The following is a 66015-nucleotide window of genomic DNA, read 5'->3' as shown; positions in this document are numbered from 1 at the left end:
GATAATTATAATTATGATGTGTGCAAAAGTTAATTTTGAATTAATTTGCCTCGGCAAAGAGTTCAGTACAGTGATATTTAGGGTAGTCAGAAAAAAATCTAAAAACTCATGGGGTTTTGGATCCATGACCAGAGATGTTTAAAAATAATTAAATGATAAAGGTATTTTTACCTTTGACTGTTCAGTTTTGAAACATTATAATTTGCATGAAATATGCAGAGATAATGAAACTATAAATATTTTAAAATGCACAACAAATGCTGCCTCAAACGAGCTTTATAAATTCACACATGAAAGACAGTTATGGATAAAAGAAAATAGCTGCCACATAGAACATCTATCAGCTTCCAGATATGGGACATAATCAGGGGATCTTTACTGTTCGATGTGTTCCTGTTACATCCAGAGTGACATGTTTTTACCTCATTTTTCTAAACTTAAATACATAATGCAGTATACTATGTGTAACAGCTCCATTTAAAATACAGCTGTGAAGTGTTTCAAATGACAACCGTGTCCCTTAGAAATTATGCTTGTATCTTACTAAACTGCTTTCCTAATTATGTTGTGGTGACAACCTAATCACTGCCTGGAGATGTTATGTAGAGTGAGAGAAACGTTGCATTTATGTCCCGCGCTGGGAATAAACGTAACAGGGTTTGAAGTTATTTATTTATTTATTTATTTATACGGTAGCAAAGCAGATCTACCGGTGGCCAGAGCTCTTATAACACTGTGAAGACACGTTTATAAAGAAGCTGATCTTAAAAACTGATGACAATCAGGACAGGCTTTGGTTGTACAATACTCATGTGAGATTTAGATTTGTTTGTGTGCACCATTTTCTGCATGTTCCTGTCTTGCTTTTTCCTCAAATAAATTTTAATCCCTGTTACTGAGGCATAACTATCACATTTCTTGCAAACACTGACATGAACTTCTGGTGACTCTTAATCATTTCCTCATTATTTTCCATCCATCTGCAGCTGTATTATTGACATTTATATCCATTTAAAAAAAAAAAAAAAAAAAAGCTGAAGCTAACTAAATTTGGTGCTTGGAAAACACAATTAACACATGCACATAAAACCTCCAAGGTTGTGTTTTTCCCACATTTTCAAATGTAGCATGTAGACGTCTATAATGGAAACATGCACATGCTCAGGGTAATTGGTTCCTCCAGCTATCGTGAGAACTATATTTGGTTTTAATGCCTTAATCCTTATTTGCTGCATTAAGAAATATAAAGCTCCATTCAGTCTGAGTGCAGACAGCTCCTCTCTGTGTGGGTTTACTGAGAATAATCTTATATAAATGCGCGAGTCATGCTTCCATGAGATTTGAGATGCCCCAGTAAAGCACAAGGAGGATCAGAGGAGAAAAGAGGGCTGTCTGACCCCCCTGTCCGAGGGCACACCTCAGAGGGGGAACTCGCTGTGAAAGTCAGTGACAGCCCAGAGCGTTAAATAATCTGCTCAGATCAGATGCTGCTCAACTTCAGCTTGTTCTAGAGAATGACTTGTAGCTTAATTATCCCAGACTGTGGGACATGAGCCATCATCCATTTACCACGGTTATCACGAAGAAATTGTAATGTCTAATTGACTGCTGGGTTGTGAACCAGAAGTAATTGCAGCTATTCATTCGTCTGAAACATTTTGGTTAAATAAGCCTGGTTCTTTGAGAAGATTTATGACTCTTTAATAGATCTGACAGATGTTATTTGGGTAATCGCAGGCCAGATAAACACTATTTTCTGTGCTGGATGTCTTTGATGTTCTTTTTTTAATTTTTCAGTTCTACAAATGAACATCTAATTTGAAATGTATTTAGCCAATTTTCCTTGGCTAGTATGTGTTGCAAAATGTTAAATATGCCAGCACTGTTCCTCTGTCTTGTAGATGACCTCTCTGTGTTTATGTTCAGTGATTTTTATTACCACCATAAAGCTTCATGGTTGATAGCTGCAAGGGAGATACATAGATGAATCAATCTGTCATTGGTGAAAGGTCACGATCTAGATTTGAGCTGAATTTACTGTAGAAAGTCGATAAAGATTCATAAGGTTATGGTCGGTGCAATTTTCAAAATAAAATGGTGTGTTTGAATATGATAGTGCAGGTTGCAGAAGTCAAAGTTGCTTTACAGTGAACTCCTACCTCCATGTCATCAAGTAAGTTTGACTTATAGTATTATATTTATTTATAAAGTATTTGTTATTTCTGTATTTACCCCGTTTAAAAAGATTCAGACAAGGTAGACTTGAAACCCAAAATAATAAAAGGCCCATTGTTACAGAAAAACTAGTAGGCACTTAAATCACTACACATAAAACACAGCAAGAGGAAGGTTGAAACCGCCTACTATCCTAGTAGTAAGTAGGCTACTGATTTGGCCAAAATGTAGTATGCAGTATGTGAACAAATGCCAGAGATCTGCAGTATGCCAAAATTACGCGGATGACATACTGATCCTGAAAAACCTTTACAGTATGCATCAGACCATTCTTGATTACTCTCTCCCACAATGCAAAGCACCAAGTCAGACATAAAAAAATGACAGACAGCAAAGGCTATCATAACAGGGGAATAATCACAATATGACAAAACCATACAAAGATACCACCAGTTATCTTTTTGGATTCTCAGAATTATGAAAATCAAAACTAATCCTAGTCAGTTTTCTTCAGACCGTAGGTACTGCACACAGTAGCGACGTTTGCTGCAGCTGGACTGTTGTTTACCTGAAACCAGTTTAGCTGGGCCTGGTATATTGCAAAATAACCACCAACTGGCATAGTAGGCGGTTTTTGAAAACAACCAGTGACACATCTGTTTCTGAAAAGGCGTTTTGAAGCCAAAAGATGACGGTCACCCATGATGGAAATACTATCTCAACCTTACTTTTGATCAACTTGTAACGGTCCGGCATGTAAATCAAGGTCATGTTTTATTTTATTTTGTACTTACCCATGCCATTTCTTGACCACTTCAAGAAATGTTAGGTGGACACTGGACATAAATACTTTTTTTCTGCAGATCTCCTTTTTTTTTTTGTCCTCCTCTGATACAGAGAAAAAAACTCATGCTGTTGCTATAACATCTCATGAATCTAGGAATTGTCTCCACTGAGCATGCTAATGCTAATGCTGTCTCAGAAGAGGGGACCCCCCTCTAGGGATGATAGCTGGTGTAGGCAGCATGACTAAAAACCTAATCAGCCCATATTAATTACACATGACACTACATAATGATGATCATGAGAAACGGCAGCTTCCAGAGCAGAGATAGGGATGTGTTTAGTCCAACGTGGCTTAAAGACATGAAGGGAACCTGACAGCCTTGCTTTTTATTAATACCTGAATTACATTGTACATGTTGCCCTTTATGTAACTTTAAAAAAAAAAAAAATATGGAAGACTACAACTTTGTTGTGATTGTAAGATGGAGATATATTTATTTTTGTGAAGTGTTATTTAATAGATTTTTCTCAGGTTGAGATAATATACATTATTTGATTTAATGCTAATTTCATTTATATTTACATTTTGTATTTTGCAATAGTATCTGTTTGATATGATGCACTTTGCCTTTAAGGTTACTCATGGTTACGGTTGGAGGAGTGATATTGCTTTAAGACAAGTAAGGTGTCGCTGTTGTGGTTGTTCAGTCTGTCATGCTTTGCTACGGACAGACATTAAAGTATGTGAGACACACAGAAAACGTTGTCCCTGTGCTTTTGCTTACCCACACCTGAAGATATATTTAATTAAGTATGTTTAGTATTATGGTAAACAGCAAGGCAACCAAGGATTAAATCAACATCATCCAAGAAGGGCTGTTACATTATCTATCTTTGTTAAAGATAGATACTTAAGGGAAAATATAGCTTTTTCCCACAAGGAGCAAAATATTAGCAGTTCATTAAACCTGTAAAAACTGATTTGACCTGAAATGGACATTCACAAAGTGGGCCAATGTGCAGCAGGGAAGCCAAAGATTCAATTTTCCACCTTTCATTGCAGAGACTCCTTGGTCCTGTATATTGGGAAAGACATTTCCTGAACCTACATTGGTTGATTGTTAAGATACCTCCTAGCTGATACACGGCTCAAGGAGCATCTGCCGTAGATTTTGAAAGGCAGTAATATTTGACTCACCTGCTGTGTGTGGAAATAAAAATCTACAGCAGGCAGATCTTAAAACTGTCTCATACTGATTTGTACTAGATTAATATATTGCTAACTGGGACAATGTGCTGCAGTCACCTGTCACCTGAAGCTCCTGGGCCTTGCAACACGGGAAAGAAATTGCCCCTAACCTCTAAATTCAGGAGACAACTCCTGGGGGACTGGAGGATGTCACCATTTTATTCAGCAGGTCCTTGGCACAAGTAGCATTTACCATGAATATTTAAAGGATGGATTAGCATTTGAGCGCTTGATGCCCATTGATGACATTCTACGTTCACCCAAGATGTTCAGCTACTCTATCTACACCTAAAAAAATACTCTCCCATTGCTCTATAATTCTACTAAGACTGAAAGACCTTATAAGGAACATTTCTTGACGGTGAGAGCTCTTAACTTATCTCAATGCTGAGCCTTCTGTGAAAAAGAGATACAGTAAGTAATATTATGGATATTTGAGTTAGGAGCTCTTCAGATATAGGGAATATAGAGGCATGTTGGTGCAGCAGGGGGAGGGGAAGATGGCTCAGCTGAAATTACTTAGATAAGATTCAAGATTCAAAGAATTAATTGCAACGTATACTCTAACTTTCTATAGACAGTATAATGCCAAAGTGGTATGCTCATCATGTTGTCTTAAATGGCTAATAGCCTAAAATCATTATATGGAAGAACAGAGAGTGTGTTGGAGTGACAGTGTTCTCCTCTATCTCTATGTCTGTATTGCTGAAAAATATTTAAGTCAGAACAGGTTTAGAGAGCAACAGCCAAAAGATAGAGCCTTCATTTGCCAGTGTTTTTCTTCGGTTCAATGGCCTCACTTCGAGAGAGCAAGGAAAATCAACCAATTTCTTTCAGGAGAAAAAAATATCAGGCTTGTTAAACAAAAGGTCACGCCAATAGGGCCACATGAGCAGAGTTTGGAGACTAAAAATTCAAGGTATTCTCCCGCTCGGTGCACTGAGGCGATTTGTTTACATCATTCAACCTGAAGGACGCATCCTTTTTGATCCTCATTTATCAGTAGAAATGTGTTAAAATAAACAGGAAATACTTAAGGTGTGATCTTCAAGGCATGACATTTTGTGTTGCTTGGGAAAGTTTTAACAATGGCTGTATTTTAAAATTGGGAAGTGCTATAGGGAGGACAAAAAATATGTTACGAAGGAGAAATCTCCAACACACCCATATCAACTTCTTGGAGCTATTTGTTCATTAACAAATGAACCCCTTTGTTTCTCTGGATAGACCACACATAATGTCTTGGACAATTCATCAATGATGGCTTGTCAGTTGTCAAGGAGGTCTAGTTACCTTTCAGCTCCTGTTTTAGCTTTGACTTCACTGTCCAGACTGTCTTTAATTGCTCTTTTGCCTTAGGTTCATTTACTTTGAGCCCTACTGTTAGGGATGGTGGGATGGTGGTGGTGTACTCTCTTGGACACACAGTCAGGGAACATGATTCATGATTTTAGAACAAGTGGGCTATCACAAAAATGCCAGAGAGCACTTAATGACACAAAGGGGAAAATGTTATGTTGAGCGATGTTGTCATGAGGGACATGCACAAAGAGAATGCTTGTTTTTATTGTCAAATGTAGTGTCAATTTTGATGTTAAAAATGTAGGCTCTTCATATTCTGGACTGTCATATCTTACATGACTAACCTCTTTTCAATCGATTCTGTCGTCATTGTACAGCCCCGTATGTTAACCCACTGATCTGCAGGCTAACTTTTAACTCTGAACTGTGGTGATTTCATAGGTGCTTAATGCTGTTATTACTTGAATCAATTATAAAAGCCACAAGCTAAACTGAACTCCCAATATACATTTTTAAAAGGTGTTCCTTAACTCTGTCTAATGAAACAGTGTGTCAATATGAAATATGTTAGAAGCAGAGTAGGGGTCTGTATTTTGTTAGATATCTTCATGAAAAGAAACCAAGAACAAACCCCCCCCCCCAAAAAAAAAATAAATAAAAACAACAACAACAAAAAAACACAAATACAAAACAAACAAACCAACTATTGACTTTTTAATTTAGGGAAGGTAGCCTATCGCCACTTCACTTTTCTTGCTCAAAAATGACATAAAAATACTCAAAAGCTGCTTTGTGGTTAAAACAAATTGGAAAGGCATCAGCATGAAAACCCTGAGATTCTGACATTGAGAAACGTATCCAGTAACACCTTAGAGGTTGGAGAACTTATTAGAACACCTTTAGGCCTGGCCTAGTGGTCTTTTCAAAGTAACTATATCAGTGTTTTTATCAAGTATGAACGAATTGAGAAGTTCAAAAGTTGTTTAATTTAAGAAAAAAAGACAAAAGTTAAGGAGAGGGGACACAGAGACAGAGAATATATTTTATTGACTCTTACTAGTTTAAAATATTCCCTGCAGAATTGTCAGCTTTTACAGAAATTGTGAGGATTTTATTTTGCTTTAGTGGGCGTGGCCGATTGATTATGACGCACAGCTCGTGAGGAATTCAGATGGCGGGCTAACCATAACCCATGTTGTTGGAAATAGTATACAAAGTTATTTTCGGTCAGAAATAAGAAAGGGAAGTCACAACAATATCCTCACACCTAGGTTGGTTGAAAGTACACACTCTGAGTCCAGCTTGAGTTACATTAAATAAATGTACAGGGCGACACACAGCGGAAAAGATCATTTTAGCTCGGCTGTTATCAATGATGAAAAAATGTGAACAGGCAGAGCTAACTTTACTAAAGTTTAGAAAGTTTGTACTTGGAGCGCTCTGTGTTGGATTCAATACTATTGCCAGTGTTTCTGAACAGAAGAATGAATGAACAAACACCTGTTTGAGGTAAGACAGCTTACTGTGCTACTCAATAAGACATTCATATTTAGTGCTTGTTTTACTAGCAGTTCATCAGCTTGTTTTAATGCTTTGCTAGTTTCTTAGTCCTTGTGTACAGTTTATTATAAGTGTGAGTGACATTTGGTATTTTGTGTGTCTGACATGGTTTGTATGGAAAAAAGTCCACAGAGTTTTTTAATTGATCTAAAACGACAGATAACCGTTTTGATTTGTCGATGTGCTCAGAGCAAGCTTCTCTGATTACAACCTCATCTGTGATACAAAAAACTTTGAGATGAGGTTTGAATTTAAAAAAAGCAGAAGTTTGTTTGTTTATGTAACAATTGCGAGTTGATTTTGTTTTATTATCAACTCAATTAACTTCATTAATCCAGCCATCCAGATATACCTAATAATTCACTTTTTTTAGTCTACATCTGTAAATTTTGTAATTACTGCTGTACATAGCACAGACTCTTGCACTTTCTGCTTATTTGCACTTCTGGTGAGATGCCAAACCTCATTTCGTTACTCTATACTTGTATATGTGTAATGACAATAAAGTAGAATCTCATCTCATCTCATCTCATCTCATCCTTTTTTTTTTTTTATCAGTTAAAATTGTATCAGTGGGGAAGATTTCTGAGCTAATGGTTAAAGTGATTATCAATGAATTATAGGCACATCCTCCTATTTTCTTGTTATTTTGGAAAAATTGTTGTGTGATTATTTATATAGCTCTTAACATGGTTTTCATTGAGGCAGTACTTATAAGCTTTGGTAGAATTGCACTGGAAATTAGAACATTTACAATCCCTCAAAAAACACCAAGCCAGTTTAATCAGTAAAGCAACCTCTCCTCGTTGAATCTACTATTTAAACTCATTTAAATCTTCTCATGGTGACTTTTGAGGGTGAAATTGGGGATTCATTCATAACTTCATGTGACAGAAGGGGAAAATAACAAAATAATTGGCAGGTCAGCTGGTTTAGGCTTTAAGTCTGGCACCTGAGGGCCTGCGTCCTCCAGTCACTTATTTAGAATAAAACTGACACACTTTCTAGTGGCATTCTTTACCTAGGTTTAATAACCTCCAAAATGTATTCCTGATTTGAATATGTATTTTTGTAATATATGGTCGGTGTTATTCATTAATTAAAGTAAACAGCTCATTAGATGACTGCAAGGACAAACAGGGAGGAGATAACAAAGATGACCTTCAGCATCTTGATGAAAAAGGATACAGTATTCGAGATATACTTTAAAGGAATTGGGAGGAGAAGACAAAACATCAAAGGGCACTGCTTACAATCATACAAATATATGTTATTTTATTGAATAATATTTCAGAATACGACACCTCCTTTCATTTCATATAGGAGTTATTGTAGAAATGTACACAGATCTGATGGCAAACATGGAGAGAGGGTGAATCGAGGGCTTGTGTCTGTAGATACTGAGAGGGAGTCATCCCAAATTAGCCAAACAACAGTGACAAATGCATGCTTTGCAAAAGAATTACCCAGGTCGGTCAAGACATTTAGCAGTTATTATTGCGGACCACTGGTTGCCTGTGTAGCCTGCAAATCCTGATTGTAGTTTGTTGTTGAATTTGTTTTTCTTCCTTGAGTGCAGGCTGGTAGTTGCATATTGCTGGTCTTTATTCCTGTTTTCTGCTTCCCAAAGTAGTCAAAAAAATAGCCAGTACGTTTCCTCGGCATGCTTTGGCTCTTATAAGGAGTCCAACATTTTTCAAAATCGCTGGGAACACTCAGGAGGCGCCTGACGATTCAAGCCTTATATCTGAGGCTAATCACTGCCAAGGCTCATTTTTATTTATGGCTTTTTCTTTTGTTTTATCCTTTTTTTTATAGTCAGTTTTTCGGAAGACAAAAAGATTGGAAGTTCACAACAGTAGGGGGAAAGGTTGTGGGAACCTTCTGGAAGACTTGCGTAACCATAACTCTGAGACCACCAAGGTCACATTGCTGTGTATGGCAGGACACATGTTGGCTTTAAGGAGTTGTTTTCCTGCTGTTTCCCCATGAATACATTGCATCTTTCACAAACACACAGCTCAGGCGCACAGTGGGATTCAGTTTGGTTGAAGTTCACTCTGAGGACACATCAGTGTGGATACAACAGCGCAGACCAAAGACAAAAAAATACAGCACATAGTAAGAAATATCTGAGGAGCAACAACATTTTTTTTCCTTCTGCATTAAAAAGAAAACATGACAAAGTAGAACAACCAAAGATAATGAAAACATTTCTCAACACTATTAAAATACATTTCTGAAAAAAAGACCTGACATAATACATTAGATTTATGCTATTTGTATCATTGACCAAAACATACATGTAAACTGGCAGCCTTCCTTACATTTATGCCATCAAGACTGGATTTGTTGTCTGAGAGCATGCAGCTATGTGGAACAGAGATCAAGGGCGACATGTAACATCCTTCACATTTTATTCATTCCTCTGAGAGGCTGCCGACGTGACACATTATATGCAGCAGCAGCCAAAAAGATCTTTTAAAGAACAGTTTAAATGTCGTCTGAGTTGTACCAGTGGACAAGAATGATTACTTAAAAACAGCAGTATTGAAACTCAGTGTTGCATTCAAGGCTTAACCCTTGAAGAATCATGCTCTCAATATTGAATACATAGAAACAGTGAGAGTGACACACATTCTTTCTGTACTGTCATTAAAGACTTCAGCAGCCCCAAAAACGTCTTATCCCAAACTGTTTTCTCTTATTCTTAACGTTGTAATGTTCATCCAATTTATCACTGGATACGGTATTTCAGTATGGAACACTGCAGGGTACCATAACTCACAGTGACAATTTTATCTGTATTAAATTTAAATTAAAAAAATGAAATAGTAGAGCACCAATCACATGTGAGGATCTGCTGCACGTTTGAAGTGTTTCATAACCAAAATAAGAAGGCATTGAACAACGCGGTGTCATCACATAATTCAGGAAATCAGATGGTAAAGCAGTTCCCTAATTAGTAGTATTTAACATCCAAGCTCTACCATTAGAGGGAGCCATTCATACATGGATTTCCCTCTAAACAGACAGATTTCATGGTATAGTTAGTATGAATTATGTTTTGAATATGTGTATTTGGGGAACATGAATAATAACATTTTCTCTAACATTGGAATGACGTGTGGTTTTTGACAGTGCTGAGCTTCAGTTTGATCAGAATGGTCTGCAGTTAAGTGGGTCAATTTGTGAGTATTTTAAGGGATATTCACAAAAGGACAAACAATGTTTTGAAAGTCAGTTTTTTCTAACGTGATTAAAAAAACAAAACAACAACAACCTTATATTCAAAAGAAAAGAAAAGAAGATGCATATCTTGAATGGTCTAATATTCCAAACATTATTTGTCTCTCGCACCGTATTGTCATACAGTGTGATTAAAATGCCTCGTTTGTTCCGATTCACTTCAGATGTCAACAGTGTTTTCCCCCAAAGTTTCCCTGGATATTGGCAAAAGTTATAAAGGGTGATAAATAATTTAAATCTCTAATGCATTGCTTAAACATTTGCGGTGATGATGTAGCTGCAGTTTATTATTGCCTCTTTTTCCCCATAAACTCTGTTAAAGAGGGATTCCCTGCTTTTCTTAATTTCGTAAGTACCTGCTTAGACAGCGACTTAACTTGTTTTATGTTTCAAGCAATGACTAATGCTAGGAAGGTTCCACAGTTTCTGTTGTCTATTATTTTCGGTGGGCCAAGGTTAGGAACGTTATTTACCCGTACTATGTCGTACTTTTCTTTCTTTTACCTAATATGGCTGTTAATGCACATCCTGTTGGGCCTCAGGAAAAAAAAGTCTTGCTTCTGTTCTCATCCAACTGGGTTGTTTGTTGAGTTTACAGGAAGAAATCAAAGAGCGGCCCTCATGAGTTCATTATGAACAAATGGATTTGGCTGTCTCTGGCAGACCTTGGGGAAATTTTTGCACCCATCACAGTGTGGCTGTTCTCCAGTTTGTGGTTTATTGAGTCTATCGATCACTGTTTCAATCTCATGCCCTTTACTTTTTCCCCTTGCCTCTGTGTCTTGTCTTATACCTTACTCTTAATCATAGATACACACACACACACATGCACACACAAACACACACAGACTGATAAACACACTGTATACACCTACACAGGAAACAGTGTTGAAAAGAAAGTTAATGGGCTGTATAGACTGTAGGCTGTGGTGAAAGAGATGCTGTAGGGAAGGGAAAGGGATTACGACTTTAAATCTATCTTGCGTAGGCACACAAACTGTATCAGGGTTTTTATTTTCCATGTTACCACCCCGCTGTTAGCTTTGCAACATAAAAGTAGTCTCAATGGGAAAACACTTCTTCAAACTACAAAGAGCCTCTTAATACCTCATCTACTTCACAGTAAACTTTTCCTATGGAACTTAAACAACCTTTTTTCTCCCACAACTTCTACATTCTACAACCATGATCTAAAGCATACCTTCTGCAGCCTTCAATGCACTTACTCATCTCTGAACTCCCTAACTTTACTTTACATTCATCAACTTACTGTTCTGTTCAGATCTTCTTAACCTACATTCTTCTTCTTTCTAACTTCACGTTCGACGTCGGTCTTATTTACATTCGTTTTTTCTTCTCTGTGTACTTGCAGTATTACAATCGGACAACTTACAGTGTCATTCTTCAGTGTTACAATAGTAAGGACTGATTGCTTTTTGAGAGTGAGGTCTGTGGAGGATGGAGATCTGCACGCTACATGATTAAGTTATACTGTGACATTTTAGCCATGGTGAGGGATACTTTATATAAGTTAAACACATGTGCTCTGTCACTGTACAGGACAGCTCAGCAAATACTTTTATTATCACATCGCCAACTGTCAGCCAATTGGATTATCAGTTTAAAGTTGAAGCAAAAATGCTCCAAGTTTAGCTGGTACCATCTCCATGACAAAATCAGACATCGGACGAAATCCATTTAGGCGGTTTGAAACTGGCTTTTTTCATAATTTTCTGATTTATTTTAAACATTATGGGAAATCAAGAAAATAATGGCAGATCGATTGTTAATCCAAGTCATTGCTATATCCAGCCCATGAAGAAAAGAAATGCACCTATGTCTCAAATGGCAGTTGCTGATTTGCACTTTCAAGCACTTCACTTTTAGATAATGGACTTAGGATAAACTTTGTAATGTGGAGTGGAGTAAAAAAAAAAAGCTCCCAGATGGGACACAAATACTCAAGTCCTTCCCGGCAGCTAAAATAAGCCTAGCATTGTGTACTACCTGCTGTGCACACACTTTGATATCTTATAGTAGTTGGTAATGCCTAGTGAGACATCGTACTTAGGCTGTACCAAAATTCACCAGGGAGAGGGAGCATTCGTAAGTCTTCAGTGCAAAATGTGCTACAAGGACAAAATATCCAAATTTGAACTGAGTGATACTCCCTCTGGAAAAGTGCAGAAAATTAACGACTTGGTGAAAAAAATGCCAAATCCTCCGAACTAATTTCCTCCATAGACCCCTGTCATAAATAGCTCACAGTGCCTTACATGCCTCTTTGTCTCACATTAATTATCATATCCACACACAGCATAAAACCCTGCCAAGAATTTTACTTACTTTCCTGCAGAAATTCCTTATCAACATTCCTCAAGAATACACCTGCTAATCCTTCAGTCTCTCCAAACAACTGCTTCCATGTGCTGACCTCTTTACAATTCAACTCCTTATTTCACACTTACTCTCACTGTCAATAGAGCACATTCTTAAAGCCTCTGTTTCACATTCTGTAACCTCTCAGCACATTATGTTGCCATTCAAATTAAACACCCGACCAGTGCCTTAAAACCACCTGAAGATAATCTATAATATAAGTCCATAATGAAAGGATTTTCACTGTTTGTCTTCCATATCTCCAAGCATTGCTCATCCTGACATAGCTTGTGACGTTATTTGTTGGTCATATCCATACACATTCACTCTGACTGAACATTGTGGTGACATTTTTTTCCCCTCAGTGGGTTATGAGAGCAGACAGCATCCAACAGTAGCCAGCATTGACATGACAACTACAAAACCCCGCAGCTCTGAAGCTCTGCATGTAGAAGCCTCAACTTCCCATCAGGCCATTGCATATTTGTATGTAAGTCTTGCACATTTTAACATTATCTGATTACATAGAAATACAACGATGGCTAACTTAAGTACTCTTTTGGTTCTGAAATGTATACAAAAAAGGGATGTAAGAAAATATCAATACACTTCAGTGTCTTATAGTCACCCACCATATATGACATATCACATAATGTTTTGGAAAACTGAATACATTTTCAAAAACACTTTATCGATTTAAAATCAAGAGTTAACAACACCCGGAGATTCATGGCAGTGGTTAATTTTGTAATGTGTGTTGACACCAACCACCAGATAGCAGTGTTGTAATCTAGCTTTAGCTATAAGACAGTTTTTCTCCAATGTAACAAAGTAAACGAAAAAGCAATTGATCTTATCATTGAAGTCTATATTGCTAGAGTTAACACAAAGGACATTGGAATGAAAAGGCCAACAAAACAGGCAGAGCCATAAAAGATGCAAAACGTTACCTTACTTACACTACAGCAAAGTGTCACAATAAACTCATCCATAGCTATAGGTATCTTCATATTGTATCGCAGGTTTCTTGCCACTACTCAACCCTTATTGAAACTCTCTTCAATCAGTGAAAAAGGTTCACAAGATGGAGTTTCCCCAAGTATCACCTATTCACAGACACAGACATATCAAAGACACACTGTGTTGTCCTGTCTGAAGGACATGGTAGAGGTTACCCACAGTATCTTTATCCATCCTCTTCGACAGAGGGGCACTTCATACACACACACACACACACACACACACACACACACACACATACACACACACAGAGAGAGACAATCTAAAAGTGCATCTTTACTGTAGAAAGTCATCCCCTCACACACAGGGGTTAAAGCAAAATCACACCACGACATTCACTCAGACGACTCCATTTTTTGAGGGCGATTCTTCCAAGGTGATTTGATAAAGCTAGCGAGTGGATAAGCTGCCAGACGTCCTCAGAATAACAAGTGCTGCAGCTCAGAGGCTCCTCTGGCTTTGATGTTTGCCTTCAAACCTGGCTTTGTGCTGACAGCAGATGCTGAGTGAAGTACACACTACGGCTCCTTTTCCAGGTGACTGGAGTTCAGATACATTGAGGGATTTGAAACACGACACAGTTGTTCATTTGTGGCCTGCAATGAGTAAGTGCAATATAATAAGTAGTCACCTGATAAAATAAGAGACGCTGGGAAGACAGTGGCATCGCTCTCCCATTCATTCATTTTCTTTCTCCACTGAGAATTATTCTCTGGCTTGTTGTTACTAATATTGCTCTAGTCACTAGAGTCTGCAGTTAGACTCTATTTTTAGATGTTCTATGGTATGGCTCGTCTTTCCAGGAAGATACTATTTTATTTTGTATTTTTTTTGTAATTTATTTGATTTTAAATGACACTAATGCAAGCAGGGCATCTACTGTGAGCTTCAAAAACTTTCAAATGAGGTTATTTTCATTATTACCATCCTACAATTCTAATCCCAATGTCTTTTCATTATGATCACCAACTTGCTTTTGTTTTGATTTTATCCTTTCAGTAGCAGTATCATCTTCATCTCATACAGAGTTGACGATTCATATATATAATTCTTGAAATTGATATTTTGCCGTATTCATTTCTTAAAGAAAAACAAAACGAGAAAAACACAAGATAATGAATTTTAGTTTTAGTGTCATATACTCCTCTTAAATGTTTTTTTTTTTTTTTTTTTTTTTTATCCACACACTTTCTCGTATGCATTCTTGCAGAGCTGACCTGACCTGACCCAGGATCCCAGCAGCTATCTTTACTCTGAGCTGTTTCATCTCCCTTTGAGCTTTAGTTGACCTTGGTGATTAGCTTAGCTGCTCGGCAGATGGTGGGTGGAAAGCTGGCTGAGCCACACTGTCACCAACTTTAGGGCTCAAGAAGGGGCCCCAGGGGTTAGGATTACGATGCCGAGTCAGCACTGGGAATGAGTGAGTGGTGAATATACAGCAGAATAGATCAGACGGTGGGTAGGCATAATGTCAGTGAACAAAGAAGCTTGAAGCATGACAGAGAAATGAAGGAGACTGTGTATTAGAGTCCCAGGGGGAGAGAAAGAGACAAACAATTTGCGGGGGAGTGGGTAGTAGTTCTGGCCTGGGCCGACAGGTGAGGGGGAGACTCCTCTTTAGGCCTTCTTGGCTGCTGATGGACCACTGATGGACCGCTGACCTTTCTCGAAAATCATAGCATCTTGTAGTGCACCTCTGGAATATGGCGGCCAAAGAGGGCCATTCTCTCAGCTAGCCTCAGTGCAGTAAGGGCGACTGTGTCGTCAGTGTCCCTGCTGCCCTTTGTCCCACCCTCAGTCTCCTTCGCTATGAGGCATCAGCCTTTGGAGCTTCTTTCCGTCCATTTTTCAGGGACGGAGAATCTGACGTCTTCACTGTCTTCCGAGGAGGACTCACCGGCTCACCAGCAAGCTCATGTAGCGATGGCTCCTTATACATCGCGACTGTGTAACAAAGATAGAAGCTATTTGTTAGTTGTGTTATAATGTTTTTTTTTTTTACTTAATCCATCATTTTTTCCATCATAATGTATAGTTTGATAATGCTGCATGTTTGAGTAAAACCCTTTTGACATAGAAACCAGACAGTTCATTTCTTAGACTTTGGAATCATTTATTGAGATCCACTACAGTTGACAGTTACATATTTTTAAGTCTGTTTTCTTTTTTTCTTAAATTTTAAACTAGGATAATTGAAAGTGGAATAAATAAACCAGTTTCATAATAAAAATTAAGTGTTTGTCAGACAAGCGTAGCCTGTTTCTTACAGATTGGTTGTTTATACATTCGGTCTCCTCAAGTATTCATAGACACAAAAATGATTGACAAAAGTGTCCCCCTTTTCAAAGCAATCAGACCTCATATTTACAATTTCTTTTTAATAACAGTACAAGAGACGCCTCGACTGCCTTATGTGTCGAGTATAGGACATCACACTAGTTTATGCAATGATTGATGCCATCATTTGTGAGCTATAAAAATATTCAGCTTGTTGGATTATTGGCTAAAACTGGCGGTCACTATCACAATTTTATTTCCCCTTTTTTCTTCCAGAAGATTTACATCAGAAGCTCAAACAATGCTTTGCACTGGGAAGTGTTATCTGCTAATTTGTCTAATTTGTAGTGCTGCAAGTTATAATCTTTGATTAATCAGTTGATTATTTTTTCGATTAATCCATGATTCGGATCATTTATTTGAAAATGAACTGGTAAGTACACTTTTCCCCTCTCCTGCTTGTGTTTTGAAAGGCAGATTAGATGAACCGTGGGAAAAGCATCACTGATTTTGAATGTCAGACAGCCCACGGCTTACAATTTGCACCCGATCGTCTCGTTAGGGAAATAAAAACGTCTGTGTTGACAGAGTTTTTATTATTGGATACATTTTTAGGTCGTCAATGTCTGGTCTTCTTTTCAACACACTGTAACACTTACAGCTTAATAATTTAATTATAATCACTGTGATAAATGAAAGTAAAGTTTATTTATACTGTACATTTAAATATCGCTAAATTGTCTGCGTATGATGAAAACAGCTCCGTGTCACAGTGAGTGATGTAATAATCATGAAACACAACAAATGATAAGAGATGATTCATACTTTGCTAACTCTTTCAATAATCTTTATTTTACTTGACTTAATACTTCATTTTAGACCCATACATCCATATCATTTATTGATTTTATGGATTCATTGTCGCAGTTCTACTAATTTGTCAACACAAACTTGACGACTAAGAGGCTATTATCATTATTGTTGTAGTCTGATTTATTAAAATAGAGTATATTTTTCAGAACATTTTAGGATTATCAAATTAAATATATTTTTGAGCCACAATCTTTATTGTTTTATTGGCCAGGCCTGGTAATAAATAACAACAAATAAAATCTGATTCTACTTAAGTAAAACCAAGGACACTGACCTTCTATAACTTTAGGAAGGAAGTGGGCTGCTCCTTTGGTCTTCTTTACTCGGTTGCCCTTCATGATCTGGCCGTCTCGGTTTATACCGATGTACCAAGAGCGTCCAGACTGGGTCTGACGATAGAGCATGGAGGAGTATGTTACGTAGTAGTTCTCAAACACACTCTCCTTGAACTTGCACTCAGGAGTGAAGTTGTCCTAAAGGAAATATGGAAAGGGGTGAGAAGTGCATTAATATCAGCAAGAGAGGAAATATCATGAGAAAACTGTCACATTGTATGAAGTTTTTGAACATGAAGCAGCAGTCCATGTTATCACACAGTTGAAAAAAAACCCATTGAAATACATTAATTAGGTGATTTTTTTTCCTGAGGCAAAGGTTGGATAGAATTATATCTTGTCTTTGAAAGCATGAATGTCTTGTTCCTTTGGGACCTGCAAGACGAGGATGCGTTCCATACGCAGAGAAATGGTATTTAGAGCTATGCTAAACATAACACATTCCCAAAGGAAAGAGCAGAGAAGATAAAAGCATTGAAACACTGACACATACATGAATACAATAACAAATGCAATACAACATACAGCACATAGACTATCCACTGTTACACTTAAGTGACTGCTTCAGAGGCATCCCAAGTTCAGAAAACCATCTTTTGTAGCCCATATAGAAGATTATGATGGGTTCAGCCAAAATAATTCTGTAGGTTGATGTTTATTAATCGTTGAAAACACTATACAGGATTATAATATTTGCAATATATAGATAGATACTATTTATTGCTATGCATCGTGGCTGCATGTGCAATAATTTGAGCGGTACTAAGGAACCCCTACAGTATGTTATTGCTTTGTTTAGAGATATAATACTTTACAGCAACTTGTAGCCCCTGTTAAAAAAGCAGTATGTAGTATCTCTTTGCTGATCCTGCCTTACGTGGGTTAAGTTTTCTCTAAAAATCTTGTCCTGCTTCCGTTTGACCGGCTGAAACTCTGGTGGAGAAAATGAAAACAGAAGCTTTTATTGTCTTCATGCTGTAAATCACTTTGTTGGAATCCTTCCCTGGTGGCAGCAGTTACAGGCATTAAAATAACTATAAAGATATAGTAAGTCATATCACTGGTGGTCTGTTCTGCTTTAGAGGCATCAGGGTTAGATTGAGAATGTTTCATAACCACTTAAAAGCTCCTCTTGGTATGTTTAAGCTACATTTAATCGCAGGGATAGCCCAGTTTTAATATTTTATATGCATTGCCATTTTGTGGGAAGCTTTATTTGACTCCACATTGAGCTCACATTTAATAAACATTTAAACTTTAAGCACAGCAATAAGAGGAACTTGCACAGTGATTCCCAACATTGGTGACAGGAGCCCTTCAGTGGGTCATGAGGTGAATTAGACTCGGGCTTTCAAATACACTCTGCGATCAGTCCACTTTCACAATAATGTGATTTCAGATCGACTTGTATACGAATCATGAACAACGAGAAACTTGCACGTTTTTTTTCGTTGGGCATTAAGCACCAAATATGGTTATGTTTTTCAGGTCATATGCTTGACGTTCTGTGACGTGACTACTGTAATGAGCCGTTCAAACTCAAAATATAGTCTATCAGCGCACCAGGCCAATGTTTGCAGTTTTATCCAGCAGAGGGCGCTCTCAATGTAAGTTGATCATTGCATGCACTATTGACCTGAGTAAACGAAGACTGTAATGTTGTGGCAAAAGCACGGGCCAGGGAGCGATTCGTCTCTCTGAAGTGACAGCACTGCTGCACATGAGCACATTGCAATTGCGAGGGTTAAATGATATAGCAGGGGTTGACGTCAAGTTAAATTTGCCAAGATCACTGACTATCGTTACCACTGGCCAAGCAACATTACGTTTGATTGGGAAAATAACAGTCAACAATTTACTCCATTCCAATGCAAAAGTTATTTAACTACAACTTTTTCTGATTTATTGAGCTCTAAAAATATAACATATTCTGTATTTTTCTTATATTTATTTGTTCATTATTCACCATGCTGGTAATTGTAGGAGCATACTTAATCTAATTGAATTGAATATGACGCTGTGATAGAGCTGTATTGTGTTTGAGATCACCTATCCTTCTTTCCTCTCTGTGTGACAAACTTTTCATCCTCAGAATTGCACTTTAGGAGCTTAAGGGATAAGATGCTTTGTAAATAACTTTAATCTTTACCAGGATCTAGCATTTAATCTAAGAGGAAATGTAGCTGCAGCGTATTCCAGCCGTCTGTCACTGTGGCTGAAACTTTTCTCCCTCCTGTTTTCGTCATACCCCCGCTGTCACCCTCGACTCTTCCGGTGATTTCTTTCTTTTAATGTTGTTTTTACCCGGCTTTTTGGTCGGGATCCACACAGCTGCTTTCAACTGTGACAAACGTGCGCGCACAAGTGCTTATGAGTTGTTGATGCTGTAGCAGTTATTAACGCAAAGATCTCAAAGTAATTAATGACAAAACACCAGTATGACAGGAAAGCGCTGTGAAATTGAGGATGTGTTACAATTTATTTTTTTTAGGCGGTACATTTTAGGCAGTAATGGTCGAGCGGGCCAGTGGAACGTGCAATCAGCTGGCCCGGACTCTGTCAATCATTTGTCTAGGCCAGCAGGCAGGTTATAATGTCGAGCCTTGACATAGTGTGCAGCCTTGCTTCCTATTGGTTATTCAAAAGTATTCATTACAACTCATTCTCCTAGAACAGAAGTGGCACTTAAATATAGGCTAATCTTGTGTCCTGCAAGTTGTCTATGACCGACTTAATCTGAGTAGACATTTCAAAATCAAATGAGCTAAACTTGGATCAAATCCAGCAGTCAAGCAAGTCTGTAAATCATCATGTTCCTTTCCGTCTGTGTCCTTAACTTAAGGACTACTGAACCCTGCATCATGTCGACCACTGATATTAACAAAAAGCGACAGATAGACCGGCTCAATTAATAGAATTAATTGCAATCATGATTTTGGAAACATGATTGATGCAGATTATTTGTGTTTAAAATGTTCTGCCCATAAAAATACCTCAATACGTGGTTGTCTATTGAAAATATTTCAAGAAAAACATCCTAATTTAATCATGTTAAGTTAGGCTGCATATGTTGTCTTTGTAAATTCTCTTAATGAACGTTCACAAACGACTTCAATCTGTCCAACATTCTTCCCTTCAGCTCTCTTCTCAATAATACGCTTGCATTACAATGTACCTAGAATTAATAAATAATGGGCTGTCAGCCAAAAACATGTAGCCCTATAGCGACAGATATACATCTCTCTTATTCTCCATTAGGGTCTTGACAGGGTCCTTCCCCTGTCAGAGAGCACATCCAATCTGCCATATTGATCAATTGAGAGCAGCAGGGCAGAAATGGCTAAGTGGAGAATTTCTCAGAGACTCAGGACGACATAAGAGCGCTGAAGGATCATAACTTGGCATAGTGAAGTTTTAATAAAGAGCCAAAAGTAGATTGAGAAGGTCGAGAGACCTCCAGTTTCACACTTATCATAGATCATCACCTTTCTCCTTCAGTCGAGAAGCTGAGAAGGCACCTCAGGACTCTGTGCCCTTTCTCCATCCTCTGCTACCTCACTGCTCCGCCACAGTTTATGACCTTTTAACTGCTGACCATAAAAACAAGCCCCTACCCATAACCCAACAAATGCTCTTACTACCATCCCCACCACATCGCAGAGCTATTTTAAGATCTTCTGACAGGTTTGATATCTTCTGCTGTGCTAACACAAAGAGGATGGGATCGATAGATGATCTGCTTCATTCATTATTAATCAGGCCAAAGAGCAAGAGGGATGGGAAGTGCAGGAGACAGGTAGGAGAGGCAGGAAAGAAAGCCCAAGATCACTTGCAGAGACAAAGGGGTTGCTAGTAAAGGGAGATTAAAAAGAGTCCCACTTCTTTGCATCTCCTTGAGGACTGAAGCATGAACGCAGCACTGACGAGGGCTTAAGTCGCCAACGCCCCACGATCTGACTCTCATGTCCCCAGGGAAAGCGAAGCCATCAGTCCAACAAAGTACCCTTCAGCTCAACCTCTGCAATGACACCCGTGATAACCCTTCTCCCTAGTCATCCTATAATTACCCTTCATAATCAGTCCCCTGAAAGTAGCCTAATGATAGAAGCCACATCTTCTGTATTTCATTCAAGAAGTCTCCAAAGGACAAAAGAAAAGAAATTACAGAGAGAGAGAGCCGGCGTGACGATGAAATAAATGCCCTAAAATACATGGCAGATGATGGGATTTTTCATGATAAAGTACCAAAAATGGCCACATTGTCAGTCAAATATCTCCCACTTTGTGTATGTACTTTAGCATACGAAGCAGTCTGCTATAAACGCAACAAAGCAAGTCTCAAAATGTGAGCAAGTGGAGACAAATCACCTTGGGAGTCTCCCCCTTTACAAATAAATGGATAAACTGAGTTTAATGTAAAAAAAACCCCAAAAAAACACTATTTTAACACTCTTTTGTAAAATGAGCTGCTGCTGGCCTGTTCTTGGGTGCTTTCTCAACTTCTTTTTTTGGGTACATTTCCTTCAGTTTTGAATGATTACAAGGTTTGTTCTTGGGCTGGAACTAATGATTATTTGAACAATTGATTTTATCTGACGATACATTTTTCGGTGAATCGATTAATTAGATAAAAAAAACATCTTTTTATTTCAATCCCTTTATTAAAAAAAACAGAACCCAGACGTTCAGGCATCCCTAGCTGTTAAACAATATGGAATTATTAATAAATATTAAAAACAAACCCTAATGTTTACAGGCTTTGCTACATTGCATTAACAGGCCATGGACTAACACAACAATAGTGTTAGTTTTGCTTTACCTCACTCCTCAATCACATATCCATACTTTAGGATCATACTAATGACAACACTGATATTTTGAATGAAGGAGTAGTGGCGTTCTTTTACAGTGTGTGTGCGTGTAGAGTACTTTAACTATTATTTTTTATACTACTTTATAGAGAAAAGTCCTAACCTTGAAATGAAGCCGGAGTGATATCACCTATCTGTCACTGCAGGGGGCTTTGGAAGCCTGTTGGTGACAGTCCCAGTGCTTGAAATTAGAGCTGGGATGATATGCCTTTGTGGCTATTCCATTTTATCACGATTCTTGGTTTCCGATTCGATTTATATTGCGATTCTGAAGTATTGCGATACAACAAGTATTGCGATTCGGTACTTGCGATTTTCTTTTCTTTTCTTTTCTGCAAAAATTTAGTGAAATCATAAAATAGGAAAAATTATTATTTCAGTTAGGATAGAACATTTGCCACGTTGATAAAACTTAAGTTTCAGTCTGAGAGTGGAGTTGTAGCTTTCTTGATAACTTGAAAGGACTTAAGGTGTGCAAAAAAAAAAGAAAAAAAAGGTGTCCATCGACTGCTCCTTTACACTTTCAGAAAAACCGGCTCACATCTGTTGTTTTTCTGTATACAGGTATGACGTCACGATGATCAATGCCAGGGGAACAAATAGATTTTTTGAAACGCCCCTTTCAGTGAACCTAACAACAGGCTGAGAGCCGGAGCTGAGGTCGGTTAAAAGCCCATTGAAGAACCACTACATCACGACCTGCCCATCAATCAGGTCAGACACGACCTAACTATGCATAACTTGTATCCTTTACAAAATCAAAACAGATGAGTTATAAAAAAAATACAGTGTGTGTAGATGAAGACAATAACTACCATAAAATCCGATGTATAAGATGAACTTTTAATACCTATTTTTTCGTCTTAAAAGTTGGCTGCGCCTTATACACCTGTGCGACCAATATACCAGTATAAAATACTGAAACATGCGCCGTCATTACAGCGGGTGCAGCAGCCACTAACTGCGACCTGATGCGATTTAAAAACCCCATCCCCATTCATTGTGTATTGAAAGATCAGCGCACGCAGCCGGACATTCAAGGAACTGCAGTTTTTTTGCTCTTTTGCATTAGCTTCATTTTTGACCACCTTAAGTTTCCACTTGTACCACACCAACTTTAGTCACTCACTATATGGCCAGGCTATAGAAAGTTTGTTAAGGCTTGAAGACAGTTTGTCTTGTCATATCTCTGTTGCTCTTATTCACTGATGTACGTTTTTATGTTCCGCGGAAGCAAAGCCAGAGTAAAAAATGGCTACTCTTTTTGTACCTCACCCACTGTTTATGCTTAGATATCTTTCATCCATGTTTTTAAAGAGAAGGTTGTGTGTGTACACAAATAAGACAGACAGACAGACGGACAGACACACACACACACACACACACACACACACACACACACACACACACACACACACACACACTGCTTCTCTTGGTCTCTGGCACACATCTCTCCTTTTGTCCTGCATGTATTTAAACGGACATGTAAGACAGACAGTGGGGGAACATCATGGACTGTGAATGTCCTCACACCACTAATGTTTTAATCCTGTTTGTCTCGTATCCGAAAACAAAGTCTATGTTTCGTCTGAGATTTTATTAATATCCAAGATCTATTTCAAGCTTGCCAACGTCACGTGGTAGTTTTGGGAAAACAGTTTTTTTCATTAATCAATAAATTATTACCATCATTATAACAAATGACAGTTTGTTTATACAGCACATTTAAACAGAGCTCAAGCTGAACTGTTTGCGTGTGACGTAAACAGCTCTGCGCCACGGTGAGTGAAGTAATATAAATCCAACGCAATTAATCGGCAATTAAACATTTTGCCAACACTTTTAATAATCGATTTTATTGATTCGTTCTTGCAGCTATTAAAACCAGTTAAAAGACTGAATAGAGAAGTTTAAAGTGACTCTTATTGGCCAGGAGCTGCGAGCAGAGATTGCCCTAGCTTTAGGTTAAATTATGCAGTTTGAAAAGACCATAATGTGACTTTAAAATAGTATGAGAAGTTGTAGAAAAATTCTCGTTGACCGAATTGATTTTATGTCCAATGAACATCTAGCGTTTATGCAAAACTATTAACAGGTAAAACAAGAGACTGTCATTGGCTGATATAGGAGTGCAATAATTAACAAATAGTCTGACCTTTGAGCTTCTAAGCATTTAACAGCCAAATTTAACGCTGACATAGCCCTGCTTAACTGGTACAAATATAAGTTCACCTTTTGACCTTCAGCTGACTACAGAGACCACCCAGAGTACACGGACTGAAGGCACCACTCAAACCACCAGATTTACCTGCCGAAGATGAATAATGGTTCGGAATTCATCGAGGGTAGCTCATTTTTAAGAGTGATGGCAGAAAATTTCCATCTAAATGGTGGCTGCTAGGACCAGAAATTAAATAAAAACCCCTTTCCTCAACCGTGACTTATTGGGAGGACTTGGGTTGCTTCCCTTCCATGTGTCTCAAGCCAAAAATGAATTTCAATGAAAGCAGACGAGAGAGGTAATATGTAGCATCCGTGCTGAGAATCCCCAAGATGGCAAGAACCTTTTATGATGCAGAGCAGCACCCCGACCCAACAACCCCCTCCCCTCTTCTCCCCTCCGCCCACACACCCACCTCCCTGCCTCCACATCCCTCGTGTCTGATAAGATAACATCGATTCCACCTGCTTCAGGAAGCTTTGCTCTCCATGCCACCATACATTGGGATTACACTTGCACTAAATAAGGACAGTGAGGTACTAATACACAAATTCACAGGGGAGAGTTCTCTAAATCTCACTGCTGTCTTTCCCTTGCATACAATTAGGATTTGAGCATAAGAATGGCAGTTATAACTATAAATAACATTGACTCCATGAATAACATTAAATATCTTGTTTACTTTTATTTCATCATGCATGCAGAAGCGTGAAATGAGAACTAACGCCCCTAAACATGTAGCTGCTGCCTCTGGAATTCAAAACATCTTTGACATGCAATTATTTGCAGTCCCCTATTTAGACAGCAGGGGTCACAGTGTCATAGAGGCTTCCCTGCATCTATTGACTGTCCCATCAGCGCCCAGTGTAACCTATGGGAAGCTGGGAAGTCTGCTCAGCTGCTGTAATCCCACCACATTTCCACAGCACTGCATTAATGCTGCAGCAGCCCACGCACACGACAACATTCAAATCTCGAGCTCATTTACAACAATGCTTTGCCACATCCAAACATGCTCTTAAACTGGGCATGTGGTATTGTTTGTGTGTGTGTGTGTGTGTGTGTGTGTGTGTGCAAAGCAGAACAGAACAGAACCAGCAGGTCATGTTTCTGATGTTGCCTTGGAGCCAGATGTAGATGCACTGATGCACTGATGTAGATGACACGCCACGTTACATAAGTCAATAGGGCATAGACGTGCTTATTAACGGGCTTTCCAGGGGATGAGACTGGCAGTTAATACTGTCTAGCAGCTCATAAGTATGGTCTGTCTCTAATGCTTTATGATAGCCTGGGGAGGCATGATGCTGGCATGACAACAGCAGAGTGGATTATAACGTGCAGGCACTCATGCCTTGGCAGTGTTGACTGACAGCTGGAAGTGCCCCTATCATTATAATGCAGCTGTTGACTTTCCCTCTTTGACCCACAGAGACAGAGGTGACCCCCTGAATCCCAATGCATTTCATTTTCCAAGATATGGAAGTATGAATGAAGTGGCGGTTCATTGTGAATCATTATCATCACAAGACTACATTCTATTACATCCTCGAGACAATTTTCCGAAGGAGAGCGCAGGTACAGGGTGTATCACGAGTCAATCAGAAAGGTTTTGCACAAGTGGCTTCCTGGCAAAGTGTCCGTCTTTATCATTACATTTCTTGCACTTCATGTCTTTTGTAATCCTCTGGCCAATTATATTCTAAGCTGCTTTTTTTTTTTAATGTCCACATATTATCCTGTCCTGTTATTAAAAAAAGGGATGCTATCACTAATGGATGGGACATGGTGCTTAAAATGCAGTCAAACCTTGAGGGAGTAAAACACCTGCTACAACATTGTCCTGCATCTCAATGCTATTCTCCCATGAAAAGAATTACAAGGACCTAGCTACTTTTTTCAGTATGTCTCTCTTTCTCTTCCTTTATCTCTCTCCTGTGTACATCTGTCTCCTGTGTACCTCTCTCATTCTTTCCCTTTCTTTCTATCAAACACAGTATCAGACGCCTGCACGGATCACAAACATAGCATTCATTTTTTCAGTTGTCCTTCAAGTATTTCTTTAATAAATTAAAGGCACATATAACTGTGTGCTATCCCAGGAGAGAGAGATGAAAATGGCGAAGGCTTTGATTGATTCAAAAAAGGTTGTCCTAGATTTCGTAGTGAGAACCTTCCTCAATGGTGGATTTAAAGCCTTGGTGATCCACGAAAGGCTGCAACCAAATTCACACAATATAAGTGCTGGCAAAACAGGCGTAAGAAACAACCTATTCTTAGAATGCGGAAGCAGCATTTGGGATTTGTTTGCATTATAAATCTGTTTTCACAGAATATATTATGAAGTAAACAATGTTTCGGTGAATAAGTAATCCTCCTGCCATGCATCGTTAGTCCAGCAGAGTGCACTCAAAATGCATAGTTTACAATCCTCTCAGTCTCAGCATTGTCTGCAGCACATATCAGAGCATCACATCTGGGCAGAGAGTTGCCTAAGCTTGCTGACAATATGACAATATGCTCGCCATCCAAAGATGGTTATCAATCAGTCTAAAAAAATCTCACTATAAGCTCACTCAATGTTCATGTATCCATGTTGGGGATGTCCCGAAACGCTGATTTTGTGACCCCAATCCTGATCGTGCAGACCCAGAAACACTAACTGAACCACACAAATAATCTGTTATTGTATATAACACACACTTATTTACAATAAATTATGCAACATAATTCTCACTGTAAAGACATCTGTGGTGTAGAGCAGCATGAATACGGTTGATAAAATTATGTATTATAAAGAAAGAATAGTTGTTGTTTTTTTCATCTTTGTTTAGGAATATATTGTTACCTTCAACAGCATTGCTCATTTTAGTCATCCATTGGCCAGTCAGTCATATATTTGCTGTTTCTATTTTAAAGCCAAAAAGATTAAAACAGATATATAAAACCATGCACACTAACCCCTACATGAGGGCACCACATATTTAGAGTAAGAGGCTAAGCTCATGTGTAGGTTTAGACTGGCACAAAAACAGTTTCTGTGAATCCTTGCCTGTCAACGACATCCTCATGTCAGCCTCTCCTTCTCTCTCTTTCTTGCTCTTTCTCTTTCTATGAGGAGTTTTCCAGAGCACATAGATTATAAAATGGGGCACGAATGAGCCAGGCTCTATTTTTAAAACAGGATCAGCCATTTTCTGTTGTCACCTACAGGTAACAAGGCTGAGCTTTATGTCTAAGACAAGGCAGACTTTCTCTGCCTCACAAACTGACCACTACTTGTGTCTTTGAGGGGAGCATGAGGAGAGAGCCAAGGAAAAACTTTTTAAGCAATTCAGGAGAAAACAACCATACACTGAGTATATGCAAGAAGAGGAAAAGATAGCTGTAAGGAGGCGACTCATCACTCTGTCAGTCACCTCAGCTCTTCTGAGTGTGACAGTGATGGGCTCATTTATCGTAAATGAAAACATTTGTCATGGTTGTCACGCACACTCTTGTTTTTTAATGTAAAAACAACTCTGAACATGACATAGTCAAAGTGCCATATCATGCCACCTGCACTCTCTCCCCCAATCAGAAGAGTACAGAGAGAGGGTCATAAAATCAAACCTGCATAATTACACAAGACGACAGCTGCTCTAATGTGCAGTACCTATATCAACTCGTCCTGTAACTGTATGTGTGCGTGTGTGTGTGTGTGTGTGTGTGTGTGTGTGTGTGTGTGTGTGTGTGTGTGTGCGTGCACTAGAGGAAACTCTCTTAAAGAGGTCAGTGTGAGATGCAGCGCTATTGACTGCTGCTGAGGAAATCCCTTCTTCTCTCTGTTCACAGAAGCAGGGTGCCGAAGTCTACTGCGCGCTAATCCGGGGCTCATATAGGAGAAGGCCTATGTGCCATAAATTAGTTTTTAACTCTCCCATGTTCGGCTGATGCTTCCTCCTTTATTTCTCATATACATAAAACTGCTCATGCATGTCATGCTTCTGCAAATGCTGCTGCACTTACTATGAAACTATCACACAGATTTCTGCTAAAGAAAAAAAAAATAGCAACACATGTTCAGATGGCTGTCACATTCCTCATTCTTACAGTTGTTACATTGCAGTTTACACAGCAGTATTTACATTAGGTCTTTTTACATTTGATCAGATAGTATGAGAATTCTCTATATCTTTATACAGTTGTATTTATTTATTTGTCTATCTATTTTTGTCTGCATTTGGGTATAATAGGAATAATTTGAATGTTATAGGATTGAATAGAGGACATAATAATTGCATAAATTTGTTCCGATACAGTAATGCATTCAGGGTCCAAAATTCTATTTTTGACCTACCGGCCAAGGTTGTGGGTGGATGTAAAAATTAATTGGGCAAGCATCATTTTTCCTGGCCAAAAGTTTGAAATTTTGTTTTTGTTTCAGATACAAATTTGTTACTTTACATTTAATTGAGTTAAATAGGTATTATTTTACATTCAATCAATCACAGATTTAAGTCACAAATTGGACCATTTTAGCAAATAAGGAAATTGAAAAATACTAAAAAATAAATGCTGCTTCGTTGGCAGTTTATGAATGTGTATGACTGGGATTACCGTAGTTACTTTTGATGGTTACTTTTAGCAACCACTGCCATCAGACTGTGAATGGGTGTGACCTGCAGTGTAAAGATGCTTTGAGTAATAATTAATAAATAATAATAGAGAAGTAGAATAGTAAAGCTTTATACAAGCTCAAATCCATTTACCATTACCGTTTGACCAGATCACTTGTATTCCTTACTCGGTCAGTACAGATCATGGATCAACTGTGTTTAGTTGAACTAAAGTAAACAGGTGCGCATGATGTTCTGGTGTCTACATTTGTGCAGTAATGCAGTAATGCAGTAATGGTTTGTCTCAGCTTGCCAACGCGATGCTCTGTCATTCAGACAGCAATGGAACAGGGCGAAGTAGCAGCAGCTGCCTCAAATACGCTTAATACTCAGCATAGTTTTCTTGCCTCTGTAACAACTCTATTACTACCTCCAAGGGCACCACACAGGTGGGATCACTCTGTCCACTTATCAGATCCTACAACGATCGATTAATTCGTTTTTTAAGAATTTGCTGGAGCGAGAGAAATTAACTCGATTTATTGAATTGAAATATCATCAACGTGTCTCATCCTTTTATAAGCGCAATGGTTTATTTTCAAAGCATGTTTCAATTACTCACATTCAAAACCAGAGGGGAATTGTTCAAAAATAATGACAAGGCAGGAAGACGAGCGTCATATAGCCTTGTAGTTCAGCAACTTATAAGTATTGTGTGGAACCATTTTGAACTCAAGGAGAAAATGCCACATGTAAACACTGTGGTTCTGTGTTTGAATATAATAAATCGACAACTGCAATGCGAATAAAGTACTATTATTTTCTATTCTATTTTAAGCCCATGATAGGTGTGATTGAAGGCCAAGGATGATGCATATGCTTGAACCAGCATACCATATGACATCCAGAGGCAACATTGTCTCCCGTATTAAAAAACAGGTACAAAGATGCAAAGTCAGAAATGCTAGAGCACTAGCATACCAAGGTCGCACCAAGGTCGCAAGGGGACAACAGACAGCTAGACTGCCCTAACAACAGAGAGCTATGTGTATGACACCTGCCACCACATCGCCGATGACTGGCAAATGGCAACTCATCAGTGTATTGTTGCTAATTAGGAGCTTACAATGCCGCCACAGGGACGGCCAGCTCGCTGAAAAGTTGAAAGAAGCTGTGGAGGAGTGGGGGCTTGAGTGCAAGGTGATCTGGTGTTCTGGTGTGGGTAAGTTTGTGTCAGTTGTGCAGCAATATTGTGCACGACAACGCGATCAACATAAACACAGCTAAAAACACCACCAGATTGGCTTAGTTCTCGGTGGCTTTGCGAACACACTTCCGCGAGCGATTTATGATGGTTTTTGCGGTCTACTTAAAAAAAAAAGAATCTTCTGACTGGCAAGCTAGTGAGCCAATTTAACGGTCTAACGTTCATGTTTTTAAACCACAATTAATAGACTGATTGATTGTTAATTTTACCAATGGTCGAGTAAGTAAAATGCTTAAAATTTGCAAACCAAGTTAGCATTTGATATATTGAATGTTTTCTTTTTCTTTTTCATAATTTCTCAAGAAGATTACCATCAAATAGTTTTCTATTATTATTTTTAGATTTCTCTTTTTGGCGGGGGGCATTTTACATTATTTGGACAAGGTGCTAAAGATAGACAGACTTCTCTTGCTTTATCAATCCACTCAACAGCTGTGACTTTTTAAATGGTAAATGACTACTTGAAGTACTTTTACACCACATGCCAAATCCTACCCATTCACACTCATTCACACACTGATGGCAGAGGCTGAAGTGTCCATAATTGTTAACTTATCCTATTCATACACATTCACATGACGCTGCTGAAGCAGCGGGAGCTACTTGGGTTTAAGTGTCTTGCCCAAGGACACATTGGGCAGTAGATGATAAAGCCCTGATTACAACTCCATTTCTTGATTACTCTCTCAGTAACCTTTTCTCTACTGTGCAGATATCAGGAGCATTTGCACACAGACATGACTATATCCTAACCTGAACCCTTAGACTACAATCCCAACAAGAGCCATCATATTTTTTCTTTTTCCTGGAATGGTGAAAGTGTTGCATCAACATATTTTTTTAATGTAAATTAGTTCACCTCTATGTATCTGTGGGGCATACTTACCGAGGTATAGAGGTATCCATCGCTATTCATGGCCAGGTATAACCCTGTCTTTGCCCCCTGGATTGCCACAATCCGCAGTCCCACTGGAATTAAGTTGAACTGTGCTAAATTGGGGGAATAAAGTAGCAGAGATAAGACACGACAAAGAGAGAGAGAGCTTGAGAAAGTCAGAGAAGGTTGTGAAATCAAACTGCAACACAGTCTGCTCATCTTCACTATAAGGCTGCAGTGTCACTGCAGCAGGCTATATCTCCCTTTAAGCCCAAATAGTGTGACCTCGCAGAGTTTATGTTGATGTTAACAGAACACCATGTCACCTTCACTATGCTTCACACTGCCTATAAAACCTGGACTTTAATAGAGATGTCCTGGCACACCAAGCTTATGGCAAAAACAGTACAGTGTTGGGTTGGTTTAACTGCTGTGGTCCTGTAAATAAAAATTCAACCCAAACCCTCAAAAGTGGGTTATTAAATAGTGTTGAAAGAATGTCACATTACAGTCTTAAGAGAGGACCATGTTTGAGTCTGGATCGTCAAATAGGAAAATACAGAGAAATTATAAAGAAAGCACGGCTGGGGACCCAAATTCAAATTTTTAAAGGTCACGATGAGCATTCATGTCATCTTAATGGTGCCAGTGTGTCACCAAGAAGCACTTGAAAGACATGCAGCAGCTTTGATTTTTGCGATGTATAAACTTCAAATACTCGGTTGCAGAACCATTTGGACACAGTATCAGTGATTTTATCAGTACAAGATTTCTACATTTAAGCATCTATATATTAAATTGCTGAAGTTTGACAGGTGGTTTGGCATTATGTTCCTCCTCATTTAGGGATAAAAACAGTACACAATGGAGAAATTTGAGAGATAAGCTGACAAAAACCAAGTTTAATTTTTGCTCCTCAGCCTCACCCTCTGCTGTTTCTCTGTTTAGCTCATCGTGTACATTACAAGAGAATCTTTCACAGTTGCTGATTTGGCTCTCAATCAGGAATTAAGATGTTAAATATTTGAGCTGTGTGACGGTAACGTCTGCAGGTGTAGCCTGCATTTGATACAGTCTGACATATATCCATTTCCTTTAGCTCTGTTACAAACGAGACTGTGAATAATTTGATCACAATTACACAACACCACCAGAAGCAAATACATGGAGGCTATAGACAGAAACAGACACTCACAAAATGAGCTGCTTTCATCCCTTGTGCTGTCCATTGTGCCGTCAGGCTGCATCTGTAGGTAGTATCCATGCTGGCTGTATAGCCGAGTAACAATGCCCTTCAGCTGTGGCTCTGCAAAGGAACACAGGAAACAACATTGTGTTAGACAGGAGCCTCTGCTAGAGAAGGAGAGCAGACATTTACTGACTTACACAACCTGGAAAAAGAAACGGTCAGACAAATATGTCATTAAAAAGACATCAAGGGTCCCACTGTGTGAAACAACTATTGGATGGTTTGCATAAAAAAAAAAAAATTACAGGCATTCAAAGTCCCCAATTATTACATCCCTGTCCCATGATGAGCAGGGCATATGCACTAGATAGCTAGCAGTTATGATTTATCATTGTCTTAATCTTGAAATGTGGAAATGCTAACATGGCACCATAAAAAGACAACATTACAAAACAACGTAGTATTATGCCTGATTAACATCAGCTAGCTTGTCAACATACTGACTGTGGAGTTTAGTGTTAAAGTGGATGTAGAGCTGGTCTCAATAGGAGAAAAAAATAAGAAATATTACACTCAAAAACAAAGAGTTACACTTTAAGTATTTCATCATAATTTCTCCATATTAAATTAATTGTCAAAGGTACATTTCTGCTTCACAAAGGGGGAAAAGAACCTGAGCCATCTTGAGTCAAGTGAGAGAGTTGGTCTCCTGCTAAATAAAAAATAAAAAATCATTGGGATTGGGGGGTGGAGGAGGGGATGGAGGGTGAATAGAGAGGTTGAATGTTTCATGAGTAAAGTCTCTGCAGTCTACTTTGCCTTCATTTAAGATACAGATTTTTTTCAGGAAGCTTTCAGACGTCACCAGTCCCTCCCCAACTATAAAACAAACCCCTTTCTGTGCATTGTGAAAGTTGTGTCCTAAGCTTTTACGTCTATCACTGAAGTTTATGAAATCCGCTGCAGTCTGGAGTCTCTAACAGTCACGGCTGTCTCTCACCTATAATCCCTTTGAACCTGTGCACTTCAAGAGCCCAAATTATGCCCTTTTTGGGGTTCATATATTTAATCCATGTACCTTCTAAAGTATGTTCACAATAGCTAAAAGGGTCTGTTTTCATGTACTGCACCGGCTCGCTTCTGACTCTCTCTCTAAGGCTCTGAAGTGCCCACGTTCAGGGTCCCCACGTGTGCCAAGTCTGATCTGATTGGTCGGCCTGTCGGCTCTGCCGTAATTGGTCAGTTGCTCAGCACAGTTCTTGGAAATATCCCGCCTCTTTCACCATATTGGGAATGCAGCCACTGGCTCCGTCCGAGGGAAACATTAACATTAGCACCTTAGCATTACTGTGCTACCGCAGGCTACGGCATATCGTGGGCGTGCTACAGAAGTTAACGGGCGTGCAACATGAGCTGCTGGGCTTACCACAACGAACCAATGGGCTCAGATCAGTGATCTCACACTGACAATGACGTCACACTGACAAATTTTTATCAAGGGGGGCTAGAACTGAGCGTTACGTGCGGCTAATGCTACAGCTAACAGGAGCACGTAAGAGAAGCTGTGTTTCCGTGGATTTTGAATTTTTGCGCATAGATGTGCCTAAACATGCACAGTAGACTTGGAAAACACACTAAAGAGCATATAAAACCAGAAAAAGCAGAATATGGGACCTTTAAAGATCTGCGTTGATGTTTTCAATTCAAGGACCAAATCATTGGTAGGGACAATTCAGTGGTATAGCTGTGTAGGATATGCATGTTCAGCGGTGCAACATAAGAAACACAAACACGTCTTCCTCTCCTCTTTGTTGTTTGGCAGTGCGTTTTCTGGTGCACTGGATTGATAACTATACAATGCCAACACTTTAGCGTCCTACAGCCATAAATACAGTTAGGAAACATTGATTCAAGGGAGATCATCATAGAAAACACATTTTCAAACTGGGTTAAAAGTATTTTCAAAGTGGCTACATTCTTCAGAAAAGGGGTACTGTATGATATTTTGATAATTCATTGATATTTTAGAGTGGGTGTTAACATTGTTGGGGGACAATTTTGATATTCTAAAATGAGAAACATATTGAAAAGGAGTTACATTATTGACTTTTTAAACGTGTTACCTTGTTGACAAAATAGGGAAGTTGTTATGGACAGTTAAAGCAGGTTAATTTAAAAACAAAAACCTGATACATTATAAAGCTTTTATTTAATTGTATTGGTTATTGAAAAAAAGTCATACAATTAATATTTATTAAAGTGGTTATGTTAGATGTTAAAATGGGTACAGTATTTGAAAAGAGAAGCTTCATTATTGAACATAGGAGAAGCATTATTGATATTTTCATTATTATAAAAGTAGGTTCATTATTCATGTTTTAAAGTGTGTACATCGTGATAAAACGGGGATGCATGGTGAATATTGAAAGTGATAATTGATTGTAAAAAAAGGGGGTTCATCCTTGATACTCAAAAGCCGATAGATTATTGATATTTCAAAGTGGGTATTTGTGGGGGAAAAGGGGGTACATTATTGATAAGAAAGTGGGTGTGCTATTGAAAAAAGTTTGAGAACCACTCAGTTGACCAATGCAGCTTTTATGAGAGACATGAAACATAGATGAAGAATCCTCTGGAGGACCGAGGGCCACGTGGGAGATCCCCCTCTGCCAAACTTCACCCATGTCCTCACACACACTCTTAGGGGAGGGACCTGGGGCACTGCGCAATCTGCCTGCCTTCTTGGGAGCAGCGCAGGGAGCAGGAAAGTGGCAGCAGATGTGTTCTGTAGGACAATTTCCCAAAGGAAGTGTGCCAGGGTGGAGGCATCAGTGAAACTGTGACCTACTCCCATTGCACTACATCCTCTTTGTTTCAAAGCTGCTTGTCAAAACATTTCATGATCTCAAATCCTGCATTTCTTTTTCCCCTTTTCCATGTCATAGCCTTTGAGTTATGTACGCTTTCATCCCACCTAATAACTTCATACATCATCCAATCAGAGCAGGGAAGCCGTTCATTATTCCTCCCCACAGATGTGAAACAGAGAGATGAGAGGAGGTGGTGGGGGTGGGTGGGGGGGGGAGATAAAGGAAAATGGGAGGATCAGTGCGGGAAGAAGTGAGCAGAGGGGACAACAAGGGAACACAGTGAATGAGATGACACTGTCATTTCATTAAGACTGACGGCTGTATGTGATCGAGAAAAGCACATTTAGGCAGAAATTCAATAGACAGCTTGTGCAATATGGCTGCAATCACTACTCCCATGCTTGGTGTCAGGGGCACTAAAACTAATGTCTCACTTAGCAGCGCTGGCTCCAAACTTCATGGTTCTCATCCTCCAACACCAACGCACAATAAAGTCTGATCCAGTGTGATGAAACAACACTCCCAGCAAAAACCATAACCGTTGTATTTTACTGCAGCCGCATTACAGATTCATAGATAATAAAACAAAAGCCGGACCTATTGCCATGCAAATACTGCAACTTTGGGCCATTCAGACACAAAGTCATATTTCTGCTGTGCTCTACAAGTCAGTGTACCTTCATTGTATACATCTGGTCATAAAGAGAGTGCACTGGGACTGTAATATGAAGTTTTTGGAGGAGTTATAGACATTCATAAAACGGAGGGAAAAGTCATTAAGTGGCTATATGAAGGATTTATAACCTTCAATATGTTATACATCACTGTAATCTAACTGTTAATTGTTAAATCAGAAGCAGTAAAAAAAACAGGCCTTTTTTTTCTAATTAATAACAACATTTATTTTTGCTGAGAAATTCCATTATTTCTTTCCTCTAAACCTGCCAAAAATATTAGAAAATTCTGCATCATTTTATGAAAATTAAGGCACATTACTCCCACCCCCAGTATGTAAACAGTATACAGAAAACAACCGCAAACATTCTGGACAATATGGAGTAGTAACGACCAAGAGTCAACTAAATACACACACATAGTAGAATTGCTACTCTAGCCAGTAGCCAATTTTTAATCCTGTCCGGTTGTGATCGATGATCTCTCAAATCTGATTTTCTAACAATTCTCAGATTAACACACACAACCTGAGAGTTTCATGCTATGCGCACAGCGACTCAAATACTAATGTGACACACACACACACACACACACACACACACACACACACACACACACACACACACACACACACACACACACACACACATTACAATGTCTGCTCGCTCTGCCCTACCCGCTCCAGTTTGCTGTGACAGACACATACACTTGTACTGAAAATAGGGATGAAGCGGTGAACCGGTGGTACTATTAAACAGGGTTTAAAGTGTCACAGTTTATTAATTGACAAGGCTCCACTACACCGGGTGTTTCTTTTCTCACCACTAGAAAAGGGGCCGATACATTACGTGACTCTGGTGGTGCACCAGCATTATGTGCCGTGCCTATCAAGAGACGGGCTATGCTACATTAGCTTAACTATGGCAGAGGGACACAGCAACTAGTCTTTGTATCCACTGATGAAACAAATGTATTCAGCAACGGGGGGTACACAAGTAATGTTCGAGATTACGGAGCCCCTGTCTTCAAAGCCTACCGTTACAAAATTGTGGCTACTTTGTCAAACATAAATAAAAATAAAATACATAATAATTACTGAGTGATATTATGATATTGTTTTATATTTTTATGTTATAAGGACAGGACACTGAAGATAGCAGACTTGCGGGGCATTATCAATCCACTCAACACTTTTGACTTTTTAAATGGTTAATAACTTTCATATTGTTTTCTAGTCTGCTGACTACTCAAAGTGCTTTTACACCGCCTGTCACACCTACCTATTCACACACTGATGGAAGAGTAAAGTGAAGTGTCGCTCAGTATTAGCCAATCACATTTATACGCTGCGGATGAGGCAAACAACTTAGGTTAAAGTGTCTTGCCCGAGGTCATATCGGACATGTAACTGCATGAGCTAGTGATCGTACCCCCAACCTTCCAGGTGAGAGATGACCAACTCTACAACTGACCCACAGCTTCCCCATTCCAAAATACAAATGACCCTGATGTACTTTGAATGAAGAACTTTTCATGGATTATACTTTCACAGAGTGGTTAGAGTGCTACTACACCTGGCATACATTTGATCACATGGAGCTAGATTTAACCAATCAAACCGCTTTAATACATCTTTGTTGAAGCAATAGAATAGAAAGTTTATTTTTAAAGCACATTTCATCACATGTAAGCTCAAAGTGCTGAATGACTGAATGTCAAGGAATCAACAATCAAAGTCTTTGTTGCAGCCCTACCTCAGTTAAGCGTAAACTTATGCTGCTGTTGTTCAGCGGTTTGTGTACATTGTAATGAAGGCGTTACAGACACTGTGCTGCCTTTTTTATGGGGTTTGAAATCAAATGCTTTTTCTCCTATTTTTTCTTCAGGATAAAGTAGCGAACATCTGTAAAAACAGGCACCGGTTCAATAGGGTGATAACGTTACCATTTTTAATTACCGTAAAATCCGGAATATAAATCGCACCGGTATATAAGACTGTTTTGAAGGTGTAAAAAGTTTAAACTGTTTTCCTGCATGACGATTTATGTTGTGTTCAGCGTGTGCATTTTCTGTGCAGCTGTGTCGCTCTTTTAGTTCCGTCTGTTTTCACTTTGTGGAGTTTGCGGCGCTCCTGCTAGCTACAGTACGGTAGTTGAGCTCTCAGCCTGCAGGGATAGTTGTGAAGCACGGACTCCTAACTTAAGAGTCGCGCTGCTCGACTTCACTGGTCACTCTTTAACTTTAATACAGGAATCTTTCAATCAAAAGAGAACTCCACAAGGTTTATTTACGGAACAATACACCACTGTTTCTGTAAATGCATGATTATGACCTCGTGAGGGAGAAAAGATGTGAAAAAAGTCGCGCAGCCGGACTGGTCTGTGTTGCCTTCTTTTCCAGCACAGTGTGCACTGAGCTTTCAATACATAATGAATGGGGATGGGGTTTTTAATTGCATCAGGTCGCAGTTAGTGACTGCTGCGCCTGCTGTAATGACGGCGCGTGTTTCAGTATTTTATACTGGTGTATTGGTTGCACAGGTGTATAAGACGCAGCCAACTTTTAAGACAAAAAAATAGGTATTAAAAGTGCATCTTATACACCGGTTTTTACGGTAACTAACACCAATTTTAGCTTTAAGTTATTTGTTAAAATTCTTTTTGCTTTTTTTTTTTTCAGATATTTCCCGTCTCTTGTTGAATTCCGAGACTCTTTTTTTGGCTCTAATAGTCGAGCACTACGAGGCTTTTAACAACATGCAAATGAACAAAACTCTGCATAATCACAACACTGACTCCACTCAGTGTCATCAAACAGCAGAGATGCTCTACATCCCCATGCGTATTCTGCCAACTGCTCCCCTCTCACTGTCTTGACAGCATCTGTGTCTGCATAATTACACACTCACTCACACACACACACACACACACACACACACACACACACATACACACTCTCTCTGACTCTGTTGTTGTTAATGTTGCAGTACATTGGCATCAGGAGTGATAACATCAACTTTTCCTCAAATATGTCATACTGTTGCGATAGTAGCACCCATTTCATTAAAATACAAAGTAAAATGGAGTACATTACACAGAAAATGAACACACATCAGTGTTAACGATAGAAAATATACGTTTATTCTATAAAAAATTCCTAGAACTGAAAATCTTTACCCGTATGTTTCCTCCTCCTAACGTTGCTTTCTATTGTCATGTAGAATTCTGTATTCCAGATGCTTAAAAGTTTCCCGCTTATGATGTCTTCCTATATCGAACTGAACTGAGCGCAGCTTTTTTCAGCATTTTGATTGGCTTCAGGGGATACATTAATGGGGCACTTGAGAGATCTTGTGGAGCACTTCAAGAAAGTTGGGGAACTTGCCAGAAAATTATCAAGAATAATCAAAATTGAAGCAGCAGTTGCAGAAATTCCAGTTTGAAAACACTGCATCCTGTTTCTGCAACCACATAAATTCTTTAATTAGACTTTCCTTGGTCCCTAAAATCCAACTTAACAGAAACCAAACTGCTTCAGTTTGCAACACAGGCCTTCTGTTAACAATTGAATCTATTAAAACATGAGGACACTATCAGGGTTATTTTGGATCACCTAGGAGTAATTTCACTGTGTAAATATGCTTGAGTGACCCTTTTTAAAATGTAAAGGTTTGTGTCCCAAACACAGTTGAGTGAGCATAGATTACCCAAGCACGCCATCTTCCTCTCCTCTTCATGAGCCCTGCAGAAGTAACTGGACTGACAGTGACACACTGTGACAGCAGTCCACCTACATCTGCTTGGATTAGCACGGCACACACAGTTGTTTACATGAGCAAAAGCCTGTGTTTGTATCATGAGGGTGTGTAGTGTGCACGTGTAGTCTCCACTGCTCAACAGGGGTAAACAGAGAAGAAGATAATTCGGAAAGCCACTGACTCAAAGGTCATGTTTGGTGCTATATGTTAGGGTACGCTTGTATTCAAACAGTACGAGCATATTTTATGTGGCAGGGGGCCAAAAGTTAACATACTTTGATAAACCATAAGCCAAACAAACCTCATGCTTGAAGTGAATCACCTTGGTGGTGGTGGAAAGCAACATTTCCTACATAAAGACAAACCTGAGTGGGACACCCAATTATATTTCTTAACCATTAGAGAGATGTGTCTGCTGGAAGGTCCCTCCTGCAATGACGTCTCTTGTTAAAAGTGAAGCTCCTTATGCCACCAATTCAATATATATATATATATATTGCTGTGGATGATTTGCTGCACTCTCAGTTTAGGTTGATCATTGCAATAGGCTGAGCCATAAACAATGACACAATAGACGAACACACACGCAGATCAGCTGTTGTGAAAACAGAATAACAAGTGAAACATTTCAAATCCAGAGTAATGTTATGTGCGTCTTAAAAAGTATACAGAGGCTGAATAATATCTGAGCAAGAAACACAGAGTTGTTAAGTATAAGCCACTATGTGTGTATGGAGTGGAGAGGTGCAGGTGTGGGTGTGTGTGTAGTGTGTGCCATATCGTATCGTTCACGATAATACCAGTAAAATAAAATTTGGATTTAAAAAAATAAAAATAAAAAAAAAATCTTGATAATGGCAACATCCAACACTGCTTTACATAGTGACGTCAGATCGTTATGCACAGCAAAAAGCATGGCGGAAAAAGTGAAAGTACCGGCTCCGCGGTGGGTGAGTTATTTCTTAAAAAGGGGAGTGACTTCAGTAGTTTGGAAATGGTTTGGTTACAACAGATCAGTTGTACAAAGGGGGATTTACCACCTCAAACCTAAATACTTGAAGGAGGACAATAACACTGTTTCTTCAATTTTAGGATATTGAAATTAATAAAAGAAAATTCATATTTTCTATATATTTTTCAGTATTTTGTCATATCGTAAATAATATTGTTATTGTGACAATACCCAGAAATATTGATATTCTTAGGGCCATATTTCCCACCCCTAGTGTATAGATAAGAGAGAACGGAGAGGAAGTAAGATGAGCAGATCAAAGTTGTTTGTGACTCACACAAAAAAACATTAGGAGAATAAAGCCCAATTAAAGAATATACAATCCTTTTGGTTACATAAAATCCAACCTAATAAAGATTAGTTGCGACCCCCCCTCCCCGCCCACCAGCACCACTGGCCACCTCCTAGGTTCAGCGTCATTCAGTGGGAAACGCTCGAAAGTATGCAAACATTCACTCTAGTCCTGTACTTACTTTTATTGTACCTGAGTAATTCAATTTTGTGTCTCTTACTTTCCTCCATTCCATTCCATTTTCATTGATGTTGTCTTTTATTTTATACAGAGAGCGGAAGAGGAAAAGAAATGAGGGGAAGAAAGAGACTGGATGATAGGCAGAAAAGGGAGACGGTTAGAAGCGATCCAGATGCTGCTCCATGTGGACTCTTTCTCCATCCATCTATCGGGTAAGCCATTCAGGAAAGTTTCATCTGACTCTTATTGTTGGGTCAACTGCAGACTATTTTCTCATTTAATTGACCTTTTCCTCTGACAATTTGAAAGTGACAGTAATATGGTTTACTTATTAAAGTTGTCTCTTTGAGTCTGAAATCCAAAGGTCTTTCAAAAGAACCCTGGTGGAGTGAACTTCATGTGGCACAACAAAATTAGATTAAGACCCTCCTGATTGGTTGAAGAGAAAGCTGTGGTTAGAGACAAGCTTATTTTAATGATAGGACATTAAAACAATGTTTGTATATTGAAAACAAATGTCTATCTTTAACTCAGATGAACTAGCTTACTTTTGAAGCCCATGCAAAGTGTTTTTTTGTGAACAAAGTTTTACATTATTCTCCGGTTTTCTGTGATCAACTGCATCAAGCATGACCAGGGACTCACTCGACGACGAAGCCCCAGTCCTCAAAACACGTCGGAAAAACATTGCAGTGCCAAACACATCCGACTTGAGGTAGCATCTGTGAGATCCCCACCCAGCACTACACACCGAGGTAAAGCATAACAACTGAGTGACATAATGGTAATGGTAAGGTGCTTGATGAAACATTGAGTTGGTCTGGAAAACAAACATAAAGGTGTCACATATGGTCAATAGGGGTAACAGTTAGTATAATGTATAGAGTTTAGTATAACATAAGCAGTAGTAACGCTGCACATCGTCTGTAGAGGACAAACGAGACTTCTGAAGGGCATCAGTCACAGACTGTTTAACATTTCTTCCTCCTGTCTGTATCGAGTAAACGCTCAGCATTGTCGGTTATAATTACAGACAGATATACCAAACACTAACATAACTCCAGGAGCTTGTAGACTTGTACACTCTGGACCAGCACGATGCCATAGATTGAATCAATAACCATCAATGTATTAATTACACTCGCAGAGAAATGTTCTCAATTTATTTCTATCATTTCTACAAAAACTTCATATAACAAGAACAATAACAGGATGTTCTCATGTCACATGTAAGACGAGATTGATTATTTCAAATGGATAATAAAAAAGGGCACGTATGAGACGAAGTAACAACAGTAACAACCTTTCAGTTTATACATTATTCAAAACATTTGAAATTAACTGTTTTTTTCTGTATAAAAAGGCAGCGTGTTCATATTTCCAAAGACTGTCCATGTGATATTGTACATTAGTGACGTTATGAAAGTCATTCATGTATAATAATCGTGATAATCGTGAAACCGACATTGTGTCTCAGACTATAATGGTAACATCAAACTCTGTAATTGTATAATCCCTGGTGAGATGCATCCCTGTCCTGTCGTTAAATGAACACCAGGGATCGAACTTGTTACTTCAGGGTGAGCACACCTGCATCTGCCTTGCAAAAATGTCACTAGCTGGGCCAGAGACCTACTCCTGCCCCCCCCCTCCCCCCCCCCCCCCCCCTCCCCCCCCCCCCCCCCCCCACTGTCCTGGGTATTTCCCATGGAGAGGACGTGTGTACCTGCATTCATCACTCGGGGGACACACGTGAGCTTGAGTGACAGAAAACACTCACCAATCCAGGTCAGTGGAGTGTGGGTCACAGAGAGTTCCCTGTCTGTTTATGTACATCAGCAGCACAGGGGATGTCAGCACATCAGACAACACATTGATTCATCAGCAGGCCCATTTCCAAGTGACCTCTCCACACATGAGCGCCAATAGGACTTGATCGATTGAAGTAATTGCAGGGGAACAGAAAATGTATTGAGGGAGAATCTGAAGGGATAGTACTTGATGTATAGGTTTAAGTTAAACGTTCATCAGCTAATATTTAATCGCACATTATTGCATGCAGTTGATATGTGACTAGTGTGTATCATATTCCATCTCTCCTCCTCTACGTTTCCTCGTGTCTCTCCGTGCATTTCTGGTAAGGGGGCTAAGACGCAAGTGAGGGATTTAAGTGATTGCAACTGAAGAGACTTTGGATTTGCCCTTTGTATCTTTTGGATACAGCGAGACAGTTTTCACCTCGACGGGAACATTGTCACGTTTTATATCACGTGATGACACGAGGTCTCGTCACACTCGTTTTTGTTAAAGAGTCCCTTAAAGTCTCATTTCTTAAAAAAAAGGAAAAAAAGCCTTAAACTTTTCCAACTTCAATGGCATCATTATGAGGTTATATCTTGACAAATATTGATCTTGACGGGGAAAAAAAATCATAATTACTTTTTTTTTTTTCCCCACGACGTCCTGCTTTAAACAAAAGGAGGAAATGTGTTTTTAGAGACTTGATCTATCGCTGTAGAGCCTCGTGAAGCGTCTGTGTGATAACGACATCAGCTAATCCTCGCTCAGCTTCAACAGCTGATTGTTTCTAAACAAATGTGTACTGTGTTGATAGGCGTTGTTAAGTATAAGTATATAAACTCCTTGACATGGCGGGTCCAGAACTACTTCCCGATTCGACCAGGGAGCAACAAGCAATGAGCAAGGAGGCATCATTTAAGAGACATGTGATGAACCCAGAGAGGCAGACCTGTAGCCATAATGTCTTAAAAACACGCCTCGTCTCGTTCTCGTGACTGATCAGTGGCAGTTCTGGTGTTTTATTTATCGCTCAGTTTTGTAGAAAACATTCACGTTCTTCCCAGGCTGCACAATCAATTATTTATTGTAGGAAGAGGGCGTGTACCTCACGTGCGAGCAGAAAACTGTGGACTTGTTATTCTTTCATAATTATCCATCATTTCTAACGTTTGTCATCGTTGATGCATTATTGAAACACCTTACTGAGATATTTGTATTCTCTAGCCCTGATTCTATGCAACTGTTTAAGTAAGAATAATTACATTACATTAGAGTGAACTTACGGGGGTTTCCCAGTTGGTTTCCGATGACATAAAATTTGAAAGAGAATACTTTATTTAAATGTTCAAGGTTAACAGATTATTAAGTAAGTGGTATATGATTTTTGTTAAAGCAAGACGGAGTCATAAGAGCATTTTGTTTGTTCGATTGGGTTTGCCTCTAATCCCAGCAGTTACCGCTGCGTTGTCTACACAGGGATGCCCCTCATCAATTTACATTCTGCGCTGATAATCATTTTGAAAATCACCTGGGGGAGACTGGTGCCTAGTGTTATAGCACAGCCATTCACACCGCAATTATGTGTGTGTCTGTATAAATGAGGTCAATGCACATAAGAACCCAAGGTAATCACTTCATGCATCATGGCTGCCATCAAGGACACTTAAACCCTTCTCTGCGATGTAATTGCTCTGCAGAATAAGTAGTGGTTGAGGTTTATCGCTAATCAGGCTAGTGTATGGCTCGGTGTTGGTTATCATTACACTAATGTATTTATCGGGCTTGATTTGAGCTCAGTGTGTGTCGCTGGCTGATCTCCCTGTAGCCGAGCTCCTCTTGATAAGGTTGAAGGTAATTACTTGGGGGGGCCTGCGTGACTGAGCAGCCAAGGGCATTTCCTCTTCTGCTCTGACCGAACCGAACAACAGGGGTTTTCCTCAGCTTATATTTGCAGGACTCCCTGACTCTCGCCTCTTTCCTCATCACTTTCAGCTGCTCTCTATCTCTATATATACATACACCTCTCCCTCATATTCTTCATGCATGCATACAGTACACGAGTGTTTGCATGCATGCATGCACACATGAGCATGTGTACTGCATATATGCAAGAAATAGGAAGTACGTCTCTTGTGTTATGTTTGATTCCGTTTCTAATAAAAGGAGAACATGGTTCCTCCTTTTTTTTTTCTCTCTTGCTTTTTCTAAACTGGGCCATGAGCTCTACAGTGCTGCTAGTAATTATCAACCTTGTGGGAAGATAGAGGGGGAGAGAAGGAGAGGAGCGTGAGAGGAATGAAGTCGTGAAAGATAGTTAACAATATGTCTGAGGTATGTCCAGAAATAAAAGGAGGAAGGATAGCAGGAAGCGGGAGAAAAGGGCAGTGATGGAGTGAAGGAGCGATACATAGATACTGAGTGTGACATGCGTGAGAGGGAGGGAGAGGAGGTTAGACAGGATAGACAGGTTGAAAAAGGAGGTTGTAGAGGAGGAAGAAGGATAAAGGCAGGACTTGGGGGGGGGGGGGGGGGGGGGGGGGGTGAGGTTAAAGAAGGAAGAGGAAAGAATGAGGTGTATTACAACACCGGCAACTCCAGCATTGGCCTCTTGATTTAATTCAAGACTTCATAAATCATTTCACGTGACAGTGGCAGCAGTTCACATAAGTGACACAGAGTTGTTGCAGCTTATTAATGGTGCTGACAAGACCGTGTCAAACACGGGCAGAAGCAAATAGGGCTCATGCTGCTTCCCTGACACACATTCAATATTCACATATGTGCTTCATTAGCATTATGTCAGGAACATATCAGTGACAGCACGGGATTCACATGCTGCATAATGCGGCCTCACTGCTTCATAGCAACTTATAGCGGTGCACGGTGCAGTGTAATTTCAGTCCTTTTCTGTACCTTATATTCAAAACAGTTGTGTTAGTGGATTTTCCAAACGTTCCTTACTTTGTGTAGGTCCAATGTGGCTCTAGTAGACTGACAGAGTATGAGCCAATCTGAGAGAATTCAAAAGTATTAACTGTATCTCAACAAGGCGGCAGTATAAGCAAGGTAGTCATGTTGGACTGTCAAGCATTCACAATTATTCATTTTTTTGCAGCCACAAGCATTGCCTCTGCCTTAACATGTCCTCTACTGCCAACAATGACAGCAAGTCATCTTCCAGAAGAATACCGCTATGTCCTGTACGCCTAACAAAAGGGCTGCCAGCGTCTCCTGTGGGACGACTTTGCTACAGAGCCGACGCTGATGGCAAACCTACTGACTTATGAAAGTCAAAAACCCTTATAACACGCTCACTAAATGTACTTCTTTGGTTATTGTATTTACCACAGCTACTTAGAAAAACATGGAAGTGGAAGAGCAAGACTGTTGAGCCTTTCAACCACCAAACAAACCTCACCTTTCCCTTTTTTCCCATGGACCCTCCAGCAATGACACAAATAGGCTCTTTAATATATGCAGAACAAACAGACAAACATTTCTCTGCACTCCCACTGGGGTCCAGACCTCTGTCAGATCCTGTGATGATCACACAGGTAAACAAACAAGCAAGCTAAGCAGCACAGTGATGGACAACAAAGGATTGGGAATTTGAACTTTCATTGATTTGCTTTGATTTAGTCCTCACACAGCGTGCTTTCCCACACAGAAGAAGAAGGAGAAGAAGAAAAATGATGAGTAGGGATGTTTAAGAGCAGCTTGGATTGAGAAGAAGGAATCAATTGTAGAGTTCTGACAGAAGTGTTTGCGCAGATGAAATTGTCATCGGTTCAGAAACATAAACAAATATACGCAAAAAAAAAAAAGTGAAATCATAAATTTCTTTCATTTAAAGATACGCCAGGCCGGGATTATTCTTTTTGCAACTGCACAAGTGCTCTATGATCATTTATTTTGAGTAATCTTTCAAAGAAATTACTTTAAATGAGGATCATTAGTTTGAAGCAGAAATTAGTGCAGGACTGGCAGCTGCATCCTCAAGGGGTAGCCGAGTGATGCTGCATGCACTAATGGTGAGATGGATCACAGCTGATCTGGGATCAGTTTGGCTCACCCCCCATGGTTCGGGCTGCCCATTATGTATTTATATTTTATTTCCTGCTCAGTTGCATAGGGACAAGTATATGGAGCAAGTTAACTGTTGTCACACACTGTAACATTTACAGCCTAAGCTTTATTGCAATGCTGTCCCTAGATAGGCTTTTAAGATACATAAAACTCAACAACAGGTAAACAAAAAACAGTACCAAACAAGCACAACAACAAGAAAACACAACAGTACAGGAAACAAACTATCATACATTAAGACAAAGTAAAACAGGAAGAACATACACGACCACAAGACTGAGTCCTCTTTAAGACCCGTTGTCTCCAGCCTGGTTCCAGTTTGACCTCTGCAGGTAAAGCATTCCACTTGTTGATCCCTTGAATCGCTGATTTATCAGCTGTAGAACCAGGTCAATAAGTCAATTCAGTCTTATAAAATCTGTTTTCGCGCAAGCTTTTTGTGGACTTTCACACAGACATGTGTCATGAATAGTTGATATTTCACCGCGTATGGTGACCTTTTCGTCTCACCGTGTATCTGCATTTACCATTCTGTCCACGCCGCGAACTCTGAAGCTGATCGCGCCCTCTTTTTTTGTTTCTACTGCACACATCGCGGTCTGTTTCTGGCCAGCAGCACCGCTCAGATCTGCTCCACTCCAAGTATGCACCCTTTTTTTTTTTTCGCCAGAGACCGCTGCAAGCATGCGTCAAGCTGAACATAGCAGATTGACCAGGGCAGGAAGTCATACAAGGGAACGCATAGAGCATCTGGTCAATTTGAAAATGAAACACAATATACAGACTCCCAATTGAATATCCCATCACTTTACAAACATGAATTCTAAGTCATTCCCATGTGTCTTGTAGTACTCCTGTGATCTTGTGCACTCACAAATCCAGCTGCTCATGGAAGCACTCTGCTGGGTTTACGCTTCAGAAAAAAGGCCCAGTGGGGTAGGCTGTGTGCTGCCGGGCTGTGCAAACTCCCAATGAGACAGAAAGCTGCACATACGGAGCTGTGGAATCCGCCAGTTAGTATTGTGACAGTCTGCTGTAGTCTGTATGTGTAAACTAAGGCAAACAAACTTGTTCGGTCCAATAACTGAAGAAAAAGTTCCCAAACGTACGCTCCCTGTTTGGTGTTCCGCCTGCACACTAACACACACCCATCCTCTTAAATAACTTGTGTTAACAAGTTCAACATGGTTCCTGTGTATTTTATCAATCAATCAATTCAATCAATGTTTATTTGTATAGCGTCAACTCATAACAAGTGTTATCTCCAGACACTTTTCAAAAAGCAGGTAAAAGACCTTACTCTTTGTCTTTTAACATTACAAAAGAGCAGGTAGAAAAAACCATACTCTTATTTTATGTGTACTCTTATTTTTTGTCAAAGCTCTTAACAAGAATGTGTTTTATCATTGCAAACTTGTTATTAACAGAAAGATGTCTATATTTTGTTTGAATTGATGTCCTTGATCGGCGCTGCAGCTTTTAAGATCACAGACTGTACTCAGAGTTTTAAAAGCACTTTAGATAATAAGGGAGTTCCTGTTTAGCTACTTGCTTGTATTACTATTATTGGAATTGTAGAATTGTAGCTTTGTGTTAAGTCTAGAGGGAAGAAAATTGAGGATGAGATACTTTGTTGAGATTCATGGAGATGTTTTTAGATTTGTAGTGCTGTTAAAATGCACAGCTTCATGGCTAGCTAAGGAGTATAAATGTAGATTTTTTTTGCTGAACTGATAAATGATCCAATCTGTGACAAAAACCTGTGATCTCATCCTAGCCTAACATTTGTGATCTGTTGCACCACTAGCGTGCACTGGAGAGTTGGACAGTCATCTGTACTTGATTTGAAAACTGAAAGCCTTTACTGTCATTGTATAACAGGACACAAATAGATTAAGAGTGCCACTCCTGACTGGTGTCTATCAGTGTAAAGGACACGCTTCCATAGAGTGTTAAAAACATTTACACAGAAAAGCACGTTCAATACAAAGAAACGCATTCATGTAGAAACCACCGCATTCCATAAAAACAAGAACACATTCATGTAAGACACAACCACGTCACACTCTACATATGAATAAATAATAAAAAATGCCAGAGACAAAGTGCTGGGGAAGTACTAAACGAGTAACCATGGTCACCAAGGGACATGCGTGGCTAGTTAACAAACCTCAAAACACGTCATCAACCCCGCTAGTCAGCACCAGTGTTACAAGTCTGTTGAGTTAATTATTAATATTTTAAAGAATGTAGGCCCTAAATGCGGGTCGTATGCTGTGTCTAAACTCTAACACAGCCAGCGCTGTAGCTCCGGTTAGTGACAGTGGATGGACAGGTGACCTGACACTTCTCTCTTATTGGTTTTGTCTCTGGCAGCTCCTTGACACTCCCAATTTCATTGGCAGCGAATCGGTATTGTACTAACGTTTCTTCCTCAAATGTGATTGGAAAACACAGTCTGTTATGTTCACCTGTTTTTTTCCAGTTAACCTAATTTACACGCAGCCGTTAATATAACCACAGATGTGAACTGTCACTCCTGCCTTTTAGCTGACTGAGTGACCAATGACACTAGCAGGCTGGGCGCAAGCTTCTGTTCGAAGCAACATACAAAAGAAAAAAAAGAAAAGAAACTATACAAACAAAAAACACAGCAGCGACAATATGCCAAAAACAAAGCAGAATTACTTTAGTAATGCTGACAATTTAAGCACACTTCCTTTGCACTATTGTATACAGGACACACATTTTGCTGCTCCTTATACAAATAACACCATTAAAAATAGCTAAGACATTGCACTAGACCTTCAATAACCTGATTTATTTAGGCAACAGCAGGATCAGGACAACATGTCAGCTACTTTTCAAACAAACACATTAAAAATCCTTAAAATAAACAATTCCAAGGCAAATCTCTCCCGTACAACACTTTCTCATCTGGGTCACACACACAAAAACAATCTATTTTCTTGGTTAAGTTAAGTTAAGTTAAGTTAAGTACTTAACTTACTTTTGTTTTTTAATGACTTCCTTAATCACTTAGTTAAATTGAAATTACTGCGATCATGATGCTAATTCTGTCAGCCCGTTAATGGCAATTGCCATTATGCCAACCCCCACCCGGAGAATAATGCACCAGCCGCCACTGGTAAATCTCCCATTCATGCCCCTCTTCCCCTCTGTCTCTCCTTCGCCGTGTCTTCTCATCATTACCTCTATAGGTGTCCTCCATCCTCACTGTCTTTCTCTTGTTAGAGCTAAATTCAATCTGTCCTTGTCAGCTTTAATCAAAACACCCACAGATTCAATTTAGCAGGTTTGGGTGGGAGGAAAAGGTGGCATCTTCAGGATGGCAGCAAACAAAGGAGATTTCTGTACACACTGCTCTCCCCTTGCCCACTTTAAACTAGATTTAAGGCCATTTTGATCAAAGTCTCTACAGCACCACTGGTTTGAATGCAACCCAGAGACATAAAGGTAGAAAACATGTCATAAATCAATCCCTTAATCTCTAGTTTTGGTTCCAAGATTATAGTTCACAACTTGTTTTTGTTGTCTGACCTGATGAGGACATGTTGTACAACCTTTAAGGGATGAACAAAATCACCTACTTCTGTCCATGAACAGCTGCAACCCCACCCTCGCAGTTCAACACCATTTGGTACCAGATATTTAAGTCCCCTCTGATGAAACTAGCGCTGAAGGCGAAAAATCCCCTCAACTTGGATGACCTCCACTTCAACCACTAATCTTTGTTTGTCTCTTCCAGATGGAGACAAATAGAAAGCTGTTGTTTGGAAATCTCTTAAATCTTGATTGGGGCTGGATTTCCTTGGAACATTTTCAATATGTGTTCTTTAATGATAACCTAGTTTCAGTACTGATCCCCCAAAAAGTACAAATTCAATGCCTTACAGCAATAAATACTACCTTTAACAAAATTGTATTTCTCATTTAAGAAACAAGTTGTTCGTTTGGGTTGTTTATAAGAATCTAATGAAGTGGTGTTAAAAACTCCAAATTAAACTTGTAATTAAAAAAAGGAGCACTTAAATACAAACACTGCTCATGACATTTGTTTGAATTTGTTGGTCCAATATATTTATTTTTATATAGTGTAAACTGAAGTGAGAAATTCTAATAACTGTACTGCTAAAACACATTTCTTTACTGGGTCATGGCTTTTTCCAAGGGAAACATTAACAAAGCGCTTTGGCTATTCTGACCCAAACTATAATTAACTGACATACCTGAGAAGAGTAGCAAGTTTATGAGTGCTTAACAGTAGACTCAGTGAGACAGAGATAGCAGTCACTTTTCATGACTGATAGAGGAAACCCAATGTGTTATACATAGGTGGCTGTAAAGACAATCAAAGTCCTTGCCTTGAAAACATCCATTTTGGCCTGGACACAAAAGACAAAATGAGTTACATTTTCAATGATGATTATTATATAGTGTGTTCACAGTGATATTTACAGCTGACATATGAACAGCATTAAAAATTGATGGCAACATAGCCCTAGTGGAGAAAGTTGTGCAATGCCACTTTAATTCATTTTTTTATGAAAATAGTGAAACGTGGAAAATGCGACTGAGAAACCAAGGGCATTTCTTTTTCTGTTCTGACCGAACCAAACAACAAGGGATTTCCTCTGCTTTTTGCAGGACTCCCTGACTCTTGCCTCTTTCCTCATCACGCTCTCTTTCACTGTCAACTACTCTTGCTTTGCTTCCCCTCTCAGGCTTATCGCATGCATGCCGTACATACGTGATTGTATGCATGCATGCACATATTCATGTGTGCTGCACATGCAAAAATAGGTAGTATGTCTCTAGTGTATTTTTTTTTATTACTTCACATTCTCAAATCGGCCTGTGTGTTGACAGTTCTAATAACAGTTTACCTGTGGTAATGTGCCATAAGGATCTATTGCCTTAATTCAAAACACTTTCACTGAAGGGCACATAAACATATATAAGGACAAAACACAATCAATAATTCAGTCCACTGTTCAACTGAAGTCCAGGCTGAAAACGAGCAGATTCCGGTCACAAGTTGATCTGTCATTGCACCTTTAAAACAAAGGGCTGTCCATACACAATTACATCATGGAATCCTTTTCATACTGTGTAGGTTAACAAATGCCATGCGAACTAGCAGCATTTTGCATTGTGGGACTAGCTGCTTAACCGACCAACAAAATAAACTGTCGGTGGACTTGGAGCAGCTTGCAGTTCAAAGATCTCATCGATTTTTGGGCCGATGAACCTTTATGTCAAATGTTGGACACCACTCACAAAAATACAGAAGTTAACAAACTTGTAAATCAGTACATGAACGAGAGGGGCTTTCAACGTTCTGCCGGTGTTACAGTTTAGCGTGTGTCCCTGTTAACTAGCGACCTGAGCCTAATGGCTCATAGGTTGCTGAAGAAAACTAAAAAGTCTTCATAAACATTTCTTTGATTAGTTTTCTTTAAATACACATCTGATCAGTCAATTTTGATTAATAATGAAAAATACACATTCTACATTGAGGTGCGATTGTTGTGTTCACATCAGTCCAAACGAACCGGGCCAATGGGGAAACGCCCACTTGTTTCGGAAGTATTAGCTCACAAAGGAGGCGAACGGATAAATTACGTTTTAAGAGCTTTAAACATTACCTCACATGAAAGAACATGGCATAAAAAAGCTGTAAGTGACTCTGGCATTACAATAAAAAGCACATAGGGTTCTAAATGGGGTTCAGTTCAATCATTTCCCACTTACTAGGCTTCAGCTAAAACACCTGAAAAATGTATTAAATTAAAGAAAACTGCTCAGCTTTCAATTAGAAACAACCTACTTTCTACAGAGATTATTAAACACGAGGAGAAGTTTACGTCTGTAGGAAGCTGTTTTGCATTGACAGTTAATATCCAGCCCCATGGCGCCCCATCTCATGCTCTTCTCCACATGCTGCATTTATGACAGCCTGATTCACGGCTCTTTCTAGTCCCACCCACCATCCCTTTAATCTCTGCCGCTATCTCTGCCTACTTCTCTTCCTGTATTTTTGATTACCTCTTTATCTGTGTCCTCCCCCATCTTTGCCATCCACCTCCACCTTTTGAAGCAATTTTCTCTGACGTTGTTACTTTTCTCTCTAAACCTGTGTTTACCTCTGCAGACTCGCCCTCGCTGTCTTCCTCCTCTTCTCTTTCACTCTCTCTCTCTTTCTGACCCCTGTCACAGTCAGTAAAGTTCTGATGAGAAGCTACCTAACACTGCATCGTCTGATCAGGTGTTGTTGAGTAAGCGAGTTTGCAGCCCTGATCTCTTGGGGTCAGCTTAATGCTATCCTCTGCTGGATCTCTCCTTGCAAACCCGGGCTGCTGCTGGCTGTTCGGGGCCTACATTTGTGCTCCAACCGTCCACTGGCTCCTCTGATGCTTACTCTATCAACATACTACAGTGCAGCTCCATGCCAAACAGCCCACTCAATGCTACAGGATGTCTATGTCTGCACTATACGTGCATGCATTTGTTTGTAATGTGTCAGCTTATTGTGAGGCTATTTTTATCTATAATTGTATTTCTAGTGTAATGATGTTTCTCTTCTATCAGAAAAAGGTACAAAAAATTGCAATTTCTTAGTATCATATTTGCCTGCCTTTTATGTCTGCTATGGGTCAAGAGCTGTATAAATAAAAAGATTTAGAAAAAATCAAAAGGAACTTAATCAGAAAATATTTTAATAATTCGTCGCTTCAGTAGCTATACAAGAAAAAAAATATCAAACATGCTGGTTTGTGCTGATTTAATCAAAACTAAGGTTTTATTTTTGTCATTTTGGTGATGAAAATATTGGAAATTGTGTCGAGCATTTCTGACATTTTTATAGAATTTTCCGCAATGTAATGCAAAATGAAAATATTGTTTGTTGCAACCCTATTGGTGATTTTTGTATTTGCTTAATGTATATCCATGCAACATTTAAAGCCCATTTAACTTAGAGAAGGGTACTAAAGGTGACACACAGAGGCCAGCAGCTCAATACTCCCCTCCCCTTTCAAGTCAGATTCCACCTTGAACCAGCTAAGAGGGTGATTATTGATTAATCGCTATAAATTAATGAGCTGAATTGATCTAAAAAAGAGAGCAGCATTGCAGATCACTGACTGTGGGAGAGGTCTTTTTTGCATTGGTCAGACTCACACCCGAAGGTCTTGCAGTGTGAAGGGACTGTACAGGACACCTACAGTAAAGGAGGTGTGATGATGAGGGGACAGGAAGGTAAAATCAGGCTGTGGTTTGTCACAAATCTCATCCAGTCTGCCATGTCACATGTGTATTATGCGCCAGGGTTTATATCCATCCCTATCATCACAGTAGCTACTTTTTGATGGCAGTTGTAAATATAGCTGATGTGTGCTGGTGTGATGCTAATATGACAGCTGGAAAAAAACTCTCCTTAAAAAATAGCAGCTTGTTGAGAATCCAAAGAAACTTGTGATGGCTGTATGCTGTGAAGAAAACGTCTACATTTTTAGTGGTTGGAAGGTATTAACTTTTGCAAATGACAAACTTTAAAAAGCACTTGTAGATTTGCACTTGTGTTGCATAACTGTTGTAGCTTAATTTGTTATCTCAATAAGCCTTTTTAAAACCCACATCCTTGGAAAAGTGAAGTATAAATAAAATATGTCTTTTCAAAATCCTGTGTTTTCAAACTCTTCAAAGGTCATTAGCTTAAACGAAGCGGATATTTCTTCCCTCTCCATAGAAATCCATTTCTTCAGTAAAACTATTGCGTTTATATATAGGTATAGGTATTGCGTTTTTTCCTTGTTGGGGACATCATTGATCATAAGCTCTATTTATGGAGAATGAAGCAAGATCGTATCACTCATTTGCTTTGGACTTCTGTTTTGAAGTCTCAAGTTTCAGAATCATGGCCATGCACTTGTTGTTTCTTGGAGCCAGATGTGACAATTTAGAGGTTTGAGTTTGAGAGGCATGAAGGGTTGGCACCCTAACTTGGACATATTCAATTATCAAAGCTGTACAGTCTTTCCCAATGCTTATTATTCAAAAGGCTGATAAGAGAGATAATAAGTGCAGTACTCCGAGTGAAATTCTATTTCTTATGTTCATTGACTGGAGTTGTCAGACCAGATAATACAAAGCGAACTTGCCACTTTCTTCCATGCCATAAAGGTGAGCGAGTGACAGTTGAACACAAACCATGCTATTAAAAAGAACTGGTCTTACCATTACGACTGCCTTAAGCCTTTACAACAGGCCATCATCTAATCTAATATCCATGCTTGGGCCACCACAAATAAATAAATGTATGACAAACATTAAACAATCATAAAGATCAGCTACATTGAGTGCAAACACCAATACATGCTTATCAGTGCTTACATATGAATGAGATAATGCTATATTTTCAATCTACTTAAAGACTGGAGTGTAGACCTCTTGCACCGTCTGTTTGCTCAATATAACACACAAGCCTTAACATTTGATAAAACCATCCTCAATAGGCTGAAAGATTAATTTAAGGGACTGGGTTTGCTGAGGTGACACCGAAAGAAGTCTAACTGTTTTTTGCACCAGGCTGGAAACATGTTTAATTCTGCTGTAAATTTGTGCATTTTGATACTGGATGTAATAGAGCTTGACTCATCTTTGTAGCCACAAGTGGCAACCCAAGAAACTGCAGTTTTGGGAACTTTGGTGAACCTTGGGTTTACTTCATTTTCATTTCTAGTAGTTTGCCATATGGAAAACGGGTTGAACCTTAACCAAAAAGCTCCCCCTTGTGGAGAAACAGCAGCCTGATAAGCGTTCAAATCCACTTATGATTCATATGCTTAGTTAGGGGTGTTACGATCTGTCGATCTCGATTTTGTTTACAAAGATCCCCCTACAGGCCTGTTTCACATTTTCTGCCCAGCTGCATGTTATCCTAGAACTTTCAAAAAAATGTTACCAGCTAGCGGACTGCTTGTTGTGTATTAATCCACCTCACCTACAGTTATAACGGAATGAGGACTGAAACTTTTAAAAAACGGGAGCTTACTTGTGAATCATTAGACTTAGCCACAAACTTAATTTGTTTGAGCTATTTAAGTGGTATGGCTCTATGAAATGGAATAAATGTAATTGGCCAATCAAAACACTTTGGTCAAACTGAAATATCATCACAGCTTTTGGATAAAAAAAAGTTGAGTTCACATCTGCACATCTGAGAAATACACAGAAAACTCCACAGTTAGTTTACTGACATAGTGGCTTCAGTCAGATACAGCCGTTACACTTCGGGATTTTTGGTAATGGAAGGCTCTCCTCGCTGTGGGCCCGTGCTCGTGCTTGTGCTCGTGCATGAACTGTGCAGTGCAGAAGCACACCTCTTCTAAGGGTGCCAAGGCCAAGGAAGTGTACCGTACTGATTGGAGCACCCACACAAGTCAAACCAACTGCACTTTAGGGGTGAAGCGTGCTCGGGCAAGGTACTGACTTCGTTGCTGTAGCGATTCTGTATGGCATTTTCAAACGATTTGCCCGTCTTACACTTTTTAGAAATAAAGTTCTACACAGAAGTAAAGAGAATTCCAGACTGACATATTAATAGTGTCCTGGTGATGGTCACAGGCGAAATCAACAAGGCAAAATGATCCTGAACCCCATTAGCAAATGGATTTGAACTTTTTGCTTGAACAAGCATTTTATTGCAATTCAAATGGATCATTTCAAAGCATGAAGCATTATGGGACCAGGCGCTACAGAGGAGACTGTATAAAGCTTTTTTTTCCCCCTCCACATTGGTACACAATGTTACATGGACACACAAGCACAACATGAATATCCACACATAAATGGAACTGAAAGTGTTCCTCAGTGTCTCTAGAAAAAAAACAATGATTGCACCCAGAACCACAGCTTTAACATGAAATTGATTTTCTTGAAAGAAACAATGAGACTGATGATGTTCTCTTGTGAGCCTTTTCCAACACATCCACCACCAACCTATTTGCCACTGCAACACCACAACATCTGGTATTATTATGTAAACATTTACAGGCAGTTTAATCAAAAACAGGGATTTTGTAGGCTACACAGAAACGATGCAAAATAATCATTCTAAATCCCTGTTTCTGAGAAATAATTCTGTATCGTTCTATACTGTATGTTGTCAATGTTATATCATATTGCATAGATCTGAAAATGAGTGTTTTATCAACACAGACTTGTTGATTTGAATAGAAATCAAGGAAGAGAAACAGCTGAGAATCAGCAGGATGTTATTCCCCTTTGTTGACAGGACTTAAACATAACCACAACTCTTTGTATGTTTATTATTTAACTAAACAAACAAGTGGCACTAGAAATCAAACAGATTTGAGGTGATTTGGATTTGAATCTTTCCGCAATGTTTAAAATCAATACAGTACAGTACCTTATCTATCGCACATCAGTCTTCAGGCCATGCTGTGCACTTCAAAGTTTGTGCATTACAATGCTGTTTGAAGCCCGGCAGACATGTTTGAGCAGTGTGGTGCAGAATGAAAAGAAAATCGTCATCAGGCACAAAGCTCTGCTCATCACTCATCTTTCTCACGCTCGCCCTGCTTAGATGCACTCTTTAGATCTGTTTCTTCTACAATCAGCCGGGAAAGCATGTGACCCCTTTACGGTGGGTGTTTGTTCAGTGACATTTCTGTAATATGCATAATTCAACCTTAAGCATACTACACTTACTAATTGTGTGCATGACGTAAAAACATTTCTCAGCCGGAACGTTAATAATTCAGGAGTCTTAACAGTCGCTATGTGTGACGTGAATACTGCAAAAACAACATTATTTTTCTCTTCACTTAATACAACAATATTCAGGAAAAAGAACCAAATATAGAAAAAGATACAAAGTTTTTTTTACAAATTTAGAAGCTAAACAGAAGATATTTCCATGAAATCCATTAAGTCATCTTTATTTGTATAGAGCCGATTCATAACAAATGTTATCTCAAGACACCATTCAATAAGAGCAAGTCTTGATCGTACTCTTCGTTATATTATTTATTACAAAGACCCAACATGAATCCACCATGAGCACAGCACTAAGCAACATGTAGCGAAGTTACAGTGGCAAGGAAAACCTGCCTTTAAGAGGCAGAAACCTGGAGCAGAACCAGACTCATGTTGAACAGCCATCTGCCGAAACTGTGTTGGGGTTGAGAGGGGATAGAGGGAGATGCAGAAAGAGAGAGATAGAACAACAATGAATCAAATAGATTTAAAGCTACAATGCCAGTAATAGTAAACATATGTGTAAGATAAGCAGTGATATCTGAGTATGACGATAGACTGATCGGTCTCTTGTCATATTCAGTCTTAAGCATTAAACAAAACAGGACATTGTTTTTGTTTGTTTTTTAACTGTACTGTATAAGGAGTGTGAGAAAACACACAGTGCCCCCCCCCCAGGCACAACATCAGGGAGATGATTCATTAAAAATGTTTAGTTGTACCACATTACATTTTCTATTGACCTTGTTGCACATTTGTTAAAGAAAAGGTAGTGTTGGCAACACATCAAATAAATTCTCCTTTCAGAGCCTGAGTGTTGAAGTCCTACTTTCAAAGGGAAAGAACATCACAGAAACAGAGTTTCACAGCACAGAAACATTTTCAACACACGTTGGTTTTTGGTGCTGGTGTTGATGTCAAGGGTATCGTATCATACCGTACCATATCGTATCACATTGCATCGTATCGTATCGTATCAGTGAATGATGAAGATGAAACTGCTTTGTAGTCAAACTGAATCAGCTCCTTTGTCATTTTAGTGTTTCTTTCTTCCAGAAATGTTGATGTTTTGACAAAAACAACAAAGCATTACTCAAACAATTTGAACATCCTTACAACAGTTGCATGTAAACTCTTTGAATCAGTTGAATTTCAATAAATCAAAGAATTTGTTTTTATTTCAACCACAGCAACGTGTCTTATTCTTAGTCTGCATTATTTCAGCAGATTAAACTCAAATGAATCATTCTGAACCGGTTAGCATGACCCTGGGTTTGTGTATTTAACTATGGTGTGATTTTTCAAACTAGTAAATGTATTTCCTCTGAGACTACTCATTTGTGTGCAAACAAACTACAATCCCTTCAAAAAACTTAAAAGGACATTGCTTTTCTTTTTCCATTTTTTAGTTTAAAATCTGCACAGCATTCCACAGTCAGCACCTGTGAAGCCAGAGAGAGGACTCAGAGTTCATAAAACTGCTGATAGCTGTTAGCCTATTTCACAATTTATTGTCCCTGCATGTCTCTGCATGATTACATGTCTGGGGACACAAAAGCTCCATTAGGTGTATGGACAGCCATTTTAGCTGAGTTTTTGCTTTTATACAACAACCTGTGATATTATTACTTTACAGAGCTGAGAGCAGCATCGGCCACTGGCCAGTTTATCAAACAGGTTACTGCATGGGCTTTTTGCCCTCAAAACAATGGCTAATAGGAAACTATTAGCTTTAATGTACGACAGAAGTTCATTGCTTTCTAACTGCGAGTCCATTGTAAAGATTTCTGTGCACAAAACTGTTCTTCTTTCTGGATGATTCTGAGTAGAATTGTATTTTTACATGATGTTGAAAACAGGACAGTCATTTTTCAGTCATTTCATAAGAATTCATTAAAGGAATGTTCAGTTTTCATCCCAAGAAAAACATCCCAACAAAAGAATGACAAAAGGAACGGTAAAGACGTAAATGATAGCAGTGACTCACCCGGTCTTTTTTCGTTTCGACCTTTTCGACCGCCGCATAGTCGTACTTTGGAGATCAGGACCAGGATCTGTTTCTGGCACAAGGACTTGTTGCTCTTAGGACAGGGCTTGCGCTTGTTGGCTACCGGTCGGTTGGTTTGGTCGTCCTTGACCGCCCGTTTCTGTCTGATGAGAGAGCTGGCGAGAGCTGCCATCTTCCCCCCCTCTCACCTTTGGGAGGGGGGTTGTCTTCCTTCCCAGTACCCCCTTTCTGGCTGGTTCGGCTTTTTTACTTTTCTTCAAAAAAACTAGAGTAGGACGAAGGTTTTAGAGAAGCCCCCACAGGGGAGATCTAAGTGGGTTACAGGGAAGAGTTTAGTCTGAGGGTTCCCTTAGAGAGGAAAGCGATGCAAGTTCACCTGCAGTTGGATGTTAAGCCTTCACTTGGACCAAAAATAAAAATCCGACACTAAGAGAGCACAGAAAAGTGTCACAGTCACATTTTCGGCTTGAAGAATAACAGAAAAGCCAAGGTTAGACTGACTAAGTTTAAAAAAACTGGAGCTGGAGACGTAGATCTATCCCTCTTCCCCACTCATTTTTCATTTCCAAATGCGCCTAAATATACAAGTTCAAAGCTTTTATTGCAAATAACTACCCTACTTTAAATAGACACTACCAAAGAGAAGAAGCTTAAATTGTTTTACATATAAAAACGCTTTTACTGAAGAAAAGTGAAATCATTTTGAATGCTAAGAAGCTCTTAATAGCGCCAGAGAAATCAAACTGTTTGTCACCATTTGTGCAGTCCATGGAGGTCCAACTTTGCCTCCCATTTAAATGTGGCAGCTTGGAATAATGAGCCGAGAGTCCGAGCAGTAATCCAACAGACTTAAATCCAGAGGTGGAACAGCAGGCGGGAGGCAGGCGGTCTTTGTGGGAATGATGATCTCGGGAGCGGAGCAGAGACATGGACACAGATAGACAGAAATTCCTCTTCTGCTTCCGATGGTGGCAGGCTCCTTTTCCACAGTCCTCACCGAACCCCCTCCCTCCCTCCCTCCTCCTCCTCCTCCTCCTCCTCCCATCCAAAGTCAGCGAGTGGTTGTGAGAGTATGTGTGCGTGAATTCCAGCAGCCACCATCAGTAGAGGTGACATTCATGAGAGAGAGAGAGAGAGAGAGAGAGAGAGGGAGAGTGAAAGAGAGAGAGAGAGAGAGAGAGGGAGCAAGCAAAAAAAGAGCGAGGGAGACGAGAGGTAGGGAGGGGGGAGTTTGGGGGGGCAGAGGCTGTGATGTGTGAGGACGAGCTTGACTGGGAAAATGTTGGGGATAGACGGGCAACAGCCACTTGACAAAATCACTGCACGCAGAGGCTACAATTTTGTTATTTCACAGCCATGTTTCCCCCCCTCCCTGCCTAAAAGAACTCAATTATCTTGAATGCCCTCCTGAAACAGAGAGACAGTGCAAGAGGACGGGAGGGGGGGGTATAGAAAGAGAAAGAGAGAGAGTGCTTAAGGTGCAGATTTTGACAGTTCTCTGTCTCCTCGAGAGAAATAGCATCACCATGTGTTACCTTCCTGTCACACACACACTCACGCACACTCACACACACACACACGCACGCGCGCACACACACACACACACACACACAGCACATCAGCATTTTGTAGTGGAGTCTTCCACGCACGCTGTATAATTGTATGTCTTTAGTCAGTATTCTTCTTTGTCTCCCTCCAACCTCCACAGTCTCTCTGTGATTTCTTTCTTCAGCTCTACATGGGAAATGGAGACAAAAAAAAAAATGATATGACTTTGTTCCCTGAAACTGGCGTTTACTTTGTGACATATCTGACTGCTGGCTTACGCTCACCCCGACAGAGAAACATGAGCTTGGACAGATTGAGTTAGACAGCGAACCCTGCCAAACACACACACACACACACAGACAAACACACACACGTGCACACGCGCACTTTACCCCTGGTCTTCCCCAGCTTCCCCTAAACCTGCTAAGTACTCGCCAAACAATCGCAGCCATTGCCTGCATGAAGCACCCTCGTTTGTTCCACTTTCATTTCAGATAAAAAAAAAAAAAAGTCGTGGGCTGACATAAGAGATTCTTTCAGTAATTTGGGACATAAACAGACTTCCACAAGTATCAGTAGAGAGCACAAATCATAATGACATACTTTTGCACAAAAAAAAAGCAGGTTCTGGTAAAAGACAATGCCCTGCAGTAAAGCACTTCTCATCTTGTTGAGTTGCAACAAAAACAAGGTTTGTGCTTGCTTTTTTCATCTTGCAAAACAAAGACAACCTGATTTTAGACTCACACTATGTTCAAGGGAATGGAATATGAAGAAATACAATTTAAACATTTACAATGGTATCTAAAGAATACAAAGGACAAAAGATGCTCACCTTGCTTTCTTTTCTTTACTATAACGTGTTTTATGGTAAGATCTTGTGAGAAAAATGTAACAATATTTTTTTATTTATGTAGCCCATAATCACAGCCAATGTTATGACTCTTTGTATACAGAGTGTGTCTTGACTGTACTTGTTTGAATACCATTTATAGAAATCCAACATTAATCCACCACTGAGCATGCACTTGGCCACCATGAAAGGAAAAAAAACGTCCTTTTAGTAGGCAGAAATGTCGAGCAGATCCAGATTCATGGAAGACAGCCATCTGCCACATAAAAACCGAAACCAAAATAAGATTAGGTGATACAGACTAATAGTACCAACAACTAGAACAATTATGGTTCTTTTTTTTTACATTAAAGTACACCAATCCATACACTGGTTTAATAAATCAGGCCAATAATCCCATAATGTGTAAATACCTTAAACAGTCAAACATATTCTGCACAGTGAATTCATATTACAACTGTCCATAAAGGAACTATGAACATTTGTAATGCAGTCACACAAGAGTCAAACCCAATAAAACAACTTATCCAAGCGCCAATCAATCCCGTTTTATTTGGCTTGGCACCTCTTTTACAAGCCAATTGCAAGGAGGAAACCAGCAATGGAAGCAACTTGAAAATGCAAGGTCGATTCAAACCGTTTCTAACAATGCCGAGCAAGGTCACTGTCTGTCAGGATCTGATTGACAGGTGACAGCAGATGTTTGGTCTCCAGGGAGGGGGACGAGGGCATGGCAGGGGCGGAGGAACCACAGATGAGCTAATGCAGTTTGTATCGATGAGGGAGCAGAGCAGATATTTTTTCTTCTTTTCGAACGATTCGTCCCTCAAAACATCCTCGGCCACACACTCGTCTTTTTCCTCTGGGTTTGGAATCAATCTCCTAATGGACGTCACATTACACACATTGCCAAAGGTTGTTCTCCTTTTTGCTTTCTCTGATCACAAGTACATGCCAAGTTACACCAAAAGAAAGCTAAGTGGGGATTCTGGGGACATTAGACAGTCTCAAGGTTAGGCAGCGTTTCCATCATTCTAATGAAATTTCATTCTGAAAACTAAGTGGGCTCATTAGGAGTAAAGTCATTTTTCATGTCGTCCTACCTGTGTACACACCCAACTATCAACTAAACACTAATTATGTCAGGACTCCATGTTACTGCCATTAGTTATTTCTCGTATATTACCATATAAATGTAATTCTTTTGTGTTGCTAAAATATAATAAGAGCACAGCTTACACTCGTTCTTTAACCTACATTTTAGGATTTAGTTCACAGCTAGCTCAGTCATTATTTAGAACTCTGAAGTCAAATGGGAAAACATGTATTTGCATAAATCAAAATTAAAGAGCATTTATGACAAATAAACATGGAAACACATGTCCATACATCAACTCTCATCATCTGAATAACACTGGAAAGGGGATTAAATGCAGATGTTTAGCTAAAAACAATCCATGCCACAATCCCTGCATGCATCAAACTCTCATGGAAGCTGAGGGTATTAACTGCATATCCTCTTTCAGAGTGCTTTATGATGAAATGTTTCTTTCCCTGTATAGTAGTGCCATGTTACATAACAAAGACTTCTATAATATTTAGTACATGAGATGCATAGGCGACTGTACTATGAGGGATACTGTTTTTTGTTTTTTTATCAATCCAAGTGATGGAAAGTGACTCATTTCATTGACTGTGTTGGACATAGACTTGAGGATCCCTGTTGTGATCACGTTTTTAAGTACCCAGTTTTTTTTTAATGTTAATGAAACACCATATCCTAATTTCAGAAACTGGGACAAGCCATTCTACTGATTTTTAAGAATCCTGGTTTTGCTACCTGGAGAACTCCAAAGGGGATGCTGAGACATGTATACGCCTAACCCATGGTTTCGAACAAAGCGCTCTGTAAGAGTTTGTTTACAGCTACAGACGACAGCAGGCTGTAGGTTAACGTTACATTAAGCACCTGATTATTGTCACACAACAACCAGTACCTGCCTGATTAATGCAGACATGTTCAGTTGAAACAAGATGAAAGTCAGCGAAAGCCTCATAAGAATATATTTCAAAAGACTGACTCTTCTTCTTATTGATATAGTGGCTCTCCATGGCGCCTCCCTAAACAATGCCTTCTACTCACTCAGACTCTATGCTGGGGTTTAGCAGTCGTACATTTATTTTACACCATGATGATACATTTTCCATCGATCACCGGGGATCACATATCACTGTTGATCCGTTCAACTGAAAACCCTTATCATGACTATTACTTCTCCCTTCCCCTTAAAGTGAATATTCTCCGCCCTAGCAGCTAGTGGAAGCCCACTCAGGGCACGCGTCGTCAAGCACTTGGTAACTGTAATATGTGTCTCAAAAATGCTGCGTTTGAAGTGTTAACATGTCTACAATAATGCCACTAAAACTGGCATACTCCCCATGTCTTATTACAATTACTCACTCTGAATATGACCTTATTGGGGCTAAGGTAATGAGAAAAGGTTGTTTACATGGCAGGGTATATTCAGGATATTCACTTATTTGGAATATTGCTGTTTATGTAAATGTGGCATTGACTCAACCACTGTACAAGTACATTTGAGGTACGCTCCCCGACATGAGTAGTTCCAATTAATTCTATTTCAAACCTCAACTCAGCAAGAGGAACAATGTTGCTTTAAACTCCACTATATATGTCATTTTTATTTTATTTATTATTATTATTATTATTAGTATTATTATTATTATTATTATTATTTATTTTTTTATTTTTTTATTTTATTTTTTTAATATGTAAATACATGCTGCTGTTTTTATCCTGCACTACAATGAGCCAAATGCAACAAAATTTCGTTCTTATCTGCATTGTAAAGTACAAGTTTGAATGACAATAAAGAAAGTCTAAGTCTAATTTATAGTACTATACTTGAAATTTCAGAAATAAATGCCACTAAGACACATTTTCTTCATCAGCTTTTTCTATGAGTGATGTAGATAATTCAGTGTAGTACGTGTCCATTCTTTTCTCTGTCTCTTCAAACTGGGTGAGACTTCTCAAGACTTAGGAGCTTTTGGATCAAAGTATGAAGCCGGTTGTTGGCATGTTTGCTAATATTGTCACATCTGATCAAAACACACCTACTCAGCCTGCATGAAGCAAAGTAGTTCAGTCTGTGAGTGTTTAACACTTCATAAATAAAACAGAGGGATGTTTTTTTTCCTCCTAAACTGCTGGTGGTGGTTCATTTCCTCATAAATATGTCATGTTATTTAGAAAAACTAGAGAATGGAAACCAGGTTTTCAGGGAACCTAAACACATGGAACATGACCTTTTTGCCTTGTGACCCCTTGCAGAAAAGCAGTTTCCAGTTGAGGGATTTCAAAAATGTTTTTAAAGTGTAACTGCTCCCTTAAGGAATAATTCCCCTTTTAATCTTTAGCGATGGTTTCATTTAAATAAATATATTAGACCTGAAGATGTATATCACTTCATGGAATACCAAAAACTGAATATAGATTTGTATATGAAAATCTTTGGGCCCCTCAGATTAATTATTCGAATCCCTTAGATGTATCTCTTGACTGCTCAGATTTATCATTTAGATTTCTCAGATTCATTTTTTGAAATAAGATAACTTTTTTAAATGAGCTTGACGTTGGCTAGCCTCAACAGTGAAATTCTCCATATGACTCCACAGATTTACCATTTGGCTCTGCTGAAGGTGTGGCTTTCCCTCTGGGTGTTTTCAAGCCTGAGTGTCGTCACCTGTCTGTTACGGCAGGGGTCTTTGGGCTAAGAGCGGGAGCTGAGTTGGATTTTAAGCCCCTCGTTAAACCTGCAACACCCCCCTACCGACCAGGTCAGACACGCGCCTAACCATGCATTACTTGTATCCTTCATA

At 39.3% G+C, this 66015-nt stretch overlaps 1 protein-coding gene across 1 annotated transcript; it reads right to left on the bottom strand.

The window, feature by feature from the left end:
* Nucleotides 1-8325: 8325 nt before the first annotated feature.
* fgf11b (fibroblast growth factor 11b) lies at nt 8326-60692 on the bottom strand. Its single transcript, XM_020630277.2, has 5 exons — nt 59691-60692; nt 32235-32345; nt 31049-31152; nt 17145-17343; nt 8326-15664 (listed from the first exon to the last, which is right to left on the bottom strand). The coding sequence occupies exons 1-5, from the start codon at nt 59881-59883 to the stop codon at nt 15528-15530; spliced, it is 744 nt and encodes a 247-aa protein (XP_020485933.1). The 5' UTR covers nt 59884-60692; the 3' UTR covers nt 8326-15527.
* Nucleotides 60693-66015: the final 5323 nt, after the last annotated feature.

This window comes from Labrus bergylta, chromosome 14 (assembly GCF_963930695.1).
Source record: "Labrus bergylta chromosome 14, fLabBer1.1, whole genome shotgun sequence".
Classification (NCBI taxonomy): domain Eukaryota; kingdom Metazoa; phylum Chordata; class Actinopteri; order Labriformes; family Labridae; genus Labrus; species Labrus bergylta.
The sequence above is the reverse complement of the archived record's forward strand: the minus strand, read 5'-3'. Positions and strand labels throughout refer to the sequence as shown.

Excerpts from the sequence above, each read along its gene's own strand:
- fgf11b (XM_020630277.2), bottom strand. The coding sequence starts at position 59,883 with ATGGCAGCTCTCGCCAGCTCTCTCATCAGACAGAAACGGGCGGTCAAG. Across the intron at positions 32,346-59,690 it reads TCGAAACGAAAAAAGACCGG|AGCCACAGCTGAAGGGCATT; the intron begins GTGAGTCACTGC and ends GTTCCTTTGCAG. Across the intron at positions 17,344-31,048 it reads ATGGATACCTCTATACCTCG|GACAACTTCACTCCTGAGTG; the intron begins GTAAGTATGCCC and ends TATTTCCTTTAG.